Source organism: Ascaphus truei, chromosome 7 (assembly GCF_040206685.1).
Source record: "Ascaphus truei isolate aAscTru1 chromosome 7, aAscTru1.hap1, whole genome shotgun sequence".
Taxonomy (NCBI): domain Eukaryota; kingdom Metazoa; phylum Chordata; class Amphibia; order Anura; family Ascaphidae; genus Ascaphus; species Ascaphus truei.
This window is the reverse complement of record NC_134489.1, coordinates 16,983,300-17,055,388: the sequence shown is the minus strand read 5'-3', so window position 1 is coordinate 17,055,388 and position 72,089 is coordinate 16,983,300. Positions and strand designations below refer to the sequence as shown.

At 46.4% G+C, this 72,089-nt stretch overlaps 1 protein-coding gene across 1 annotated transcript; it reads right to left on the bottom strand.

The window, feature by feature from the left end:
• Positions 1-19,730: 19,730 nt before the first annotated feature.
• On the bottom strand, positions 19,731-67,685 carry C7H3orf70 (chromosome 7 C3orf70 homolog). The gene is made up of 2 exons (XM_075607101.1): positions 67,415-67,685; positions 19,731-26,573 (listed from the first exon to the last, which is right to left on the bottom strand). Exons 1-2 carry the CDS (start codon positions 67,596-67,598, stop codon positions 26,005-26,007), a joined length of 753 nt encoding a protein of 250 aa, XP_075463216.1. The 5' UTR covers positions 67,599-67,685; the 3' UTR covers positions 19,731-26,004.
• Positions 67,686-72,089: the final 4,404 nt, after the last annotated feature.

Sequence of the window (72,089 nt, the reverse complement as noted above, 5' to 3'; positions counted from 1 at the left end):
ATCATGTTAGTAACTGAAGTTAAGTAACTAAAGGGACGTAGTTCAATTTGTTACAAATCTCAGCGAGGCTGCAGTGTATTGAGATTTCTCCAAATTCTTTTCTGGGCAAGGAAATAGATTTTCTAAGTGTAGCTGCAACGCACCTTCGGGTTCATTCACATGACATACATCCCCAAAGCGAGGGAAGATTCACAAGAGATATTCGACGTTCAAGAATGGGTAACTTGAGGACGTTTTACATTTCTACAGTGACTGAAATCACAGAGGTTTGGGGCCCCCAAAAATGTCATTTTAATGGAAAAGTGCTGATGATCAGTGAGACTGGCTCCAAATCAGTGAAAATTCATATGTCTCCATGCACTTATTTTTCAGCCAAGGTGGGGGGGTAAGGCAACCCCCCCACCCCCCCACACACCACCAGCAGAAGCCTATGTGAGTTTTATTCATATAATGTGTGTTTCTTTCCCTCTGGGAGCGTGTCCGTCGCTTTAAAAAAAAACCCACAAGTTTGTGTGTTTAAAATCATGATTTTCTTACTCTCTCGCTTCTGCGGTTTCCTTGGTAACCTTAGACTGCACTGGGCTCATTCTACCCTTCTATTAACTTAAAGTTAATTAATTAACTCAATTTAACCTATTATTTCCGACGCTTATAGCTCCTGAACGGAGCGTCGGATTTACAAACATAAACAACCATGTTGGATAGGGCGATAATAGATCTCTTAAAGTAAAAAAAAGAAAAGAGCAGAACAAAATGGCGACCAGCACCGAATGCTGCTTCTAACACCGCGTTTGGGTTCAATTCCCGGCTTCGCCGCGTACACCCACTTGCCATGCATCTCCAGCACGCCAATTATTTCTATATCTGACCCGCATATCTATAATAAACTAGTAATCGGTAATCACGATTGCTGGTGTGGGGGGCGGATATGATTGCTTCTGTGTTTGTAGCGCAGTGTGTATACAGCGTAACACACAGAATGACTCGTATTTGAGTCTCTTGCCTTTTCCTGTTCCATAATTGCAGAGCATGCACATGTAGATAATGTGGTTCAAACAGCTTAGCCCTAGCATTAGTGGACCCTTCTTGGGAATCGGACACAGTGACGTGGCTATTAAATAGCACATTAGCGAGTTGTAGTAGTTGAAGCAGCAAGTTTTTTGTTTTTAATAAATCAGCTCTAGTATTAGATAAGACTGCATTTTAACTCCAATACCATTTGTAATGATTTATTTATTTTTTAATGTACTAATCATCTTAAGGCTGCGCTTATAGTGCCCGCGACGGCGCTCCAAAACAAAACAATGGACTCCGTCGCGAGCGCTTATATTAAGCGCGACGTCGCGACCAAAAATTTGGAAGGCGGGGAAGTGTGATTTTTCAGAGACTGTCGCCACATGTGACTGTCTCTGAACCAATCAATGACCCTGTCGCTGAAAGTTAAATGATAACTTTTGCGGGTGGCGACGGGTGATGTCATTGGTCACGTCGCCCTCGCCAGCACTATAAGCGCGGCCTTAGATTGCTCCAGCAACCGTTTAGAAAGTCACACCCACTTCCTCTTTTGAAACTGGCTCTGACACACACCCTTTTTTTCAGCTCTGTCCTTTGGCAACAAAGTATCACAAACAGATCTGTTGCTGTGTTCCAAACGGCAGGCTGTCACTCTGAAAGCTGTAATAATAATTTGTTACACTTTGTAAATAATGTTACATATCAACTACAGCATTTCACAGACTGCAGCACACAGTTAGAAGGCGGCCATTTAGTTAGGTACTCAATCAGGATTTTTACAGATTTATAACGAGAGCCCCAAACGATTGCCAGCTTAGGTAAGAGCGTAGCATTATACATTGTCACATGCTTAACTTAGAGAAATAAGAAAGAACAAAGGGAATGTAGTATTTATTGCTGCTTTAAAATCATTGTTTCTTTTTTCTATCATGCATTCCAGAACATCAGACTCCACCCCAGAGGTGGCTGCTTTTGTAGTGAAGTCATCGGAAGACCCAAGATCATGTCACTAATTTCCGTCCGTGGTGGTCCCACGGAGTCTCAAATGTTGAGGCTTTTCTTTCTATTGATCTCCTTGGCAAATTAGTCCCCTCTGGCAGTGAAGAGGGTAACACGAAATGTCTTGGGCTCCGCATATAGTGACGGCGACGCCAGGCTGCAGTCACTGGAAAAATCAAATTGAGATGGCTTCCAGCGATCGCGACCGAGCCGTCGCGCCGCGCCGCGCTTACTATTAGCGCACACGACGGCGGTAATGCATTTGTTTGGATGCGCCGTTGCCGGCACTATAAGCGCGGCCTTATGCTGGGACACTGGGTAGACTCTGTAACTTCACTCGCTGCATCTCCAATGGTAGCCTGTGAGTTCAGCTGCAGGGGGTCAGTCTGCTCTGTGTGTCAGTGTGTCAGTCTGCTCTGTGTGTCAGTGTGTCAGTCTGCTCTGTGTGTCAGTGTGTCAGTCTGCTCTGTGTGTCAGTGTGTCAGTCTGCTCTGTGTGTCAGTGTGTCAGTCTGCTCTGTGTGTCAGTGTGTCAGTCTGCTCTGTGTGTATCGGTGTGTCAGTCTGCTCTGTGTGTATCGGTGTGTGTGTGTCAGTGTGTCAGTCTGCTCTGTGTGTCAGTGTGTCAGTCTGCTCTGTGAGTCAGTGTGTCAGTCTGCTCTGTGTGTCAGTGTGTCAGTCTGCTCTGTGTGTCAGTGTGTCAGTCTGCTCTGTGTGTCAGTGTGTCAGTCTGCTCTGTGCGTCAGTGTGTCAGTCTGCTCTGTGTGTCAGTGTGTCAGTCTGCTCTGTGTGTCAGTGTGTCAGTCTGCTCTGTGTGTATCGGTGTGTGTGTGTGTCAGTGTGTCAGTCTGCTCTGTGTGTCAGTGTGTCAGTCTGCTCTGTGTGTATCGGTGTGTGTGTGTCGGTCTGTTCTGTGTGCATCATTGTGTGTGTCAGTCTGCTCACACTAATACACAGTGTGTGTGTGTGTGTGTGTGTGTGTGTGTGTGTGTGTGTGTGTGTGTCAGTCTGCTCTGTATATCAGTGTATGCATGTGTTTCTGTCATCCACACAGAGTGGACTGACTGTGTATCTGAGTGTATGTGTCTATGAGACGGTCTGTTCTGTGTGTGTGTGTGTGTGTGTGTGTGTGTGTTACTCTGTGTATCTGTGTGCGTCTGTTCCTAGGTATGGATGTGTGCATGTACTGTATATGTATCTTGGAGTTCATGTATGCATGTATTTATTATATACTATATGCACTAGTGAATGCGTGCAAGTGCAAGCCCTATAATAATATTTCTGTCCATTATGGCCTTAGAGCTGCCCCTATGTCCCGCTCCGTCCCCCCCGCGGGCCCTTGATATTCCAGTGAGCTGCCCCTATGTCCTCCCCCTCCCCCCGCGGGCCCTTGATATCCCAGTGAGCTGCCCCTATGTCCCTCCCCCTCCCCCCGTGGGCCCTTGATATCCCAGTGAGCTGCCCCTATGTGTGTCCCCCCCGTCCCCCCTGCGGGCCCTTGATATCCCAGTGAGCTGCCCCTATGTGTCCGTCCCCCCCGTCCCCCCTGCGGGCCCTTGATATCCCAGTGAGCTGCCCCTATGTGTCCGTCCCCCCCGTCCCCCCTGCGGGCCCTTGATATCCCAGTGAGCTGCCCCTATGTGTCCGTCCCCCCCGTCCCCCCTGCGGGCCCTTGATATCCCAGTGAGCTGCCCCTATGTGTGTCCCCCCCCCCGTCCCCCCTGCGGGCCCTTGATATCCCAGTGCAATACTGTATATACCTAATGTTATTACTTAATCCATCTACTTTCCCCTGCTCCGCCCTGACTGTGGAAGGAGGGGTGTGCGGGGTAACATCCTGCAGGTATCCCCCGGGGAATGTAGGTTAAACCAGCATTACATCTGTACAGTCCGTTGATGATTTTAATATTCACGAATCCTGCCACTCTGAATCGTCGCTTTACTTAACGGAGATCTAATCCTGGGGGATGCCAGGATCCATTTGAAGAGATTTCATTAATGCTCACAATGCAGCCAGCGGTTTATCCCCTCGGAAAGGAGGGCGCGCTTTGCACACAATTCAATCTGTGTTTGGGGAGCTTAGGCAGAGTCATTTGCCCTCAGGCAGGGTAAGGGTTAACGCAACATGGCCAAACCTGCAATAGGCTTCAAGAATATCATTATTGGTTACAGGAGACATCTGTGTTCAAGGGTTTACATCTGGGAGAATGGTGCACTTTGTTCTTTAACAACCTCTGACACTTGTATGTATCTGTCAATCATTTTTTTTTTAAAGTTGGTTTGTGAACCTGGTGAGCTGAGACTCGGGGCAGGGATCATTGCCACTGGCTGCTCCCTTTTCACATTGCCACTGGCTTCTCCCTTTTCACATTGCCACTGGCTGCTCCCTTTTCACATTGCCACTGGCTGCTCCCTTTTCACATTGCCACTGGCTGCTCCCTTTTCACATTGCCACTGGCTGCTCCCTTTTCACATTGCCACTGGCTGCTCCCTTTTCACATTGCCACTGTCTGCTCCCTTTTCACATTGCCCTTTTCACATTGCCACTGGCTGCTCCCTTTTCACATTGCCACTGGCTGCTCCCTTTTCACATTGCCACTCGCTGCTCCCTTTTCACTGTATCAACAACGGTTTGTACAACCAGTGCCTCCCGCCCCCCATTCTGTTATCTTTGATTTGCTCTGTGATCAGGACATGGGTGGGCTGTTGGTAAAAACACTTGATTGGCAAACACAGTCCCCATTGGGAGTCTCATAAGAAATGCAATTTGTCATTCATTTCCAGAGAAACAATCAACGAGTATTTGCGTTTAGCCTGGTTGGATTAGCTTAAGGAAGCCTATCTTATTTGTTAAATTATTATTATTTTTAAAAGGCTGTTTTTTGGCTGGCACCTACGCAGGCGCACTGCTTGCAAGTATAGGGGTTAAAACCGGGGACAAGTGCTTACTTTGATTGGTAGACCCCTCTGGCCGCACTGAGCCTTGTACTGCACAGCAGCTGCAGTCTCTTTGCAGCTCAGAGTTCCCCACTGAGTGTTCCCATAGGGCCCGCATGGCTTTCAGCCTCTCCGCCTCTGTTCAGAGCAAAGCTTTCTTGGAAGATGAGGGAGCTGGAGAGGCAGAGACCTGCAAACATCGCGTCTGCGGTGGGGGGAAGTTAACAAGCGCTCCTCTCTTTATATAGCACGTTCTGGATGGAGCACGCTGGAAATTTGTTGCGGAGTCGAAAAGAAAGATAGGGGGGAATTCAGGGGGATTTATACCTTGATCTACTTATATCCATCTATCTGTCTAATATCATCTATCCTTTTATGTGTTTCTATCGATCATCTATCTAATCTCATCCATCAATTTTATATCTTCCTCCTGGATATACCTCGGTTTGCACAAGTCTGTAGAAAAGTGCAAATATATCAGGAATAACTAGAAAATCTAAGCTTTTTTTTTTTTTTTTTTAAGTAGGTACTGGATGCAGCAGACATGATTATTATGAAGGAGAGAATAAAGATGTGGGGGAGGGGGCTAGTTGGAATTATACTGCTATCTGTATATTATCTATATACAGTGGTGACAAAAGGTTTGTGAACCCCTTAGGATTTTCACATTCAAAACTAAAATGTTATTAGATTGTAATCCAAGTCCCAATAATAGATAACGATAACCTGATCAAACAAATGGCACAAAAACATGATACTTTTTCAACATTTATTTATCCACAAATGATTCAACATTCAATATCCCTGTGTGAAAAGTATGTGACCCTTTAGATTCAGTACCTGGTGGCGCCTCCTAGAGTGGCAATTACTTTAACTAAACGTTTCCTGTATCTACTGGTCAGTCTCTCACAGTTTTTTTTGAGGAATTTTGGCCCATTCCTCCTTACAGAACTGTTTCAACTCCGTGTCACTTGAGGGCTTCCTTCGCTTCAGGCCCTGCCACAACCTTTCGATGGGGTTTAGGTCCAGACTTTGACTAGGCCATTCTAAAAATGCAGAATTTCTTCTTCTACAGCCATTACATCTACAGTAGATCTGCTTGTATGTTTAGGATCATTGTCTTGTTGCATGACCCACTTTCGCTTCAGCTCACGGACAGATGGCCTGACATTCTCCTCTAGAATCTTCTGATACAATGCAGAATTCCTGTTTTTGTCAATGATGGCAAGCTGTCCAGGTCCTGAGACGGCAAAGTAGGCCCAAACTATCATACTCCCACCACCATGCTTGACGGTTGGGATGAGAATCAGTTTGAATGCAGTTTCGGTTTTGCCAAACATAACGTTTGTCATTGAGGCCAAAAAGTTCTACCTTTGACTCGTCTGTCCAGAGAACATGTTCTCGTAGTCTTGTGGATCATCTATGTGCTCTTTGGCGAACTTCAGACTGGTAATGCTCTTTTAGAGAGCAGTGATTTCCTTGTGGCTATCCTTCCCTGAACATCATTCTTTTTCAGTGATTTTCTGATAGTTGAGTCATGAACATTCACATTAGCCCAGGCAAGAGTGACCTGCAGCTCCTTGAATGTTACTCTGGGGTCTCTTTGTGACTTTCTGGATAATTTGCCGGTTTGTTTTTGGAGAGATTTGGTAGGAAGGCTGCTCCAGGGTAGAGTGACTATGGTCTTGAACTTTCTCCATTTGTTACGGATTAGTGGAGCCCCAAATCCTTAGAAATGGTTTTGTAGTCCTTTTTCGAAACTGATGAGCATCAATAACTACTTTACGGAGGCCCTCAGAGATTTCTTTTGACTGTGGCATGACGTGTTTCCACACACACCTGTATGATGAAGACCAAACGTGCAGTTTCTGATCTTTATATAGGGCGGGGCCTCCCAAACTCACCCCTGAAGATCTTCCTAATTATTTAAACACCTGATTCTAATTATTCCCTTTAATTTAGTTGATAAAACTTACTTGTGCACACACCCCGACTCTTAATTATTCGTTGTTTCTCTAATTCATACATCATTTTGTTTCAGAAGACATGGAATTGGTTAATATATACCTTATTGGATATGTAAGAAGATTATCATGAAAAAACAATGGAATTTCCATAATTATCAATGGGGTTCACAAACATTGTCTCGCGTATGTATGTATGTATGTATGTATTTATTTATTTATATAGCGCCATTAATGTACATAGCGCTTCACAGCAGTAGCACACGTGACAATCATATAAATAACACATAATGGGAAGACGTGCTTCACGCATAAAAGTGACACTTGGGAAAAAGAGTCCTATAGCTGGCTATATTATATAGCTATAATCTCAAACTCCTGGATACATTTCAGTTTTGCACGTTTCTGTAGAAAAGCATCAATATATCCGGAATAACTGTAGACAGCATAAAAGATTTGTTTAAGTCGCTGGTGTCCCAGATGACCGGGTCCTAAAGGCAATAATATTTGCCTTCCTCTGAATCAGTATAGAACGTCACCCAGTGGGATGTAATATAATGACGAACTCGACCATTGACTTGTATGCTATTATATATCACGTAAAGTATGCACCAGAGAGAATGAAAGGGAGTTACTGTACATCCTTTGTAGAGAATTGAATCTGTGTGCAATATTGTGTGTGTGTATGCATGGGTGTGTGTGTGTATGCATGGGTGTGTGTGTATGCATGGGTGTGTGTGTGTGTGTGTGTATGCATATGTGTGTGTGTATGCATGGGTGTGTGTGTGTGTGTGTGTGTGTATGTATGGGTGTGTGTGTATGTGGGTGTGTGTGTGTGTATGCGCGTGTGTGTGTATGCGCGTGTGTGTGTATGCGTGTGTGTGTATGCATATGTGTGTGTGTGTGTATGCATGGGTGTGTATGTGTGTGTGTGTGTGTATGCATGTGTGTGTGTGCCTCCCCCCCACCCTGCCGCCTCCCCCCCAAAGATTACACTAAGCCCAGCTATCTTCATGACGGCGCAGCCGCCGCATGAGGTGTGGGGGGGGGAGGAATGCCGGTCTGCCCGCCCACTAGCTGCATGCCGTGCGGGACATGCCGGCGAGGGGAGCAGGGCAGTGGCGGCCACGGCGGGGCTGACTGTCCCCTGGGGCGCCCGCTGGGAGACACCTCGCCACGTGCCTCCCACCCGCCCTGCCACCTCCCCAAAGCTTCCACTACGCCCAAGTGAGGTATGGTGGGGGATGGGGGGGGGGGGGGAATGCTGGCCTGCCCAGCCTTTCTCAGTTGGGATTTTAGCCCATCCATTCCCCAATAATTTATTAGGATAAGAGGGCGGGGGGTGACTTATAAGAGAACCTCATTGCTTTGTCCTTGAATTCTTCCCCCCCCCCCTTTTTTTTTAATCCCAAGGAATAAAAAAATAAAAAGGCAGGTTATAATTTAAAATATAAAGAGGGTCTTTTGGGGGGAGGGGGGCCCGCCGGACGGGAGGTGCCAAAGGGGTGGTGCTCCCGGCCGCATACACTGTTAAATAAAACATTGTTTGGTTGATTGTAACAATTTCTTATGCTGTCTACAGTTATTCCTAATGTATTTGTCCCATTCTACACTCACCAAGTCAGTCAGTCAGTAACCCAGTCAGACACTCACACTGTCACTCAGTCAGTCACCCAGTCAGCCAGTCAGTCACTCACTCACCCCCCTATTCAGTCAGTCAGTCACCCCCAGTCAGTCAGTCAGTCAGTCACCCCCAGCCAGTCAGTCACCCCCCCAGCCAGTCAGTCAGTCAGTCACCCCCAGCCAGTCAGTCACCCCCCCAGCCAGTCAGTCACTCACCCAGTCAGTCACTCACCCAGTCAGTCAGTCACTCACCCAGTCAGTCAGTCACCCCCCCAGTCAGTCACCCCCAGCCAGTCAGTCACCCCCCCAGCCAGTCAGTCCGTCACCCCCCCAGCCAGTCAGTCGGTCCCCCCCAGCTAGTCAGTCAGTCAGTCACCCCCCCCTCCCAGCCACCCAGCCAGCCAGTCACCCAGCCAGCCAGCCAGTCACCCAGCCAGCCAGTCAGCCAGTCACCCAGCCAGTCACCCACCCTCTCTCTCTCTTAGTCTCCCCCACCCTCTGTGTGTCTCCCCCCCCCCACACTCTCTCTCCCCCCCACACTCTCTCTCCCCCCCACTCTCTCCCCCCACACTCTCTCTCCCCCCCCCCACACTCGCTCTCCCCACCACACTCTCTCCCCCCACACTCTCTCCCCCCACACTCTCTCCCCCCCACACTCTCTCCCCCCCCACACTCTCTCTTCCCCACACTCCCTCTTCCCCACTCTCTCTCTCCCACACACTCTCTCTCTCCCCCAACACTCTCCCCCCCCACTCTCTCCCCCCACACTCTCTCTCTCCCTCTCCCCCACACTCTCTCCCTCTCCCCCCACACACTCTCCCTCTCCCCCAGACTCTCTCTCTCTCTCCCTCTCCCCCACACTCTCTCTCTCCCCCACACTCTCACACTCTGGATCTCTTATTTACCCTATATATCTTAACTGCCCTATACTACACCGAAATAACCTATACTGCTTTCTTCCAGATCTGACTCAAGTTTCACACGGAAGACATCGGAACCCCCCCTAACCCAGAAGACAGGTAAGGAACACCTCCCCTCCAATGTGTAACATTGCAGGAATGAGCGTACCTGGACATTGAGGGACTGCGGATCAGGTAAGATCCCAGGCGGGATTGCTGCTTTAGATATTGTGAAGCGGGGATGTCCAGACACTGGTTAAGGGGTTCAGGAAACTAGTCATTCACACCTGGCTTTTATTTCTAGATCCGACATTTACACACACATACACACACACACACACACACTCACACACACACACGTAACCAGGACGAATTGTAGTATAATGTAATACAATAAATACATTTATGTCAAAAACGAATGTTGTTCTGACTAGGAATTTATTAAATGTATTTTATTTATATATTTTATTTTAAAGCGAGGTTGGGGGCGGGGCTAGGTGGCGAGTAGATTTTTTGGTTGGGCGAGTAGATTTTTGGGTGATTTGTCGAACACTGTGTATATATATATGTATATATATATACAGGTAAACCCCGTTATAGCGCGGTCCTCGGGGTCCACCCCAAGACCACCACGCTAGTAACGGGGTCGCGCTAATTTTTTTTAAAAATGGCCGCCGTGCGCCTGATCGACGCTCCAATGGGGTTTTCTTGCGATATGTAAGCTGGGGTCCGGTTGCTAGGGCCGCCTGGTTACCAGGGCCTGTGACAGGTAGGCCGGACTGGCCTGTGACACACCCGCTATGCCAACTCCTCTTGGCCGGTGAGCGAGCTGCTCCTGCCCGGCTCCCCCCTCCTGGCCCTGCAGCTCCTTCCCAGATGAGATCCGCCTCCTGCCTGGCAGTGACATGTCCCTTACCTGGCGGCTTGTGCGGGGTAAGGAGAGGTGTAGTACCGGAAAAGCAGAAGTATTGTATAGTACCTGGGAAGGAGAGGTCTTAAACTGGAGGGCGAGGAGGTGACCTGGAGGAGAGGTATAGTACCGGAGGAAAGGGGTAGTACTGTACTGTACCGGAGCAGGAGAGGGGTAGTACTGTACCGGAGGAGGAGAGGGGTAGTACTGGAGGAAGAGAGGGGTAGTACTGTACTGGAGGAGGAGAGGTGCAGTACCGGGGAAGGAAGATCTGGGCCTGCGGTGTGAGAGGATCCGGAGAGCTGAATGGGTAGCGAGGTCCCTTTTGCGTCTCTCACATGTGTCCCGACACCCCCCCTCCTCCCGACACCCCCCCTCCTCCCGACACCCCCCCTCCTCCTGATGCCAGCTCCGCTCCGATCTCAGCAGCCGACACCAAAGGTGGGGAGTGGGAGGTGTGGTGTAGTGTGCTGTGAGAGTGTGTTGTGAGAGCTGTGTGCTGTGAAAGTGTGCTGTGAGTGCTGTATGGTGTGAGAGCTGAGTGCTGTGTGAGCAGTGTGCAGTGTAGAGTGTGTGCAGTGAGTGCAGTGTAGAGCGTGTGCAGTGTAGTGTGTGCAGTGTAGAGTGTGTGCAGTGTGTGCTGGGAGTGTGTGCAGTGTAGAGTGGGTGCAGTGAGTGCTGGGAGTGTGTGCTGGGAGTGTGAGCAGTGTGTGCAGTGTGTGCAGTGTGTGCAGTGTAGTGTGTGCTCTGCAGATAATGTATACATGTAATATCAGGTATCCAGGCTCTGCAGATAATGTATACATGTAATATCAGGTATCCTGGCTCTGCAGATAATGTATACATGTAATATCAGGTCTCCGGGCTCTGCAGATAATGTATACATGTAATATCGGGTATCCGGGCTCTGCAGATAATGTATACATGTAATATCGGGTATCCGGGCTCTGCAGATAATGTATACATGTAATATCGGGTATCCGGGCTCTGCAGATAATGTATACATGTAATATCGGGTATCCGGGCTCTGCAGATAATGTATACATGTAATATCGGGTATCCGGGCTCTGCAGATAATGTATACATGTAATATCGGGTATCCGGGCTGTGCAGGTAAAGTATACATGTAATATCAGGTATCCGGGCTCTGCAGGTAATGTATACATGTAATATCAGGTATCCGGGCTCTGCAGGTAATGTATACATGTAATATCAGGTATCCGGGCTCTGCAGGTAATGTATACATGTAATATCAGGTATCCGGGCTCTGCAGATAACGTATACATGTAATATCAGGTATCCGGGCTCTGCAGGTAACGTATACATGTAATAGCAGGTCTCCGGGCTGTGCAGATAACGTATACATGTAATATCAGGTCTCCGGGCTCTGCAGATAACGTATACATGTAATATCAGGTATCCGGGCTCTGCAGATAACGTATACATGTAATATCAGGTATCCGGGCTCTGCAGATAACGTATACATGTAATATCAGGTATCCGGGCTCTGCAGATAACGTATACATGTAATATCAGGTATCCGGGCTCTGCAGATAACGTATACATGTAATATCAGGTATCCGGGCTCTGCAGATAACGTATACATGTAATATCAGGTATCCGGGCTCTGCAGATAACGTATACATGTAATATCAGGTATCCGGGCTCTGCAGATAACGTATACATGTAATATCAGGTATCCGGGCTCTGCAGATAACGTATACATGTAATATCAGGTATCCGGGCTCTGCAGATAACGTATACATGTAATATCAGGTATCCGGGCTCTGCAGATAACGTATACATGTAATATCAGGTATCCGGGCTCTGCAGATAACGTATACATGTAATATCAGGTATCCGGGCTCTGCAAATAACGTATACATGTAATATCAGGTATCCGGGCTCTGCAGATAACGTATACATGTAATATCAGGTATCCGGGCTCTGCAGATAACGTATACATGTAATATCAGGTATCCGGGCTCTGCAGATAACGTATACATGTAATATCAGGTATCCGGGCTCTGCAGATAACGTATACATGTAATATCAGGTATCCGGGCTCTGCAGATAACGTATACATGTAATATCAGGTATCCGGGCTCTGCAGATAACGTATACATGTAATATCAGGTATCCGGGCTCTGCAGATAACGTATACATGTAATATCAGGTATCCGGGCTCTGCTGGTAACGTATACATGTAATATCAGGTATCCGGGCTCTGCAGATAATGTTCAATGTATACATGTAATATCAGGTATCCGGGCTCTGCAGATAATGTTCAATGTATACATGTAATATCAGGTATCCTGGTTCTGCAGGAAAGACTTGTGAATTATTAAATGGGAGATTATTAAATGGGAGTCCGCGTTATCTCTCTGAGCTGGGGATTAGTCCTTGATGATATGTTATTACTGTAATGTGCTTTGCAAAATGGGTAAATGAAAAGAAAGAAAAGAAAAACCTGAATCTAGCAGGGCAACAAGGTCACAGCAGGAGGAATGCTGCAGGTGAAGAACTGGTTTGTATTTTAGTGGAAATGTTATAAACGTGGCCAGAGATATCAACGCCATTTTTATCTTGTCCGAAAAATATCTGGTGCACATGTTTTCCCCCCGTTTTGCACAGGTAAATTGCTTTTAAAGGGGGCCGTTTCCTTTAATAAATCTGGTCCTGCTCCTGTTTTGCACCCAGAAGACTAAATAACCCCCAATCTTTTTGAAGACTTCAACAGGGTTTCCATTAACTGCCAGACATTAGCATTTGCACTGCTTTGCAGGCGAAGGGGTTAATATTATAAATATATATTGCTTCTCGCTGTAAAGTAGATGTTATTTTTTTATACATTCATAGTTGCAGCCGTGGAGAAAATGACTTATTTTTTTCTGCGATCACCTGTCATCTCCTTAATCATTTTTTTTTTTACTCCCATTGTACAAACTGTTTTCAGTTTTCAAGATTGACTGTAAGAGAAATGTTCTGGGAGTTAATTCTGCTTTTGTGATGGGGACAGAAGCCCACGCACGTGGCAAGCTGCACTCTCAGTCACAGCTGTGCGGGGACACGCGCCTCTCTGTGCTACAACCTGGAGAATTTCTTCTTGAAACCAAGATCACTTTGTGATGTTATGTGGAACCTGATAACACGGTACCTATTGTATCTAATTTAATTCAACAGATGATGGGGCCCCACAGGTGATAAGTCACTGGACACTGTGGGGGGTGTCAATTTATCTGGAGCCCCACCTACACCACACCCGGAAGATTCTGAAGCACCAATAGGTGATCCAGCTCCTTTAACTCCCTCATTCAGAGAGGCTTGTGACCTCCAAGATATGTTGGACCTTGAAGAATTATTGTATGATAATGATGTTTCATCTGAACAGATTGTGATTCCGGAGTTTAGTAACTGGAGGTCTAACCTCAAAAAAGGTTCTGTATTTGATCCTCAATTTTCTAAGGGCCCATTCTTGACGACGTTTGAGAATTTGGTCATTAGGGACTTGCGCATCTTGGCAGAGGGTTATTCCCTAACAAATGTGGGTAAACATAATTTGAATTATAAAGAGAAGCAGGCTTTATTGTCTTTGCAAAAAAACTCAAAAATTGTCATAAAGAATGCTGACAAGGGAGGAGCGGTGGTAGTGCAGAGTAGGGCTGCCTACCTCAAGGAGGCCTATCGGCAACTTGGGGATGCCACCACCTACTCTGCACTACCAGATGACCCCACAGAGAGGTTCTTGAAGTCATATAAAGAATTGTTAGAGGTGGGGGCAATCACACAAGTACTAAACAAAACTGAAAATGCATTTTTATGGAACCCAAACCCAATTATACCGGTCTTTTACCATCTCCCAAAGGTCCATAAGACATTGGTCGACCCCCCGGGGAGACCAATCATTTCGTCTATTGGATCTTTGGGAGATGGTTTATCAAAATATATCGATCAATATCTTCAACCCTTTGTTAAAAACTTACCTTCATTCCTATTGGACTCAGGAGACCTCATTAGAAAATTAAAAAATGTCAAATGGAACCCACAATTTATCTGGGTAACTATGGACGTTACGTCCCTCTACTCAGTGATAAGACACGATCAGGGGGTGGCAGCTGTTGAGCACTTCATCGGGGGTCCAGACAGCAATCACTTTCACACAGCATTTATTTTAGATGCCATAAATTTCTTATTGACACACAATTATTTTTTATTTGACCGTACATTTTATTTACAACAGAGGGGCACTGCAATGGGCACGAGCTTTGCACCGGTGTATGCGAATTTGTTTATGGGGTGGTGGGAATCACTGTTTATTTTCTCGAGCACTAATCCTTTTCGTAAACACATTATATTTTACAGAAGGTTCATTGATGACCTGATTATGATTTGGGATGGGGATTTAGACACTTTGCACAATTTCTTTCACTATATCAATACAAATGATTTAAATTTAGCTTTCACTCACAATTTCAATACACAACACATTGACTATCTGGACCTCCGATTGTTTATTGATATCAAAGGCCAAATACAAACAGAGCCATTTAGAAAGCCCAATGCAAGAAATATGCTATTAAGAGCCGACAGCTGTCATCCACCTGCCGTCATCAGAGGTATCCCCAAGGGCCAGTTCCTCAGACTGAGGAGGAATTGCTCTACAGAAGAGGCTTTTTCTCGTCAGTCTGAGGAATTATGCCACCGCTTCCATCAGAGAGGCTATAATCTAGAGCGTCTGAATAATATACGTAAAGAGGTTGCATCAACCAATAGAGAGGATCTATTAAAAAATAGACAGGGGGATCCAACTAAGGACCTATTGGCCTTAAGTAAGAATAAAATTAATAGAGGCACAAATTTCATGAGGGAGGATGTTCCACTGATGATTACACAATATAACAGATGTAGTAATCAAATTCAGAAAATCATTCGTAATCATTGGAACATCCTCCAAATGGATGGGAGCCTAAAAGACTGTGTGAAAAAGGGCCCCCGTTTCGTCTACCGCAAGGCAAAAACTATTGCTAGTTATATATCACCCAGCTATGTGGCGTCCTCCCCTCCCTCCATCAGAAAATTTATAACAAAGGGATCATACAGATGTGGGAGATGTAAAATTTGCCATTTTATGACACCCTCACAACAATTCAGAGGTTGTAGATCTAATCAGGACTTCCCGATCAAGTCGTTCATAAATTGTAACACTCAATACGTAATCTATCTTCTGACTTGTGGTTACGGAATCAATTACGTAGGGAGGACCATCAGACCCCTAAAAATTAGAATACTCGAACATATCAGACTAATCAAAAAGGGGGACACATCCCACCCGGTCTCCAAACATTTTACACATTGCCCTAAAGGTAACATCAATGGGCTTAAAGTCCAGGGAATTGAGAGAATCTTCTCTAAGGAAAGAGGAGGTGATTTGCTCAACCTCCTGGACCGCAGGGAGGCCTATTGGATATTCATGCTTCAGACCAGAACTCCCTGCGGTCTAAACGTAGAATGGAACCTGTCCCACTTTTTGCATAAATATTAATTAACTGTATTAAAATAGTCTTACATTAAAAACAGAAAATAATAGCATCATTTTCCAAGTATACTACTGTTTTCTCTGTATGAGATATTTCATGGTGGTCTTACTTTGACTAAGGTTGCACTCTACCTCAAAACAATTTGGGAACCCTTTCAAAATTTATAAACCATATGGTAGTGGTAAAAATCACAACTATAAAATTGTAATTATAAAACTAAGTATTGTAAGTCGCCATCAGTTGGAAATACAACTTGCTTATGCTATATCAATTATGTAGATTGTTTATCAGTAAATTAGAGCTTTATAATGAAAAAATGCTTGTATAAAAGTATCATACATTTGCCCTTCCTCAGCCTTGGGGACATCGAAGAGAAGGCATACCAAAAAGTCTTGCTAATTGTATATTTTGTTTTTAATTTAATTCTTTTATATATATATGTCCCGAACAATATTTCAAAATGCATAATGGGGATATTGTTTTTTTTTTTTATTAGGGTGTGATATATGTTACACTGTATGTCTTTTATATGTGGGATTGGCATGGATAAGTACAACCACTCACAGCAAGTATATCTAATAATTTGATTATATTGATTCGTTCTTGTTGTGGGGTATAAGTAAGCGTTCTATTTTGTTTATTCTAGTCTCTGTATACTACGATAGCCTTTAGTGTGAGCGCAGGGGATCTGAAGTGATTGGTGCAATGTCGGCTGTTCAGCACTATCATTGGTGATGCAGCGACATGTACCGGCCTATTAGAGACCCGCGGTGACGTCACTATGGGCAGGAGTAGATACACAGACTAGACAAGCCCTGTTAGCCTCACGCTCCAGTCTGAGCATGCGCGGACATTTACTATGGGCGCTCCTTACCCACAATCCCTCGGGTAGTGGGTGCGGCGCCATGAGTGACGTCACGCGCATGCGCACTGGGCGGATGTTCTAACTTCGCGCAGATTTTTTCAATTCACTTATCATTAACCAGGTATATAAGGTGCCTTATCCCAGCACATCCCATACTCCTTGATAAAGGACCCCCAGGTCCGAAACGCGTAGGAGGTTCCTGTCCTTGTCCCACCAAGGGGATTACTTGTCTCCCTGCATGCACGAATAAAGAAGCAGTTTTACTCCACACCTGGCTCCCTGGCTGTGCGCCATTCGTTTTTTCCTTCTGTCTCTATCTGGATTTCGGATCCCTCATGGCTGGCACGCCTGTCCACCACCCCTGGAGATGACGTGAGTGGGTTCTTTATGGTTTTTAGACTTTCATGGTTAAGTTTGACAGTTGTCATTGAGGACTTACAAGTCTTTATTTACCACCCACTCCCACTGGTATCTCCAGGGTAAAATGTTTATCAATCATTGAATTGGATGGAGTCGTCCTGGGTTTGAGCACCCTATTTTTCTCATTTACTTTTTCGTGTAGCACCGTTATGTGCTTTTTATATACATTTATATTTTTTACATGCTCTACTAAAGATTTTTTTTAAGTGAACTCTTGCGCTGGTATTCTCTCTCCTTCACTATTCTCTCACGTTGATGTTTTGAGGCATTAATCTATACTAGCTGCATTTTCTTCACATATTGAGCCTATATTTGGCTAATTGTGTACGACTATCCGTTTTGAGCGCACCTTTATCCATTTTCTCACTGTCAATCACAAACTGGAAAATAGCGCATTGGAGAAAGCACATACTGTAGGCAGAAGACTGGCCTGGTTACTGTACTACTGCAAAACCAATATCCCGTCTAAAGAAAGATCCCAAATATTATGCTACCCAAGTGTAACGTCTCAACCTCTCCGGTGTGAGCGAAATGCAGTCACAAACTTTTGATGGTTTCCCCCCCCCCCCCAAATTTGATTAACGGAGTAACATTTCGCTGTGGCCTAAAATAAAGTAGCCAAAATCGCACATTTCCACCATCGATTTGCTGTTTGGACCCAACTTCGGGCGCTGACAGGAGGGGGAGAGGATTGCGGTGACCGCCAGGGCTGATGCTGCATTGGGAGCAGGAGAAGAGCCGCCGTAGCTGCTGGGACCGTCCCATAGCACCGTCCCACAGCACCGTCCCATAGCACCGTCCCACAGCACCGTCCCACAGCACCGTCCCACAGCACCGTCCCATAGCACCGTCCCAAGCCCAAATACTCGATAGGCCAATCAAACTGTGTTGACTGCTCCATCGGAGCGCAGAACGCCACCTTCTCAGGAAAACGAGCAGGAAGCCCACGATGAAGACACCACATCATGGGGCCCCTTGAAGCACCAGACCTCATGATGTGGTAGCTACGTCATAGGGCACTCATAGGCGAGATGAGTTAAAGGCCAGATGGACAGGTTTGGGGGGGTGGGGGCACAGATTTTGTACCATAAACAGGGCTGCCGACATGTCTTGGGCCCTGTGGCTGTGGGCTGCCCAGTCATCCAGCGTACGTCTTTGCCCCGACTCCCAGTTGCCGCCAGTTCCCAGCTCTCCCAAGCTGCAGGACCCCACTGTGACTCCCAAGCTACAGGACCCACCGGTGTGATGGAGAGGCCCACACAGCGCGGGAGAGGGAAGCCCGGCAAGAGACCAGCAGCAGCTGGGGGAGAGCTGGGGCAGCAGAGGCATGAGCCCGTCCCCAAGGCAAGTTTGTATTTGGGGGGTTTGTATGTGTTTGGGGGTGGAATTTTTTCTTGTATGTATTTGGTGAATGGGAAGTTTTTTTTTCTTCATATTTGATGGGGCGTGGGGTTTTTTGGTATGTATTTTGTGTGGGGGGATTGTGTGTGTGTGGAGCTGGGGGGGGGGGGGTGAGGAAGTGGTATTGAGTGAGTGGGGTAATTGATGGAGAGGGGGAGCGTTAGAGGTGGTGAGGGGGGTGAGTGAGGATGAGAGGGGGTAAGAGCGAGACGGAGGGGAGAGAAATACATTAGAAGGGGGGGAATAGAGGGGGCTCGTGAGGTGTGAAATAAGAGGGGGTGGACTCGGTTGTAACTCCAGTCCTGGGCCCCTGGAAATCTGTGTGCGGCCCTGATGGTAACTGAGGGAGACCATCTCTCTGCTCTTCGCCTGATATGTATTAAAACATTCACTGTTTATTTAAGAGAAGAACTATTACATTTCTGGAAAATGCACAGAGAGCATAAAAAAAATCTTATTTTATTTTAGTAGATATAAATTTTACACACAGCAATTCTCTGGGACAATCTCACCAGGTAAACAGATTCTTTCTACATTGTGCTTCAAATTGCTTTGCTTTCCAGCAAGCAAAATGCTAGATTCTGTGATCAGAGGCGTGTGAACTCGTGGCTGAATCGGCTGTGCGGGGAAGCAGGATACTTAATGCGGCGCTTAACAAGCCATTTGCTTTAAGAAATAATAATGAGATTTTCCAAATTATAAATGACCCTTTCTTCCTGCTGTGAATGCTGCTCGCCAGGTTTTAAACCGATGATTGTAGCTCTGAAAATAATCACCGGCAATTCAACTCTGGAGTCTGAGGTGAGAACGGGGGTTTGAGAGAGAAACTGATGTTTTTTTTGTGATTTTCTTTTTTTTTTCTCAATCCTTTTTTTTATATTTGCTCTAATTCTTATAATGAGGGACATGACAAATCTGAATACGGGCGTGGGCCCTGCTTGCAGTGCGGTTATCTCGGGTACCTGAAAGATAATACGTCATTGCATCTTTAAAATATGTATTTTCCGCTTTTTTTTGCACGCACACACTTTTAGCTGCCTTCCTTTTTCCTGGATGTTCCCAAAGCTTTAACCAGTTGCATTAAGGGGCTGGCAGAGCCATGCCAGAGCTGATAAAGTAGAGTCGGTAACCCATACAGGGACAGTTTCCCCCCCCCCCCCCCCCATTTTTTGGGCTTGTCAGTTTTTAGCGTGGCTGCTAAAGAAATAAATAAATGTTATATACAGTATTTGGGGGTAGATACAGTGCAGAAGGAAGGTATACCATGTACTGTTCTATATGTAGCAGTATCACTACTGGAGGGCTTTGAATGCATTTCTTTGCTAGCCATTCTGAAAGGATAACACACTGCATCGCCCCGTTTCCAAGAAGCCTATAAATCTTCTTCATTCATTTGACACTTTCACATATTTCACCAAGTTTGGTCCATAGGACAATAGGAAATTGTATTCATTTAGGTTAGGTACCGGCTATATTTGGAGTTGACCTTGATGGAGTGAGCGGGCTTCAATCATTTTTGTTTTGTTAGACAGCTGCAGCTGAATGGGCCCTTTTGTCCTTTGATTTGGGTTCTAAAGGTAGAGATCTCACTAACAAATTGCAAACGCAGGAATTCGATATTAGCTTTGAATAAATACACTATGTAGCATTGCTGGCCCTCCATAACTGAACAGGTTAACTCAGGGGGGCCAAATCCAGTCCTCAAGGGCCACTAACCGGGCATGTTTTCAAGATATCCCTGCTTCAGCACAGGTGGCTCAATCAGTGGCAGTTAGACTGAGCCACCTGTGCTGAAGCAGGGACTGATTGAGCCACCTGTGCTGAAGCTGGGATGGATTGAGCCAGCTGTGCTGAAGCAGACACAGATTGAGCCACCTGTGCTGAAGCAGGGATATCCTGAAGACCTGACCTGTTGGTGGCCCTTGAAGGCTGGAGTTGGCCAGCCCTGGTTAACCACACCACTTTGTCCTGACAATTTCTTTGTTGTTGTGTTTTTTTGTACCTGTTGTTGGACGCACTGTACGGAAATAATTTCTTACATCTGTTGCTCTCACACTGAGTTATTCAGAGGCAGAAAACACAGCACGGTTTAACCTTCAGTAAAAGGGGGCGCTCCGGAAAATAAGTGCACGCTGGCATAATCATTTCTTGGCACCCGCCGAGATAAACCTGCCGCCCTGACTTTGAAAGTATACAGGGAAGTATTTTCGCTAACCGGCTTAAGGCAGGCCGCAGGGGAAAACTCGCCGCGAGAAATTGTTAGCAGCTGCTACCAGCGATTAGAAATGTACAGAGGGAAAGAAGGGAACTTCTCTGTGAAATGACAAAAGGGTCTAGCTGTATATTTCCAATACAACGGAGTAACATCTTACATTAGGGATGGGATGCTGTCTGAGAGGTTGGGATGGGATGCTGTCTGAGAGGTTGGGATGGGATGCTGTCTGAGAGGTTGGGGATGGGATGCTGTCTGAGAGGTTGGGATGGGATGCTGTCTGAGAGGTTGGGATGGGATGCTGTCTGAGAGGTTGGGGATGGGATGCTGTCTGAGAGGTTGGGATGGGATGCTGTCTGAGAGGTTGGGGATGGGATGCTGTCTGAGAGGTTGGGATGGGATGCCGTCTGAGAGGTTGGGGAGGGGATGCTGTCTGAGAGGTTGGGATGGGATGCCGTCTGAGAGGTTAGGGATGGGATGCTGTCTGAGAGGTTGGGATGGGATGCTGTCTGAGAGGTTGGGGAGGGGATGCTGTCTGAGAGGTTGGGATGGGATGCTGTCTGAGAGGTTGGGATGGGATGCTGTCTGAGAGGTTGGGGATGGGATGCTGTCTGAGAGGTTGGGATGGGATGCTGTCTGAGAGGTTGGGGATGGGATGCTGTCTGAGAGGTTGGGATGGGATGCTGTCTGAGAGGTTAGGGATGGGATGCTGTCTGAGAGGTTGGGGAGGGGATGCTGTCTGAGAGGTTGGGGATGGGATGCTGTCTGAGAGGTTGGGGAGGGGGTGCTGTCTGAGAGGTTAGGGATGGGATGCTGTCTGAGAGGTTGGGGAGGGGATGCTGTCTGAGAGGTTGGGGAGGGGATGCTGTCTGAGAGGTTGGGATGGGATGCTGTCTGAGAGGTTGGGGATGGGATGCTGCCTGAGAGGTTGGGGATGGGATGCTGCCTGAGAGGTTGGGGAGGGGATGCTGTCTGAGAGGTTGGGGAGGGGATGCTGTCTGAGAGGTTGGGGATGGGATGCTGTCTGAGAGGTTGGGGAGGGGATGCTGTCTGAGAGGTTGGGGATGGGATGCTGTCTGAGAGGTTGGGGAGGGGATGCTGTCTGAGAGGTTAGGGATGGGATGCTGCCTGAGAGGTTGGGGATGGGATGCTGTCTGAGAGGTTGGGGAGGGGATGCTGTCTGAGAGGTTAGGGATGGGATGCTGCCTGAGAGGTTGGGGATGGGATGCTGCCTGAGAGGTTGGGGATGGGATGCTGCCTGAGAGGTTGGGGAGGGGATGCTGTCTGAGAGGTTGGGATGGGATGCTGTCTGAGAGGTTGGGATGGGATGCTGTCTGAGAGGTTGGGGATGGGATGCTGTCTGAGAGGTTGGGATGGGATGCTGTCTGAGAGGTTGGGGATGGGATGCTGTCTGAGAGGTTGGGATGGGATGCTGTCTGAGAGGTTAGGGATGGGATGCTGTCTGAGAGGTTGGGGAGGGGATGCTGTCTGAGAGGTTGGGGATGGGATGCTGTCTGAGAGGTTGGGGATGGGATGCTGTCTGAGAGGTTGGGATGGGATGCTGTCTGAGAGGTTGGGGATGGGATGCTGTCTGAGAGGTTGGGGAGGGGATGCTGTCTGAGAGGTTGGGGAGGGGATGCTGTCTGAGAGGTTGGGGATGGGATGCTGTCTGAGAGGTTGGGGAGGGGATGCTGTCTGAGAGGTTGGGGATGGGATGCTGTCTGAGAGGTTGGGGAGGGGATGCTGTCTGAGAGGTTGGGGATGGGATGCTGCCTGAGAGGTTGGGGATGGGGTGCTGCCTGAGAGGTTGGGGAGGGGATGCTGTCTGAGAGGTTGGGGATGGGATGCTGCCTGAGAGGTTGGGGATGGGATGCTGTCTGAGAGGTTGGGGAGGGGATGCTGTCTGAGAGGTTAGGGATGGGATGCTGCCTGAGAGGTTGGGGATGGGATGCTGTCTGAGAGGTTGGGGATGGGATGCTGCCTGAGAGGTGGGGGAGGGGATGCTGTCTGAGAGGTGGGGGATGGGATGCTGCCTGAGAGGTGGGGGAGGGGATGCTGCCTGAGAGGTTATGCAATGATAATTTTTAAGCTGGGATATGAAATAATAAATGGCATTATGTGCTATTAAACGCCGGATGTGTCTGACGTAACAGACATTTTCTTTCCCTACCCAAAATTGGATTTATTTGGGGTCACATGTAATGTGTGATGGTAATGAAGGAAGGTGAATGGGATTTCAATATCCTACATGTGTGCTTTTATTTAAAAAAAATAAAAATAAAAATCAGTTTGGTAGTATTAGATATTACATTTTGTTTTTAATTCAACTCTTAATTTTTCTTATTTTTAATGAGTTTTAAACACACCGAGCATTCTTTGAAGTCTATAGCAGGCTTTAGCCCACTTCCCCAGCAGTGCAAGATCTTTGTATCACTTTCCTGTTTAATCATTTGGTGCCACTATTCCCAGTACAGCAGTTTGAGCTTCAAACTGTAACAATAGAGAATATTACCTTTGTAATAAGAAGAATACATTGTAGCTGCTGAGTTACACTGACTGAGAGATTGATTGAAACTGAAAGCAGGATCATTGCTGATTGACCACGAGACAACTAATTGATTGGCAGCTTACGTCATTAGTTTTCAATAAAGGTAATCAAAGGCTGCATATATTAATATATGTTTTTTTAAAGTGTCGCTTGGACAGCCTCCAGGTGGAAGAATTTAGACTTCAAGGCAACCCACTGCAAAAGTTTGAGGCTTCTGGTCTTGTTAACCCCACTGCTGCCAGAAGTGCCAGCAACACACCTGTAAATTTATCATAATGTATTCACAGGTAATGAGCAACTTCAACATATACATAGAAAGAGCCAGGCTCAGCATGATAGAATTAAGACACTTCAGGCCTAATCACTTGAATAGGCTGTAAAGTTTCTCTTGGGGGCGAAGGGTGTCTTATGGCATAGCACCACTAAGTGAACATGGGCCTTGTCCCATGCATGTATGCAGGAGATACTAAAATCAACCTCTAAAGACCTACAGTATATACTCTTATAGAAACATTGTGGACCCCTTTTATAAGAAGACACGTGATATAAAGGATTAACATTTTAGCCACTTCGGCATTCCTCAGGATAACAAAGCCAGTCTAAAAATGGGCCAACACAAAACATGTTTGTGCCACAATTACAGCTGTACGGTGTTGCCAGACAGAGTAACAACACCCTCCGCCATACTGTACGTACATGGTATAACTACCTCCGCAGGAACCAATTACTTTTGGAACCAGGAGAACTTGGCAAACGGAAACCTATAATCATCGCAGACACGGATGCATACGGCTTCACCTGCAGTCCAGAACAAAACAGGTTTCCTATACTTGTTAATACTGTTAAATATGAATACACTCACACCAGGCATCCTTCACCGTAATTTGCAGTGAGTGAAGAAAACAGCACAGACGGGCTTCCGACGCGCACAGAATGTATTCTAAAGGTTTTCGTTTTCCGCTCCCCAGTCAATTACCATCTCGCCACCACCCATGGTTCTCGCTTTTCCTTTGAAGAGGTGCTGCTCTTAAAAAGGTCAGCAAAACCTAATTGCCTCATAATTGACTCTGGCTGCATTCATGCATTCAGTAATTGCAGAGCGAGGGAGATGGGGGTGGGGGGAGGGAAGCAGAGCAGCACCTTCCCGTGTTGAGCAGGTATCCTTTCCACTTATCTGGGTAGGTTGGAGATGAGAAACCATGCAGCTGAAGTGGGTAAGCACAAGGCATTGTTATGGCGATAAGGAAAGCCATTTAAATAGCGTGATCAACCTCCATCAGCCACCCCCAAATAATCTGATAAGAGGGAAGCGAGAAGGTTGCAAGTCTCTACATATAAAGGCTGGCAAACGCAGGCCTCCCTATTGGGGAGGCCCTTCATCCAGCAGTGGATGGAGAGGGGGATAGTGATCTATATCCTACTGTATTTATATATCACACAATAAATACTGTATAATAATCTTCACATTCCGGTCTCCAAATATCTGCTGAAGACCCATCTCTTTAATGGAACATCTACTCTCCCCTAATTGATATACCAAGTGCTCTGTCCTTCCTATGTTATCTCCTCTCCCTTCCTTTGGTAGAACATCCCTTATTACATGTTAAATTGGTGGCCCAGATGCAGAACAAATAAATGTAAAAAAAAAAAAAAGGGGGAGCACTTTTCATCCTTCTAGGACAAAGGACCCCAAAAAGTGTATGATTTGTGGGTTCGGGCTCCAAAACGGGAACTTTAATGGCATGGTGTTGTGTTTGAGAGCGATCATGCGAGATATCATATGCAACTAGGAACCTTCCCTTTACGGAGGCTCACTGCACACGTGAGGGAGATAATAATATAGGCTGGCTCATATTCATTAAAGCATATCCAAAAAGGTCCTGAAATGTGACCAGTGGTTCCAGTACGATGCAACTAGGCGTTAAAGAAACCCCCTACTTGTTTTATTTACAAAGCCCAGACTACCCCCAATGTACAGTATTTCTTTATACACGCTCTACTTTTTTTAAAGAAACAATGATTGTATAAAAGTAATCGTTTTCCACATTAGAGCATACATGTGGTATATAACAATCTCCCTAAAGGTACAGTCCAAAGATCATTACCTTAACGTTGCAAACATTTGTAATACTCGTACAACAAAATGTACTGTGCTTTGATTTCAAACACACTTCAGCCACTGGATAAAACCTAAACTCTGGAATATGCTTTAATGAATATAGAAGGTTTGACAGGCACAACAATTCTGGTCAGTGCTCTGGGATGCTTTATTCCATTTATTTTCTGGGGGAACGTCATGGGCCGTATACAATGAAGGATTATAGATAGAGGAGGGCACAGCAGTCTTTGCAAGACCTTACCTTGATAAAGGTTGTATCCGAAATGTTGGAATTTTGGATGTGTCCTGCTCTATAGCCTTCATTGTATATTACCCCATTGGGCCGCTCAGGAAGGCCTCTCTCGGCAGGAGCCTCAGCATTACTTTATTTTCTATTTCCATGGACAACTACTATTCTTTAACAAGTCATGGACAGGCCATCACTCATATTTTGATCCCTTAGTTCTGCATGATTTATGGATATCTGTAGTTGTGCAAGATTTCCCTAGCTTGCATTGCTCTGTCCCAGGGCAGGACTTGATCCACTGCCACAGCTCAATCCACTCCCAGCCTGCCGCTCACACGGTGGTTTCTATAGTCTCTATTACCTCCAGGTCAGTTTTGGATGGGGACACAAGTGGGCAGTTCTCCTGCCCCCAGCTGCTGTCTGGACTGCAGTCCTCTTCTGAACTCAGCTCTGCTCCTTCCTCTGTGTCATCGTCACATGATTCCAGGTAGGGGACCCCCACCGCATTGATTCCAGAGTCCTCCGAGCTAGAAGGGGAAGAGCAGTGGTCTATTTTCGGGCCCTCGCTATCTTTGGGTGCATAGGCCACCTGTGGGAGCACCCTCTCGGGCCTGGTTCTGTGACATGGAGGAGGAGGCGCCGGCGGCTGCTGACGCTGTACATAACACATCTTCCCGTTGATGCACTTCACCTGGTAGTTGTCCAGGAAGAGGTCTGAGATGGTGCAGTAACGGGGAGACTCCGGCAAGAATGGGGGCTGGAAGGAGGAGGCCACCTTCAGGAAGTGCTCGGCCAGCGAGACGGAGATCTGGATGGTGTTTGTCTGTTCCCGCGGCCGAGCTGGAATCTCAGTGCTCGGGAGCTGCTCCACAGGGGTCATTGGCTGGTACACGTACTTGCCTGCAAAGACAGAAAACGGAGAAGTGGGTCGTGTACAGTAGATGAACAAGAGCCTTCTGCCTTTGAGCTGCAGTTTTAAATGTTACAAGTATTTTCTCATAATACTGCACAGAACTGATTTATTTAAAAAAAACAAAAAAAACACATGTAGGATATTGCTTGAACTGCAGCTTTAATGGTGCAATTCTTCCATAATGAACTAGTTGGCAATAACATGTTTGAGAAGTTCTAGTATCTTTATTGGTCCTGGAGAGATGTCGGTCTTTACATTGTGGGTGCTATATAAATAGTCTGCTTTACCAAAACAAAAAAGAGACAGTACAGGAAATTATAATACAATATATGCAAAGAAAATCAGACTATAGGAAAGGAAATCCCTGCCCCACAGAGCTTACAAATCTAAGTAGCATCCACATTCTTTATAAATGACATTGTGTAGTAGAAGAAAAATGTGCGATTTGCAAACACTATAGTTTGATCTATAAAGGTGACTGCCGGCAGGGGGCCACAGGGAAAAAAAGGTTACGACCCCCCTGCCCTAAAGGGATTCCTGCAATTTTCAGGTCATTTGAAAATTGCACCAAATACAGAAGAACTTAAAATGCATCTGATCTCAGACGCACTATTAGAGAGGGTTGGGGTTCCTTACAATGCATCTGATCTCAGACGCACTATTAGAGAGGGTTGGGGTTCCTTACAATGCATCTGATCTCAGGCGTGCTATTAGAGAGGGTTGGGGTCCCTTACAATGCATCTGATCTCAGACATGCTATTAGAGAGGGTTGGGGTTCCTTACAATGCATCGGATCTCAGACGCGCTATTAGAGACAGTAAAAACAAAAAACAAAACTGTGCGCTACTGCTGCGGCACAGTTTATTCGAGCATTTGCCCGTTCTGTGCCGCAGCAGTAGCCTGGCGCGCGCCCGAGTGTGACGGGCGCGCGCCGAAGCAGCGGAAGAGCGCCCTCCGATCGGGGCGCTCTCCCTACCGCTGCCGGGTCCGCCGGGTCCCCCGGAACCCCCTGCCGCTGTCCCGCGATCGCGGGACACCAGGGCTCCCTCGGGGAGCCCCTGGACACGCGTGCAGGGGGCGCACGCTCCCGATGACGCGTGACCGCGCGTCTATGACGCGCGGCACGCCGAGGGGCGGCCACTAGCAAGCCGGGAGATTTCCCGGCTTGCGGTACCGACCACACTTCAATAAAGTGTGTCGGTAGTGTACTACCTAACTACCTATAAAGTTTAAATGTATAAATATATACAGTGCAGTGACTATACCATCAATTTAGTGATAAAATTTTTTTATAAAAAATTAAACCACAACTGCCACAGTGAGATAATTATACATTAAATAATAAGTGCCACATAACCGTGTTGGGGATAATGGCGTCTGCAGCTGTAAATGCAGGGGTGGCTCAGCACCCCACACACACTAAGAGAATGGAAACAAAAGAAAACAGCGCACAACGCCAAATAGTGAAGCAAATTCAACAATATATTATAGAATTAAAAAGGGGGTAATATATCTGCGTACATGAAAAAAGTTGGTAAAAGGCATGTAGTGTGTATCTCACTGTTTACCACTCGGCAGCTGTTAACTGTAGAATCGGGTGCTTGCTTCCCTCTGCTGATGCAGCTCAGTTGATTCTGGGGCAGGACGTCAGTCTTTCACTCCCAAGGGGATTTCCCTTCATGCAGCCAGGTTCAGCAGCTGGTACTGGGGCTCGGTGAAATCGCTCCTGCTTCCTGGCCGATATGAAGCTGCTCCTGTACCTCGGCAGGTGTATCCTCTGCACAGAGGTTAAAACGCAGCTTGCTGGGGTGCCCTCAGCGTGCCACGATGCCGCTCCGTCGCGGGACGCTGTGTAATGACGTCACTGTCTACACAGCAGTGGTGGATTCAATAGGGAAGTTTGAACAGTCTTACAAAGTCTCTCACAAGTGTCCAAAACAGCACACAGGATGAAATAAAAACAGGACAGGCCAATACATAGACAAAGGCCAATGTAAGCAGATATAAGGCAATAGAATGTTACATCCAACTAGTTTCGTAGAATTCTATTGCCTTACATCTGCTTACATTGGCCTTTGTCTATGTATTGGCCTGTCCTGTTTTTATTTCATACTGTGTGCTGTTTTGGACACTTGTGAGAGACTTTGTAAGACTGTTCAAACTTCCCTATTGAATCCACCACTGCTGTGTAGACAGTGACGTCATTACACAGCGTCCCGCGACGGAGCGGCATCGTGGCACGCTGAGGGCACCCCAGCAAGCTGCGTTTTAACCTCTGTGCAGAGGATACACCTGCCGAGGTACAGGAGCAGCTTCATATCGGCCAGGAAGCAGGAGCGATTTCACCGAGCCCCAGTACCAGCTGCTGAACCTGGCTGCATGAAGGGAAATCCCCTTGGGAGTGAAAGACTGACGTCCTGCCCCAGAATCAACTGAGCTGCATCAGCAGAGGGAAGCAAGCACCCGATTCTACAGTTAACAGCTGCCGAGTGGTAAACAGTGTGATACACACTACATGCCTTTTACCAACTTTTTTCATGTACGCAGATATATTACCCCCTTTTTAATTCTATAATATATTGTTGAATTTGCTTCACTATTTGGCGTTGTGTGCTGTTTTCTTTTGTTTCCATGCGCTATTAGAGAGGGTTGGGGTTCCTTACAATGCATCTGATCTCAGTCGTGCTATTTAAGAGGGTTGGGGTCCCTTACAATGCATCTGATCTCAGACGCGTTATTAGAGAGGGTTGGGGTCCTCAGAATGTCACATATTTCACATAGGTTTCCTTCACACAAAAAGTTGGAAACCACTGCCCTAGTAAGTATCGTTCCATTTCAGACCACTCAAATCTCACACACCCCAGGGCTGTCCCAGCAGTGGAATTACCCAGCTACTTATTGGAGTCCCCAAGCAAATAGTGTTGTGCAAAACTTCTTTATTTGGGGATGCTAGATGCTTTGCCATCTAGGAGCTCGAGGCTTAAGCGCCGCAACAAAGGACGCTGGTTAATTTTATCCTCATGAATAAACATCATGCTGATGCATGTAACGATGGAGTTATTATGGTGACAGGAAAAGCACATTACATTAATGAAAAATAGGAAAGGGTTGAAAGTAGTGATGGCGGGGAAAACAAAAACAAACAAAAATAGCTTGACGTTCACATTTACATACCTTGTAAATCCAAACTCCAATACACACACGTTCTATTGAGCAAAAAGTGACAAAAACCCTCCACCGTACAGTAAATAAAAATATTGCTTGTGAGCACATTCACACGTCTCAGACAGGCCTGCAACCCTGACTTTACCCCATTATCTCTTAGCATACAAAGCATCCACTGCAGCTAGGGATTCTGGGTAATGACATGCAAATGAGCACTTGCAGTGCATCACCTTTTGCTTCTTGTCCATTTTAGGCACACAGAGTGCTCAAAAAAAAAAAAAAACAAAGGAGGAAATCAAATAACCATGGATCAGCAAAATAAAGATGATCCGTATTTATTATTAATAAAATCTTTTACCGGGAAGTAAAACAGTGAGAGTTGCCTCTCGTATGTCCTGGGCACAGTTATGATAATGCATGTTACAGAAATGAAATTATATTTAAAGACATAGCAATAGGCAACTGAAAATTGGACAAAGGTGTAAAGATGAGGGGGTGAAGGAGCACAAAATGTGTAGTTAAAAGAATTATTAGCTGTCACAAACATTCATCTGGAATAAAAGTGCTGCCATGTCGGCTCTGTTGATACTTAGTGGTACTGTAACTAACACAGTACAGTTTGGAGATAGTGAACACAATGGGGGTTACTGGCTGCAATTATTAGGGCAACGCAATAATGTTTTTTGGGGTCACCAATGTGTACGTAGCAGTAGCTTTCCACAACATTCATATGCAGTGTTTAGGGTGGCCAGTATTGAACCGAACTGTCCTGTATTTGGGCACTTTGCCCAGTAAAAAATTAGGATGTAATATCGAACATGTATGTGTCCGGCATTACCTCTCTGGACTTAGTGACCTGACCAAGCAGAAAACAGGGGTGTTGCTAGGGGCTGGGCAGCTTCCTCCATTCCGATTGGCTGCTGCTGGGTAATGCAGCCAATCAGAAGGTGTCAGAATCCTGCAGCTGGGGCCAAGGAGATAAGGAAACAGCATGGAGCGGTGAGGTGTGTGTGTGGTTGCGTGTTTATATGTGGTAGTGTGTGTGTGTTCTGTAGCTTTCCTGCAGGGGTGAGAATGGTGGGGGGGGGGGGGGGGGGGTGAGAGGATGAGCGGAGGGAGAGGGGAGGGTGTACCAATCTCGGAATTTGTGGGATAGGAGCATTAGGATCAGTATTGCTCGCCGCGGGCCTGTATGACTGCAGGTATGGCATTTCTTTTCTAAATTTCACTCTAAGTATGCACCATTTCATATTCTGTTTCGTAAAAAATCCTGGGAGGGCGCTCAATCCTCAGATCCCTTTCCAGAATTGTTTCTTTTAAATAGAATATGAAATGGTGCAAATTGGTGCATACTGTACTTGGTGAAATGTAGAAAGAATGACGCAATGGTCATATTTATAAATAACACCCCTCAACGACTTTTCTAGAGCGTGTCGCACCTGTCACCATTGTGGCCAGTATTTTTGGTGAAGCCGCCTGGCGGCCCTAGCAGTATTCTAGCGTAGTATATAAAAAAACGCCAGATGGCGCTCTACTTAACCCAAAAAACAATGAATATAAGTGTTATATCAATAATACAAAATAAACATACAATATATACAAAGTGAACTGTGAATATAATAAAATAAGTGAAATACAAAGGCAAAACCACTTATCACTCGACCCTGTAGATAAGACTGTTTCAAAAGTCTGGAAGATGCACTGTGGATTCGAAATCCAGGGGAACGTCGCCGGATGCCCAAACAATAAGAAAATGTGGATAGTGTAATACAGTAAAATCGTGATCTAATTAAATAAATAAAGCTTCCAATTTCCTACTCACAAGTGAAGTAGAAAAAAGAGCATTTGTGCCAGTCTTGAACTATGAATCGTCCCAGTCTGGAGTGGTATAACGGTCAGCAATCTCAGAGAAAAGAGAGAACAGCCATGGTGCAGATCGAATAACAAAATTTATCAATAAAAAAAGCTCACAAGTGGACGCCACGGGAGCAGGCGCACGCGAGAGCTGCCACAGTGTGTACCGGGTGGTGAGAGCCTCGTTACACTAAAGACCCAGCTGTATACTGCCTTTACTTCCTAGACCTATGTAAGCCTCCACTTGTGAGATTTTTTATTGATACATTTTGTTATTCGATCTGCACCATGGCTGTTCTCTCTTTTCTCTGAGGTTGCTGACCGTTATACCACTCCGGACTGGGACGATTCATAGTTCAAGACTGGCACAAATGCTCTTTTTTCTACTTCACTTGTGAGTAGGAAATTGGCAGCTTTATTTATTTAATTAGATCACGGTTTTACTGTATTACACTATCCACATTTTCTTATTGTTTGGGCATCCGGTGACGCTCCCCTGGATTTCGAATCCACAGTATTCTAGCGTAGAACAGGCCATGCTTATTCTCAGAAGGGAGGATGCGGTGAAACCTCACGTCCATCCCAACAAACAGGGTTCTCTAAAGGTTCTTTTTAAGGTGACCCTAATGGCCTTTGTAGGGCTATTCCGCAAACCTACTTATGCTCTTTTATATACAGCAACCGTATCAGAGATGCGTTAAATTTGGATGCCTTTAATAGAGAGATGGGGTGAGGTGGACACCATCTTAAACGCAGATTCATTTACAGTGGTAACCACTGTAAAAAAAAGAAAAAAAAACTATTGTGTGTGCAAAATGGAACTTTTTGTTGTCAGCACAATGGAGAATGCATTAATAGCATTGTGCACTAGTATGCAGCTTGTATACAAGTGTGATCCTTGGCCAGCAAAGCTTACAATCGAACAGCAGTGTTATCCCTTTGTGTAATAGTCTTCCTGAGCCTGTTAACACAAGTAATTGTAAAGCATTATCACAGCAGGGCTCAGTAATTTCATGTTCCCTAAATGGCGTGCCCCCACCCACCCCCCCCCCCCCCCCAATCATCTTCTTATGTTGATGTGTCGCTATAAAAAGCCCTTTTCCTGGCTTTATTCTGCTTAATCAAGTTGCTGAAAGGGCTCGTGATGAGAAATTACAGAGCAGCGTTCACACCGCTGCACACCTGTGTTTAATTTCAGCGCAATAATAATTTGGGGGCTAATGCCTGCATTCATGCGCTCAGTTCCCATCGTGCCTCGGAAATTGTGGTTTCAAATGTTTAATTGTTGTATAACACAGGGGGGCTCAACTCCAGTCCTCAAGACCCCCCCCCCGCCCCCCCAACAGGTCAGGTTTTCAGACTATCCCAGCTTCAGCACAGGTGGCTCAATCAGAGTCTCAGTCAAAGACTGAGCCTCTGATTGAGCCACCTGTGCTGAAGCAGGGACATATTGAGCCACCTGTGCTGAAGCAGTTATAGCCTGAAAACCTTTCCTGTTTTGGGGGGGGGGGGAAAGAGGCTTGAGGACTGGAGTATAGCACCCTGGATTAACACTGAAAGAGGAGCCACTCACTCCCTGCTCTGCTAAGGGCTCCGTGTTGAGTTTCATTAACCTATAAAGTGCCCGAGGTCATGTGACCACATGATGCGACTGGCCCCCAGCGCCAGAAACTGAAAGGGAGGTAGCTCCACTTCCATCCGGCCGGGCGGCCGCTTCGTCGGCTTGAATAACCCCCGATGAAAACGAGCAAGTGTCGATGATGTACCAGGCAACACCTCCACAAAGCCCTTATTCAATATGATGCATCTTCCCTGTGCTGGAGAAGATATTAGTCCCATTCATTTAAACAAACAACCCTGAATGTGTCACAGTATGTGGAATATTGTCTCAGAATGGCCCTGGCCAGGAGCAGCCGCACAGGGAGCAAGGCTGTCACCACCGGCATGGGAACCAGGGCCCCCTACTTCAGAAATTCACTGTCCGCTCCTTGTGACCTTGGGCAAGTCACTATCTCCCTGTGCCTCAGGCAACAAATACATAGATTGTCAGCTCTACGGGGAAGGTGCCTGCAAACTTCTATATACAGCGCTGCATGCACGGTCAGTGTTATACAAGGAAAACATATTATTATAAAAGGTGTTGGACTTGAATGCGCAAGTTTGTGAGTTGAAAAGGCATCTGGGGAAAAAAACCACGTTAATAAACAAGAGAAATGTTTGCTCTGAGTAAGTAACCCGTTTTTTCCAATCTAGGACAGACCGCTGTTGCATATTAGAATAGCTGGTTTTAGGAGGATTTCGTGCACTTTAAATTCTCCCCCTCATCATTTATCCCTCTCACTGGTGTAACCCTTTTATCCCATCCCCCCCTAAGTGATCTGGGGGGGGGGGGTACACTCCTTTGCTGGTTACACAGGGGTATTGGTGCTGAACCTGCAGGTAACAGGAGGACTGAGGCTCCGCGGTGGTGTGGGGAGAACCAGGACAGGGACAGAAGGTGGGACAAGTTACCTTGATCTGGTCATCTCTGGGTGGTGCAGCGCCTCCAGCCAGTAGGGATCCTCTGGGGTCATCAGAGGAGGGACCCCACTGACACTCTTCACATACTAGAGACAGGGATTTCACACAGCAGTATCTTTCTGTAGCTTTATTCCAGTGTCACAGCACAGCATCACAGCGGTATAGCAGCACAGTATCATCAGCATTCTTCCTGACTCCCTAGCTCAGAGCCCTGGCTAGCATCTCTTCTTCTTGGCCCTCTCCCTCCAGCCCAGCATGGGTGGAGGGAGAGAGAGTTCCTATAATCACTCCTCTCTGCAAGTAGATCTCAGACTCAACTCAACCTCTAACTAACTGAACACTTAATTTAGGAATATGTCTCAATTGGAACATCTCAGGGGAGTGTCTCTAACTTTGAATCATTACAAGACAAAGCCGGATACAGACTGGCCCCCACACAGCAGGGGGTGTTCCAACCAATATCCACCCCTTTGATTGACAAAGCTCAGGTTGCAAGGCCCGCCCTCGAATATGGCTACATATTCAAGGCTGAATACACATACAGGCCTTTTGAAGGAATTAACCTTTCCACTGCCTGTTCTAACAGGACTGACAGAGGAAAAGTCCCAGACAAAGAAGTAACTGCCGGGAGGCCATGTTACACTGGTTTTTGGGGTTAGGAAATAAAACACTTCTACATCCTTTGTGAGAAAGGAGGTGGGTAGGGGGGAGAGCGCAGCTATTCAAGCAATAGAGTAATCCATCTCCAAGTGTGCATTGTGAAAGAGAGCAAAAAGTGGCAAAATAGGGCAGTGCAATGTATGATACGCATCCCCCACTGCTACTCATTCCAGGGTAGCCTAGGGAGCTTGTGTTTTGCATTAGCAGAGGGATTATTAATGGGAACAGCTCAGGCAAAACTTAAAAGGAGCGCCGAATGTTCCAAGCAAAATTAAAGTATTTAGCAGAAAATAAAAGAAGACACAGGAGGTTCACAAACAAGGCTATGCGCATCATGCTGCTGGGCTGAAGCTTACTTCTTGGCTCAGGTTGCCCAAATCAAAGATGGCAGCACTGCACCAGGTTTATGCCATCTGCATGGAATATGCAGTAGATTGTATTTTCAGTTCATGCATAGAAAGAGGGGTATAGGGTGTAGTGGGTGCTCCAAAGTTGGTGGAACTTCCAACATGTATGTCCATAATAATAAATCAGAACTGATGGACAGAGTGAATAACGGAGTGGGTATACTAAAGATATGTGAGTCACAAACACAAACGTCTCCTGAAGGTGACAAACTATAATGCCCTAGGGCACTCTAGTGACACCTCATTGGAGACAACACAGTGCTAATAACGGTACTCATCCATAGAAATCACAAATAATTCATAAATAAATCTTACCCACTCCATCTGTCTTTCACAGTTCTGCATGGTCCATCCAATGGCGTGCAAATCTGTACGTAGTAGTCCAGCAAGAGAAGAAGAGAGCAAAAACAGTGCACTGCCAGGGAGCGAGGTGGTATAAAAATATAAAGTCTATTTATTCAGTGACACTCAAAAACATGACCCCAAAGGGTGAGACAAAAGCTCCAAGGAGTATAACGGTTATGATTAAGTTATGCACTGTTGGTGGTAAAGCAACTGTGATAAGTTGTATATACTATGCCCTGCATTTTTATTATATAACTCTGTGCTGTGTGACGCTGTCCTCCAAGCGGGGACGTTGGTATTTCCACCAGGGGGAGAATATAGCCAGGTCCCCTTTGGCTCCCCAGTTCACCACTGAGAAGGCAGAGAGGCAGGAAGGTCCTCTAGAGGTCTCGCAGGCGCAGTTAAGCATAGCAGGGCCATTACAGCTTCGCACAGGTGCAGTAAAGATAGCGCACGCGGTCCCAATGCTAAAGAGGTCCTGAGTGGACTACAATTCCCAGCAGCCTTTGGGGACTGCCCTTTCACCCACATCACGTGCAGCCAGCCAGCAAATAGGGTTTGCAGCTTCTCCTGTGGGAGAAGGATACAATGTTGCAGAGACCACGCTAGTCAGTTGGAGCTGGAGAAGGAAGGGGGAGGAAGTGTGTAAGGAGCAAGTGGCTTCTTACACTAGGCCAGTTTACCCACAGGCCCCAGGTAGGCCCCACTCCCCACTAGGTTAGTGGGTAAGTTCATAGGGAAGGCCCCTTAGGTAGGGACCCTGCCCTTAGGTGAGTGTAAGTCTAGTCAGTGACCCAGCTGCAGTGCTGTGTGCTCTGACAAGAAGAGACAGTGTTATGTGCAGTGCAGCTAGAGTAGTTACTTTGGCTGTGTCAGGGAAAGGCCCCTCATAGGAAGAAGGGGGGGGGGGGTTGCTTTCTAAGTTATACAGTGTGTGTAATATCATCAGTGCCAGTTGCACGTGGTGAACTACCAGAGTCTGGGATCAGACAGAAGCTACAGTAAGAGATCTTCTGCATGCAGGGGCTAGGGTAGAGGTATACCCCCAGGGCCCAGTTAGTCCCCTGAGACACTAGAGGAATACTGTATGTGATAGGGACTGCCTTAAGACAGGGACTCCTTCACCATACTCAGAGAGGAAGAGACATGCTGCAGGACAGTGCCTGAATGCCGTGCAGCCTGAGTGCAGAAAGAGTATCCATTCCTGCAGAGAGCACCGCTGTGCGCGTGGGATCACTGTGCGGTGTTGCTGAGTCCAAGGATTATCCTGATCAGGAGCAGTGATCAGGGAGGTAGTAGAATAAGTGCACCACCGGGCCCCAACACAGGGAAGCGCTATCCCTCACACTCACACTCTCTTTATGGTTGTGGACACTCACATTATTATCAAAGGGACTGAGGGTGATGTGATGATGGACATGTGGGTGAGGGGATGGTATGCATTAAGGGTGATGCAATGTTATTCCTATGATGTATTGATGTTATGCAAAGAGAGTTTCATTGAAGTTATCGTTCATGCTCAGCAAATACTGTTTATTCACATTGTGTGTATTTACTGTATGGTTGTTCTGGTGAGGGCACACTCCCACCACGTTGGGATCTCTCATCAGTGGAGGCGCTGCACCGTGCAAATATATACCCCAGGTTCCCCGTGGCGGAAGCTCAGCCCTCCTGGTTGCCAAACAGGTACAGCATCACACTGATAAGTAGTCAGATACACCTACCCACCTCTATCTCACTTAGGGTGGAGGAAAGAGGGCTACAGTTGCATGACCGGCCCGGCAGCGTGTCGCAAATCAATGGTTCACGGACCCCACTGGCAGCAAGAGTTCAAACCTGAGTCCTATAGATGTTGCCACAGAGGACTGCCTAGTGTACATGTCTATAGAGAAGAAAAGGAGTTACTGTACACTGAACAAACTGCATGCAGTAAGCAGAAAAGGTTTGTTGATCCTGTAGGAACGTACATTTCAATTCCTCAAAATGACTACTTTGATAAAAGACAGTGAGGCAGTATTGCAATTATCTCCGACTAGCAGACTACAGGTCTTAATGCGGCCCTCCATGTATCCCTAGGACTCCTCTTCTGTTAATTTCATGCATCCGACACTGGTGACTGTTTCCACTGTTTTTTTTTACAGCTGCACCCCCTTTTTGCCGAGCTAGAGATACCTTTAAAGCAGCAGTCCAAGCTGTATTCCCCCCCCCCCCTTAATATGTGCATCAATACAATCCACACAATAAGTAATTAGCTAAATTGCCAATCGATCTGTTCTCCTGTAATTGATTGGCGAAGATTCGACCCGGGGGTTCTCTAAATGGCAGTCAGTGCAGCGGAAGAGGACCAAAGATGCAAAGTTCTGTGGGGAAGATCATGTGACTAGGCTAGCTGTGACTAGATTGGTGCACTGCTAGAGAGAGAGGGCAGGGCCACTGGTGGGATTCAGCCGGTTTGTGCGAACCTGTACCTAGAATTTCCTCCGTTTGCCGAACTAGTGCTCAATTCTGTCCCTATTGTTCCCAGGTGTCCGATATTAAGTCTATAGAATAGCGGGATTTCCCTCGAGAAGGAAGAGAGAGCAGGCCTGCTGCTGCTAGGGGCTGGGCAGTTTTCACCATCCTGATTGGCTGCATTACACAACAGCAGCCAATCAGGAGGAGGTGGCAGGAGCCTTGGGGTGGGGCCAAAGAGCAGAGGAAAAGGAAGGAGCAGAGAGAGGTGAGGCTGTGTCCTGTGCGTCTCCTGCCTGCCTGTGTCCACAAGGAACCGATGGGGTTAGAGCCTAGCTGTGCGCATGCGCTGTTCTTGCCAGTCTGTGGTAAGGGCAACTTTTGGCTTCATGGCGCAGCGTCAGGGGATGAAACGCTGCTTAGTCCAGTTGCGCAAACGCGCTGCGGCTGCCTGGGCACGCGTTCCTAATGGCTTGGTGACGTAGTTGCTCCTGGTAACCCGAAGAGTTACGTAAAGGATGGCGAGTGCGGTTCTGTTAAACCGCCGGTTCCTATAAGCGGGGGGGATCAGGGATTAGAGGGTGAAGCGGCACAAATTTTATTCACATTTTCTGGGATTTCCAGGTTCCCCCCAGGGGTTGGTGTGGGTTCCTCGGTTTGGTTTAGGTTCTTAGAGCTTGGACCGGGTTAGGTTCCATTGACCCGGGTTTGAGTCCCCTGGTTCTGTTCAGGTTATTTGTGTTTGGGCGGTAAGGTGAGAGAGAACCAGTTGCTAAAATTTCTGAATTCCACCAAAAGGGGTGTGCCAAAGCCTGTTTCAGAAGAGGGAGGGGATGTGACTTTGTAAATGGTTGCTATAAAAACAAATGCTTGTTACATTATAATACATTAAAAATGTACATAACTGATTTAAAAAAAACAAAAAAAAAAATAACACATTTAGGTTATTGCTTGGTCTGCAGCTTTAAGATCACCCTGAATGTATTCTCCCCCCGGACTCGCTCTAGGTCCAGACTCCACCGCCTTGTATCCTAATCAGTATATTGTAACTTTGTTTTGCTACTTTAGTTGCTCTTGTAATTTGTATTTGTTATTAGTTATATTTGTAATTTTATAAGTAACTGGACTGTGGTACGGGGCTTATACTATTCTCGGGGTATGTATCCTAGTCTCAGGCCCACCTCCCAGTTTCCTTTTTGGATTTTGGGCCTCGCTAGGTTTCCCCCTGACTCATGTCACCAGGAGCTCACGGAGTATGTTCGCGGTTATATCATTTGCTGGTGCTCTTGATCACCTTTGTATCTTGGAAGTGCCTGTCCTGTTTTCTCATATCAGATGTGCTGCCTTGCTGACCCCTGGACGGTCTGCACACTATATACCACCTTTATATAAGCATATGCGAGTGCCTTGTTTTCTGGACTGTATATATAGATATATAATGAATGCTTGCAAAATGCATCTAAAATTACATTACAACAAGCTCGTGGCCCTATGTTTTCAGATCTGGTCCCTATGGACATATAGTTAACGAGCCTTGCACTATAGTGTAAAGTAGCAGTATAGCCCTGCTAAAGATCATTGGCATTACTTTCTTGCGGAAGGTGGTTAAAAGCAGTCCCTTGGGTACAGTTATGTGCAAGCCAGGACTTCTATATCCCAACATTATTCCGTCAACATAAAAGATGAGGGGGGGGGGGGGGGTGGAGGCAGGGGTAAATGCAGCTCCTTGCGCATACATTTAATTATTCCTCTCTGCCTGATACAACTTTAATTAGCGTATGTCAAAATCTGATGAAAAACATCCCTTCGAATTGACAGTAATGCTTTCATAAGTGCATCTGCTTGCAGGGAGCGTGGGAATACGTTGCAAAAATATATTTCCTTTCACCGAATATAAATATTATATAAAGTGCAGAACAGGCAGAAGTGCAGTTTCTCAGAGTACAAGCATTTCTTAACACAATCTTTCCAGTAACTCCTTTGTGGCTGTAGTGGTCTGCAACGTATTCCTGGCTGTTTAGGGAAGCCCCAGATACAAGAAATTCGGCCATAATACAGTACATTCTGATCCAAAGAGCTTGCAATCGAAGTGACGGGGTTCTTCTGTGCAATTTGCAACAAGGGTTTTGTAAGCCAAGCCGAATAAAGAAGCATTTGGCAAGAAAGGATGCAGTTACCAGGTTTGGGGTATAAAGTAGTTTATCCTTTAACATCTCACCGAAACAGCCTCTCTTTGGGGTGCTCATGCCTAACGCCTACCATGAAAAAAGTTTCATTTAATTGTAGATCTACAGAACATGATGAAAAAATTAGGCAACAAAAAAACCCATTTCAGACCGCAAATGTATTCAGACTGACCTGACCCAGACTGACTGACACCCCCCGACACAGTGACTTGACCCAGACTGACCGACACCCCCCGACACAGTGACTGGACACAGACTGACCGACACCCCCCGACACAGTGACTGGACACAGACTGACTGACACCCCCCGACACAGTGACTGGACACAGACTGACCGACACCCCCCGACACAGTGACTGGACACAGACTGACTGACACCCCCCGACACAGTGACTGGACCCAGACTGACCGACACCCCCCGACACAGTGACTGGACCCAGACTGACCGACACCCCCCGACACAGTGACTGGACACAGACTGACTGACACCCCCCGACACAGTGACTGGACACAGACTGACTGACACCCCCCGACACAGTGACTGGACACAGACTGACTGACACCCCCCGACACAGTGACTGGACACAGACTGACCGACACCCCCCGACACAGTGACTGGACACAGACTGACTGAGCGTGTGTACGTGGAATTCCACTTTTAGCATTATATTACTGCCTCAAACATATAGGGGCATAGAAGGCAGCCGTGGAGCAATTCTGTGGCAAAAACTCTGCACAATATGAGAAATCAATAGGATTTGTATTTCAAAACACACCTGGTACAATTTGTTTTGCCCTACAGTTGCCCCCCTTTTACCACGATACATACGCCCCCTAAGAGAGACAGAAGAAAAAGCCGGAGGGAATTAGGACTGTAGAGGAGCGGCAGAGAGTGGTACGATCCCTAAAATCTTGTTATCGGGTTGGAACTAAATGATGAGGAACTGGTGATTTGGGAGAGAAGAAATCCTAAAATTGTTTCTCTCTCCGGCAGACCGTTATCATCGCTGCTGGAGCAGCTGCAATCTGGCAATGGCTTTCCACGTGCTGGTCACAGTGTTGCATGTGGTTACTACGGTGATAAGGCACTGCGGGAGTGGGGTTGCCAGAAGATATAGGGAGTTTGAACACTCACAGATTTACATTTCCCGCAGTCATTCATTTATAAAGGCACTAAATATATGGTGCAGCTCAGAGCACAGGGAGATAAGCGGCACAGGGAACATAAGTAGGGCAAACTGTCATTTACAGATATAATAAGTAAAGACATTCCTGCTCAGGGGGCTTCAAATGTAAAGGACAAAGCAAGAGCAAATGTGTCCGACAGTAGGGACTGCAGGCTCGCTGATCCGCAGAGAAAGAATGAGATGCATGGCAAATCAGCCCCACAATGATTTGCCATTAGTAGCAGGGCATGCTTCAAGCTTTGGGGTGTTGCCCCTATGCCTTGCACTGTTGAATCTAACCAGTTATACCGAAAGCACATATGTTTTTAATAGTTGTGCATCGAGTCACAGCGTATCGCTGCTGCGAAGGACACACTCAATGGGCCTCTGGGTACTCCTGTCTCTGTATCCAACATCCTGGGGACTGTGTATAAAGCATTGGTCATCTATCCCCCCACCCTCCCCCAACAGCTACCTGCACCAGCAACTAGCACACTCTACCTAGAGAGCGGAGATGTTGCGGCCGCCGACGGCAGTGTCACCCGGCTCTCTGTTCCTTAATGATAGCGAGCTGATGAATACTTGACCGCTCTTGTTCTGTGCTAATCACAAGTTCCCAGTGTAAGGAGGACAGGATTCAGCAGCAGTTTATTCATGTGGCTCACAACTGTTTCTAAAGCCTCAGAGAGGCAACATTTTTCTTTTCGTCATTTGTAACATGATTCTGTGTGATTGTATATAAGGTATTTTGCGAAACCGTTAATAACTTTATTATAGCACTAATCTCCCAATGGGACTCAAACCGCTTCACAATTACAGCATTGTGCACGGTACGCAGCACATAGAACATGTTACACACAGTCCCTGACCAGATGAGTTTACCATCTGTTTTTGGTGCCTGAGGCACAGGAAGATAAAGTGATTTGCTCAAGGATCTTACACAAGGTTCCCCTCCTTCACACTCAATGTCATCGTTTGCAAAGTCAGTATTTGTACCCACTGAGCCACTCCTTCCCCACGTTGAGTGGAATACACAGTATTTGTACCCACTGAGCCCCCCCTTCTCCATGTTGAGTGGAATACACAGTATTTGTACCCACTGAGCCCCCCATTTCCCATGTTGTTTGAATATACAGTATTTGAACCCACTGAGCCCCCCCTTCTCCATGTTGAGTGGAATATACAGTATTTGAACCCACTGAGCCCCCCCCTTCCCCATGTTGAGTGGAATACACAGTATTTGTACCCACTGAGCCCCCCCCTTCCCCATGTTGAGTGGAATACACAGTATTATTGTAGAATGGACCCATTGCTTGATGGTCCCTTCTGCACCCGGTCACCCTGCAGTGGTATTGGCAGACAATGTGTTTACAGGTCTCTCTTGCCAATCTCCAGTGGAACTAAAAAGCTCAAAAAAGGTTTAAATCGGGACTCTACTATCCATATCCCTACATAAAATGTAGGTTTGCAAGGCTTTGCCTCCGCCTCGAACAGTGATGGGGCTAACGTCCCTGTCATTACACCAGCTGGTCTCATTCTCGCTACCTCCCTGGTGGCGACTTTCCGAACCAAACATTCGGTTTCACAGAGCCTTGTTGACTTTCCTTCGTGAAAAGCCGGCAACGCTATATGTAAATGACTAGATTAGAAATCATGTAAAACCTGTCACTTGCGGAGGCTGCAGAAGAGACGAACTGACAGCTCAGCTAAAACAATATGTCATCTTCCAAACAAAGACATACTTTCCCACGGGGGTGTTACAAACCCCTGCATCGTGCGTCGCTGCCTGCACAGATCTCTGCCTCCTAGCAGAGCAAAATATTTAGGAGTCAAGGGTTAGAGAGGATGGAAAAGAGGGACAGCAAAGTTTGCAGTGTGCAAGAAAGAGACAGCCGATTCCCTACTGCTTTAAATGTAATTTGCTTGGTTGATGCAACCTCCCTACCATGGCTGATGCAGCGTTCTTGCAGGAGAGGCCAGCAACACACACCACGCCAGAATCAAAGGGGTTAAATGAAACATTTCTAAGTGAATTCCAATGAGGAATGACTGAGTGGATTTATGGTGAAGTGTGATTTCTAAGTGGGAGTCCTTGATTTCTAACGAGTCCTTTTCCTTCTGATGTTATGGCTGAGAGACATGTCCTGTTGCATGCTATACATTGGCAATAATCTGCTCGGTGGTATTGACCATTGTCACTTGTGACCAGCGACATGGGGGTCAAGGCCATCAGGGACGCACGAAAGTAAAACTGCGTGTGTGAAACTCCCCGGAGTGAATGCTGCACTTTATGCAACAACAAATGCCTTCCGATAATACCTCTCGTAATTTATAAATCTCATTTGCCTATGTCACAAATACATAGATTATGGATCTTGTCGTTAAATAATTGCAACCTCACCACCACTTTCTCTATGGTTTAAGGAAAAACTGTGGTGCTATAACCACCAGGGACACGTGACTATGAACATTCCACTGAGGAGCAGCATACAACACCCCGAAGAAAGGGCCCAACATGCTTACCATACTCCTGTCCCAAAGATCTCAAGGCTGGCTATGTGGTGGTATAGTCTGAAGTGGGTGAGCCCACTTGTAATCCTATAGACCAGTGGTTCTCGACTCCAGTCCTCTCCTCTCCCTCCCCCCCAACAGGTAAGTTTTTAAGGATATCCCAGCTTCAGCACAGGTGGCTCAAATCTGAAGCTCTGTCTGAGTCCCTGAATGAGCCACCTGTGCTATCCTTACAAACTTACCTGTTGGGAAAGGGGGCTCTCGAGGACTGGAGTTGAGAACCCTGCTATAGAGGATTCATTGTGCGACACTTTCAGCCTCAGACAAGTGCATCCGATTGTAAGCTCTAGTGGATAGATAGATACATTGTGCCATAACAAGGATATGTACTGCGCTGTGTACACCGCCACCTCTACAAAAGAAAAGATATCCTAAACTTAGGGGAAATAGGAGACGGCAGGCGAGTATTTAAACGGACGTGACGAACATAGGTAATTCACACAATCCTTTGAGTGCTCAGGGAGTTGAAAAGCATTGTGCTTAGTTTGTATATGAACTTTTGGGGAGAGTATATTCACCCAATACTTCTCAGCTACTTTACTTTTGCTCCATCCTATTAATGATTTTTTTTTGACAGAGAAACCACCATGTTACAAAGGTGTGACTGGTCACCTGAAGCCCTTTAAATCCTCACATACAGTACAAACAAGCACCCGCATTGAAATGCTAGATTTACTCAGCAGTGCTATTGCAGAAGACACCTGCCATGTCAAGCGACTTCTTGCGCCGGAAGTCATCTTAAGCAATAGCACCGCTTAGTGAATCTGAACCTTCGTGTCATTCAGAGCTAGTGGCCAGTGGAAAACGAAACAGTGGCAGGTTGCCAACCTACAGCTAAATGGCCCCACGGGCAAATCTCAAATCGATGGTTTCCGCTCTCCGCCTGCTTCCCGGACTGTGATTCTGTATCTGTGACAAGAACAGGGCTATTATTAGATTGACGAGGCAAATTTTTAGTGGGTTAGAGGAACGACTGGAAGGATGTTTGGTCCAAACGCACAGGTTTGAAAGGCTTGCTTGAAGGGCACGCGCAAGGAGAAATACAAAAGCTTGCATGTCAAAAAAGGGATCAAAGAGAAAAACAAATATCTTGCAAGAGCTAATAAAAAAAAAAAAGAGAAGGTGAAGTGTTCATTGTATCAGGGAAAAAAATAAATCAATCTTCCATAGCCTTATGGAAGGGCTAAACTCATGTGTTTCCAGAGAGCAGAGGGAGTGCCAATACCTAACAATCTAAATAGATATCACAGGGGGCTCAGAGCGTCAGTGATTGAGTCAGCTGTGCTGAAGCTGGGATATCATGAAACCCTGACCTGTTGGGGGGGCTTGAGGACTGCAGTTTAGCACTGGCATAAGACGCATTCTGCTGCAGGAATAAACTGTACAGGCGGTCCTCGGTTATCCGACACAATGTGTTACTCAAAATGGCGTTGGATAGCGAAACGTTGTAAAGCGAAAAACTTTTTCCCATAGGAACACTGTTTAAATGAACGGTTCCGTTCCTGAAGGCATTTTTAACACTAAAATACACCTAATATTTTACGCAGGCAATAAGATATGCAGCACACACATACATTATATAGTGAATATACTGTATTATATATATATATATATATATATTATAACATAATAAATAATAAATTATATAGTATAATATTATATATATATATATATATATATATATACGCTCTTATGACGCTTTGCAACGTTGTTTATAGGCATATATATACCTAAACAACGTCGCAAAGCGTCGGAAGAGCGTTGGATAAGCCGTTGTAAAAATGAATATAGGTATACATTGCATAGCGTTGGATAAGCCATTCGTTGTAAAACGAGGACTGCCTGTACATCCCAGTTAAATGAGTGGGTCATCGGGTGTATCATGGATTAGCACCGCTTAGTAAACATTAGGAGAGGGCCCCTTACTGGTGTTTTGGATGTAAAATATTTTTATTGTGTTTTGGTTTTGCCAAAACTTGATTCGGTTAAAAAAAAAAATAATAATAATAAAACAAAAAACAAAAACACAACAAATAAGTAAGGGATTTGTTTCTCCGAAATTACGGCCGTCTCCCTCGGACTCTAACATTTCGTCCTGATGTTCAACTCGTGCAAAGTTCAGATTCGGAACGCGCCGGGCCTGGGTAAATGCAGTCATTAGTGTCGATGAGGACAGAAGCGCACGTCCCACGCCTACATGCCAACACTTCATAGCACAGTTCCCCTTTCAGGGTCTCACCCCACAACTAGGATGGACCCTCTTTCTTGGCTAACACCTTCAGTGCTAGAGGGGCCCCAACGCTTCAGCCGCTTTCATACTGCAGGCAGTGGGAAGCGGAGAGACTGCCTGATTTCTAGCAAACCCTCACAATCTCATTCGTCTTGTCCCCCTCCCACTCTTTCCCTTGTTCCTATCCCCCTCCCACTCTTTCCCTTGTTCCTATCCCCCTCCCACTCTATCCCTGGTTCCTATCCCCCTCCCACTCTTTCCCTTGTTCCTATCCCCCTCCCACTCTTTCCCTTGTTCCCCTCCCCCTCCCACTCTTTCCCTTGTTCCCCTCCCCCTCCCACTCTTTCCCTGGTTCTCCTCCCCCTCCCACTCTTTCCCTGGTTCCTATCCCTGTCCCACTCTTTCCCTTGTTCCCCTTCCCCTCCCACTCTTTCCCTGATTCCCCTCCCCCTCCCACTCTTTCCCTGGTTCCCCTCCCCCTCCCACTCTTTCCCTGTTTCCCCTCCCCCTCCCACTCTTTCCCTGGTTCCCCTCCCCCTCCCACTCTTTCCCTGGTTCCCCTCCCCCTCCCACTCTTTCCCTGGTTCCCCTCCCCCTCCCTCTCTTTCCCTTTCCCGCTTCTAGGCTAGGAAACTACTAAAGATTTTAAATCTGTTTCTCCTGAAAACCAGGAAGAACTGAAATAGCTGACAAAACCGCCCCAAAACATCGAGGTTTTGTTTTAACCTACATCCAAAATATGGACCTGTTCCCCTCCCCCTCCCACTCTTTCCCTTGTTCCTATCCCCCTCCCACTCTTTCCCTGGTTCCCCTCCCCCTCCCACTCTTTCCCTGGTTCCCCTCCCCCTCCCACTCTTTCCCTGGTTCCCCTCCCCCTCCCACTCTTTCCCTGGTTCCCCTCCCCCTCCCACTCTTTCCCTTGTTCCTATCCCCCTCCCACTCTTTCCCTTGTTCCTATCCCCCTCCCACTCTTTCCCTGGTTCCCCTCCCCCTCCCACTCTTTCCCTGGTTCCCCTCCCCCTCCCACTCTTTCCCTTGTTCCCCTCCCCCTCCCACTCTATCCCTGGGTCCTATCCCCCTCCCACTCTTTTCCTTGTTCCCCTCCCCCTCCCACTCTTTCCCTGGTTCCCCTCCCCCTCCCACTCTTTCCCTGGTTCCCCTCCCCCTCCCACTCTTTCCCTTGTTCCCCTCCCCCTCCCACGCTTTCCCTTGTTCCCCTCCCCCTCCCACGCTTTCCCTGGTTCCCCTCCCCCTCCCACTCTTTCCCTGGTTCCCCTCCCCCTCCCACTCTTTCCCTGGTTCCCCTCCCCCTCCCACTCTTTCCCTGGTTCCCCTCCCCCTCCCTCTCTTTCCCTTTCCCGCTTCTAGGCTAGGAAACTACTAAAGATTTTAAATCTGTCTCTCCTGAAAACCAGGAAGAACTGAAATAGCTGACAAAACCGCCCCAAAACATCGAGGTTTTGTTTTAACCTACATCCAAAATATGGACCTGTTGCAATGTACGATATAGCTGGTAGGCTTTGATGACTGATACTATGTAGCCGTCAGCTGCAGGGCAAACAGAAGAGCCATCTGCTCTACCCCCGACTGGGTGGAAAAAAGGATAGAAAAATATGGTTCTCCCAAGTAACACTATTTTTTTTTACAGTTCCTCTGAGGGTTTTCCCCCCCAGACGTTTCTTTTTTCAATAGGAGATGCCAGGAGAGAGAGAGAGAGAACGAGAGAATCTCTTACAGTATATGGAAGTCTTCATAGCAGCCACACACCACAACATAACAATGTCTGCATTTTGTATCTTTAACTCCCTGATCACAGAGAAAGCAGTGGGTGGCAGGCCTGTTTTGACCAATTTTGCGTACAGTAATATAATGAAAAAGTCTGGTCATGTTACTGCGTTTCTATAAACTAAAACTATACTGTATGTTTGGGGAACCTCTTGAAAAGCAAGGCGTGTACAATACGTACCCTGATGAGCTGAAGAGTTATAGTTTAAATGCTGGCATTTTACCAATCTTGCGGAATTTAAATATTTTTATTTAACTAAAGCAGAGTGTGGTTCATATTGTGTTCAGTGGCACAGAACATTTCCTTATTTGGAAATACAAGGGGGTGGGAGGTGTAAATATACACAGATTGTAAGCTCCCCAGGGCAGGGATTGCTTTTCCTATGGTCTGATTTTGTTTGCACTTATTGTATTATACTTTCCTGTCCTGTATGGTCTCTTTTGTAAAGTGCCAAGTACATTATGAGCGCTTAATAAGTAAAGATATACATACATACATACAGTAAGAGCAGGTTTGCAAGTTCGAGATCTAAACATCAAAGTTCGTTCGGACGTTCGAGCCAAACTTCTGAGCCAATTTTCAAAACTGTGCAAAATTCAAACAGAGAAAGGCCCATCCTCAAATTCGTGTCCCCCGTAAAAAAAAAACAAAAAACAAAAAAAACAAATTCAAGTTAGCCCAGTTTAAGTATATAAATCAAAAAATCAAATATGTAAATCTTTATTTTAAATTTTTAACTACCAAACCAATTGTGTGTGTATATATATATCTATATATAGATATATCAATATAGCTAGCTAGATATAGTGATCTATACATCTATAGCCATCTGGAGATATATATATATATACTCTATATATATATATACTCTATAGATCGCCCCCCCCCCACCCCCCTCTCGTAGCTCAATGGGATACATATTTTAAAAGTATATGTACTGTCGAGTTATAATTCCATGTGATGTGTGTGAACACATCCATCCAAGAGAATTTCACAACAGTGTCGGTCTGATGTGCGATTTAATGAGTAAGCACAAAGGAGACACGTAGACACTATTTTCTTCTTTAAGTCTTTGTTTCAGTTATTTCCCTATGGAGAACGTTCAAGTAGGGGAGACATTAACAATCATTACAGGTCATTCCAGTGAATGGCTGGTAATGATCACTAATGGATATCATTTCTAAGCGGACATGTTTCTCTAAATGCTCTCACAATTATTGCCAGCACCCTTTCTGTATTATAAAAACGCTCTCTGTGAGTAGGTTTACTGGCTATGCACTTCTTTAACCCAGGCTGTGCTGAAAAGCTGTTTAATACGGCAGGCCTACGCTTATAGGGGTCCATGTTAAAGTGGACAAGAAGCAAAAAGGTGACACTGAGCTCATTTTCAGATCATTACCCAGAATCCCTGGCTGCAGTGGAAGCATTGCATGCCAAGAGATAATGGGGAAAGACAGGGTTGCACATCTCTTAAAACCTCTTGCTCCTACTAGAGTCCCTACGCTCACACTTTTTTAACTCCTCCCTCTACTCTGGTACCTTTCCCTCCTCCTTCAAAACATGCAACAGTTATACCATTTCTCAAAAACAGCACGCTTGACCCTACCTGTCTTTCTAACTATCGGCCTGCTTCCCTCCTGCCTTTTACCTCTACACTAATTGAACGTCTTGTATTCTCTTGCTTGCTCAATTTTCTCAACACCTCTTCTCTTCTAGACCCTCTACAATCTGGCTTCCGCATTGCTCACTCCACGGAAACAGCCCTCACTAAAATAAACTAATGACCTCCATGTTGCCAAAGACAGAGGTCATTACACTCTGCTCATATTACTCGACCTCTCTGCAGCGTTTGATCTGTAGACCACCCTCTTCTCCTTCACATTCTCCATACTCTTGGTATTCTTAACAAAGCTCTATCCTAGATCTCCTCTTACCTCTATACCGTACTGTGTGTCTCTTTTGCCAACACCGCCTCCTCCAATCTGTGGGGGTACCCCAGGCCTCTGTCCTGGGACCTCTTCTCTTTTCTCTGTATAGACTTTCTCTAGGTGACCTAATCACATCTCTTGGGTTCAAATATCACCTCTATGCTGATGACACACATTTTCTTATCAACCCGACCTTACACCTGCTGTACAGTTTGTGAAAGTCTCTCTGCGATATCATCCTGGATGGCCTTCCACCAACTTAACATGGCTAAAACAGAGCTCCTCATACTTTCTCCCAAACCTGGACCTACTACCTCCTTCCTCATTACTGTTGGAAGTACTATCATTCAGCAGTAGCACAAGCACGCTGCCTAGGGGGGTCACACTCGATTCCTCTCTCACATTCTCCTCTCGCATTCAAAAAGGTAGTAAAACCTGTCATTTTTTCCTCCGCAATATTACAAAGATACGCTCTTTCCTCTGTTGCTCGACTGCTAAAACTGTGACACAGGCCCTCATTCTCTCCATCTTGATTACTGCAACCTTCTGCTGTCCGGCCTTCCTGCCTCTCACCTGTCTCCCCTACAATCTATCCCAAATACGGCTGCCAGAATCACTCTACTCTTTTCTAAATCTGTCTCAGTGTCTCCCCTGCTGAAACACCTCTCCTGGCTTCCTATCAATGCCCGTATCACACACTTAATTCTCCTCCTCACTTTTAAAGTTTTACACTCTTCTGCCCCTCCTTACATCTCGGCAATAATTTCTTGCTATACACCATCCCGACTCTTGCGTTCTGCTCAAGGATGTCTTCTCTCTACCCCTTTTGTACCCAAAGCCCTCTCACTGACTGCCCCACACCTCTGGAATGCCCTTCCCCTCAATATCCGAGTAGCACCCTCTCTATTCACCTTTAACACCCACCTGCTTAACGAAGCAAACGAGTAGCTTGATGGCTGAGAATTTATACCTCATACATAAACCTTGGCCCCTTGCAGACGCACTTACCAGAAGGCACTCGTACTGCCTATGTATGTTATTCCTACCAAACAATTAGATTGTAAGCTCTTCGGAGCAGGGACTCCTTTTTCTAAAAGTTACTTTTATGTCTGAAGCACTTATTCCCATTATGTGTTATTAGTATTATTTGTTATTTATATGATTGTCACCTGTATTTCTGCTGTGAAACGCTTTGTACATTAATGGAGCTATATAAAAAGGACACACACACACACCATTTTTATTTTCTGTTTAACCAAAGTACTCCTCTCAGCCTCAAGGCTACACACCAATGTAATCACATTTCCTGCATTAGTGAAGCAATACACTGCATATGCCTCCAGCAACTGCTTGCATTAGGCGGTGGCCCCGGTGTCGGCGCTGCACGCGCGCCTGCCAGGCTGGCAGTGCGTGCAGCCGAGGTCCCCGCTCTGCACTGAGCTGCAGGGGGAAAGACGGGGTGAGCGTGACGTCACTCAGACGGTTCGCCCTCATTGGCTGAACCGCCGGGGGGCGTGGCCAGCGCTCCATCGTCAGTTGTGAAGACGTTTTTTCTGGCCGTGCAGCGCAGCAGCCAAGGTAGGTAGCAGGCCGGGCCCCATTAAGGGGCAGTTCTTGTCCCTGCAGCGCACGCCGTAGCGCGCGCTGCAGCAGGCAGCGGGGACATAGCCTTAATGGTGCGTAGACATAATTACACATGCTAAAGTAGCATTTCAAATGATCATGTTGCATTATACAGCATTAGGATGAGGACGGCACACTTAAACTGTTTAAAGCTTCCTCTACTTAAAAAGCGAGGTCCAAAAGAACATTGGAGCCTTTCAACAATTACCGCTGCTGGACACCACCACTTAATCCTAATGGCTTCCAACTATCAAAACTACAATAGAAAAATATATATAACTGTGTAAAGAATGCTCCTTGTTATTTCTGTGGGTTTAAGGACTTTTAAAGGGGTATCCCAGGCAGTCCTAATGTAGGTTATTGGAGTGGTTAATTCAGGGATGCGCAAACTTTAGTCTGCGCCCCACTGCCTTCTCTGCCCCCCTGTTCACGCCCCCTCCTCCCCTTATCTCGTCTCCGCCGTTTCTGACGTCACGGCAAGCCACCGGAGACAAGGTAAGTATCGCAGGCCTCGCGCGCTCCCCGGCATTTAATTTAAATGCTTTGGAGAAGAGCGCGTGGCCTCTAAGCACCGCGCCCCCCCTCCCCTTCCACGCCCAGAAAATTTCACACACCCAGTTTGCACACCCCTGGGTTAATGGATTCCTTCCAGAAGTGGAAGGGTTACCCCAAACTGCAAAAACCAAATGAATAACCAGAATGAGAAAAGCTGATGGATGATGAACAGCCGATGGGTTAAAGAGGTCAGATACTAACGAGTAATTAGACAGAAAATAGAGGGATAGAGTGTTTGATTGTATTAGTTCAGGAGAGGGCATGTGATGAAATGTATTCTTAGATGTTATAATCTGCCTTGTCTCTACACTGCTGATGGATATACAGTATGGTCCTACATGCTCTCCAAATATCTCAGTAACCCATTCATCGCCGTGCCTGTTTATTTACCCTCTGCTATGAATTCTCCACATCTCCTGTCTTAGGCCGCAATTATAGCTCCCCCGAATCAAATACCTGGTGACCAATGATGATGCTTATAGTGGGCGCAGCAGAGCGGCTATATCCAGGGATGACAAAATAATTTGCTTTAGATGCGACAGCCGCGTCACGTGATCGTTGCGTGCGCTGCCGCCGGCACTATAATCGCAGCCTTAGACATCTGTGTTTTTTTAACATCTGTTAAACGCGTGGCATTTTTGTAAATCAGAATTGCTTGACCTGAGGAAGAGAGGAGAGAAATCTCAAAAGCTTGTCTTATAATATCAATGGTTAGACCAAATAAAAAAAAAAGGTGCCACCTAAAACTGACACTACCGACACACTTTATTGAAGTGTGGTCGGTACCGCAAGCCGGGAAATCTCCCGGCTTGCTAGTGGCCGCGACGCGCGGTCACGCGTCATCGGGAGCGTGCGCCCCCTGCACGCGTGTCCAGGGGCTCCCCGAGGGAGCCCTGGTGTCCCGCGATCGCGGGACAGCGGCAGGGGGTTCCGGGGGACCCGGCAGCGGTAGGGAGAGCGCCCCGATCGGAGGGCGCTCTTCCGCTGCTTCGGCGCGCGCCCGTCACACTCGGGCGCGCGCCAGGCTACTGCTGCGGCACAGAACGGGCAAATGCTCGAATAAACTGTGCCGCAGCAGTGATGTACTCATTTACTCTGCCATGTCTCTAGAAAAAGGGGAGCAAAGCCTGTATTCTGTATACACAGGATTGAAGGTTCAACTAGCATCTGGATGTCACCAATACCAAGTGGGTGCAACCTGTATCCTAAGGATGCATGCAGCACCCCATCTACCTTAGCCCAATCTTCCTCACTGGGAGAGAGAAATAAGAGCACTCACAGTGCAGAAGGAGTGGCTCAGTGAGTAAAGACACCGAGTCTGTAAACAATGAGTTTGAAGCCGGTTCAATTCTAAATGAGATTTATTTATATTAGAAAAGAGGCTTCTAAGAGGGGATATGATAACTATATACAAATATATCCGGGGACAGTACAAGGAGCTTTCAAAAGAACTATTCATCCCACGGGCAGTACAAAGGACTCGGGTCGTCCCTTAAGGTTGGAGGAAAGGAGATTTCAGCAGCAACAAAGGAAACAGTACGAGCAGTTAAAATGCGGAATTCATTACCCATGGAGACTGTGATGGCAGATACATTAGATTTGTTCAAAAAGAAAGAAAAGGAATACAGGGATATACCAAATAAGTAAACATGGGAAGGCTGTTGATCCAGGGAGTAATCTGATTGCCAATTCTTGGAGTCAGGAAGGAATTTATATTTCCCCTTATGAGATATCTGGATCACGATACTGTAAGTACGGATATGGGATAAAGTATCTGTCGTCTAAATTTAGCATAGGTTGTACTTGGACGCGTCTTTTTTTTCAATCTCATCTACTATGTAACTACGTAATTCCCACTGTCAGCGCCTTGTGACCTTGGGAGTCACTTCATTTCCCTGTTCCTCAGGCATGAAAAGAGAGATTGTAAGCTCTACAGGACTTGTGCCTGCAAAAATATATGTACAACGCTGCACAGAACGTCAGCGGTATACAAGAAATTTTTTTTTTCCATAAATCCCAGTGTCAGTAAGAAGTGTCGCTTTCTAGTCTGACTCTCGCAGTGTTAATTATCTCAATGCATGAGCCCACTCAAGTATGGTCATTTAAACACTTAACTGTTAAACAAACCACATCATGGGCTCATGACACGCACTGCAGCAGCGGTGCTCAACCCCAGTCCTCAAGCCCACCCCCCCGTCAATGAAAATCCCTCCATCTCTAAAGGGGGAAAATATGTTAGTCAGCCCTAACAAAGAAAGCTCTCCTTACCTCCTTCACTGACCGCGTCACAGTAACTCCCCCTGACTCTGTGCCTCCAATACAAGTATTGTGACTAGGGCCTGTTGTCTACAATTTTATTCTTCTGCCATTATATATGGCAATGGTGTTCAACTCCAGTCCTAAACCACCCCCCCTCCCCCCAACAGGTCAGGTTTTCAGGATATCCCAGCTTCAGCACAAGTGGTTCAAACAGAAGCTCATGTGGAAGACAGCCTCTGATCGAGTCACCCGTGCTGAAACTGGGATATCCTGTAAACCTGACCTGTTGGGGGTAGGAGGGGCTAGTGCACTCCTGCATTGCAGCCTGCCCGGCATTGTGGATAAGCGTGTCCAGCTCACCATTTCGCAGCTTACTTACCCGTCACCAGAAGGTGCGATTTAAATATCACTCTAGGGACGGCTGCACGTCTCCCTCTGTTTATTCTGAAACATTTCCAGTCAGTCATTCCCCAAATACATTATATCCAACCCAATACAGTGCAAGCAATAAACACAACAGATTGCGTCCCAGTGTCCTTTATTGTAATTATGACATTTCTGCTAAAGTTTCATATTAGTCTTATTTGAGCTAAATATTATCCTAGAGAATCCAACCGGCAAAAAGATTACAGAAACCCACGCATGAAGATTAAAGAAATGAATTCTTACGGTGCAACCAGCTGATAAACTAACAACGCTGTGTGATTAGTTTTGTCACCTTCAAATTAAAATGCAACACTGTCAGCCTGCCGTTAAATTGTACCTGAAATGCCATTTTTCTTTTTATACTCCTCTAAAATAGACAACACAAAACATTAGCAGGGCATCCTAAAAACCCAGCAAGTGTGACATTGACAATCAGGCATTTATCTGCGGGGTATTGGGGAGGCCAGGTACAATCTAACAGGGTTCTGCAGTGTGTGGAAGGGGGTGTCCCTCCCACAACACCCCCCATGCAGGGCAGGCTGCAGGCAATGAATGTGCTTTGGATTGATTCTATATTAAGAATCCTGTCAGAAGTGTGAAAAAGTGGATCTTTCATCTCAATATTTCAGCTATCAAAGGAGCAATCCATGTTTTAAAATTATTTTTTACAGAGGAGCAAACCCCATTAATTTCATCATTTTAGGGGACCCCCTGCTTTCTGAGATAAAGACCTTACAAAGAGGGTGTCGGTATCTCAAAGTTTCCAGCTCTTGAACCCGTCACGGCTTCCTATTGGTCCACAGGAGCTTTGAAACGCCACCATTACGTGATCCCTGCTAGCCGAGTAGCTACTGGGACGCCCTAAGGGAGGTATCTCCGGAAGCAAGGGGTCCCCGGAGCTGAAATAAATGGGGTTCGTCTCCGGAGACCCCCTCCTTCAATCCTACGTAAAAAAAAACCATCCCATCTCCAGCTTGGATTGCCTCTTTAAATACAACTCTGCAAGACAGACAGCCACTGGGGATATGGCCATATAATCCACTGCTTCTAATGTTTTTTTTTTGTTAAGACATGAGGTATCAGTTAAGGCAGCGGTGCGCAAAGTGGGGGGTGCAGGGTTTAACAGAGGCCCCCCGCACGCTTCCCGAATACATTTTAATTAATGCCGGGGAAGCTGCACGGCCTCTGTAAACGTCTACTTACCTTGTTTCAGACGCTCCTGGTCATGCGCCATGGCAACGTGACATCATGACGCTAGGACGTCTGAAACAAGGGGGGCGCGAGGAGAGGGGGACAGACGGCAGGGGGGCGCAGGGAAAAAAAAGATGCGCTCCCCTGAGTTAAGGCAACAATTTGAATCCATGAGGATGGCTCTTCAAGTTCTTTCCCAAACACAGTCTAAGATATGCTCAATTTAATAACCAAAACAAATATTCCTTTTAGATAACCATTAGATCTCTGGGCAAAAACAAGCCATATGTGATCTCTGTTATGTTTTCATAAAGCAACAGAGAATCTGGCATCTTAGGGACATACGCATCAAACATCGGCAACTATGGCCTTGCGCCAAAAGTGCAGTGCATCAATGTGGCTTTGTGAGCTCCAGAGAGCAACATGTAGAGTGGTTACAGGAGGAGTGAAGGGAGAGTCAGCGTGGCTTAGCCAAGTTTAGGTAGCGTTGAGTTCTGCTCCTGAGAGACTGGTGTCACTAGTAAGAAACAAGAAGTTTCGTATGTGTGCTGTCAAGTTTTGCTGTAACGTCTCGGCTCTGTTTTATGGAGAACAATAGCATAATATTGTTACACGTACCCCTTTGCAGGTGATGTAGAACTATCAAAAATCCCTGCAGAATTATTTGTCTGTGCCAGGTTGAATTCTCAATAATAATAATAATAAAATAAAAAAATAAAAAAAGGAGGAGAAGGTGGCAGTGAGCGTACAAATCTATTTCAGCCGAAGAGGTAACTTCTATGGCTTGTGTATACTGATCTGTGTGGTTGATTTAAGTGCTGGTTGTTTGAAGTGTACAGTTAGATCCAGAAGCAGTTTGAACAAGGAAGCGGTTAAACAAGGTATAGTATAGTATATTGGAGTATAGTTTATTGTTAATACTTATAAACTTCATAGTTGCTATAATGAGCTGGATTGAAAATGCCACTCAATGCACATTTTGCCACACGTATGTGCACTTGGAGCAGCTGTTCCAAGGAGCATACCGCTGTGAGAGGTGTGAGCGGGTGGTCTCTTTAGAGTCAGAGATTGCTGATCTGAAGAGGCAACTTGCAATATTGAGGGACATTGGCAATCTTGAAAGGGGTTTAGAGCTCACTGAGCAGGCCCTTGCTTCGACTAGTGGTGCAGATGGTGGAGCAGGTAGGTAGCTGGGTAACAGTTAGAGGGGGAAGCAGATCATTTCTGAGCTGACCCAACCCAATAGATTTGCCATATTGAGTGAAGATATTGGGAGTGTCAGGGCAGAAATGGCAAGGCTGGGGGAGACTGATTCCTCTAGCAGCCAGGGGAATAGTTCCTCCAGCACAGAGGGGACTCAGGATGCTCAGATACCAAGAAAGATTGTGGTGGTAGGGGACTCCATTATTAGGAAGATAGATGGGGCAATCTGTTGCCATGACCGCATGAACCGAACAGTTTGTTGTCTCCCGGGTGCTCGGGGTCGGCACATTACGGATCGGGTAGACAGATTGTTGGGGGGGTGGGGGCTGGGATTGACCCGGCGGTCTTGGTGCATGTTGGCACCAATGACAAAGTTAGAGTAAGATGGAGGGTCCTAAAAAATTATTTCAGGGATCTAGGCCAAAAGCTTAAGGCAAGGACCTCCAAGGTAGTATTTTCTGAAATACTACCAGTGCCATGTGCTACCGCAGGGAGACAGTCAGAGATCAGGGAGGTTAATGCATGGCTAAGAAAGTGGTGTAGGAAGGAGGGGTTTGGGTTTTTAGAGCACTGGGACTCCTTTTCTGAGAGGTGCCATCTATATTCTAGGGACGGATTGCCCCTCAATGAAGAGGGATCTTCTGTGCTAGGGGGGAGAATGTTAAAAAGGTTGGAGGAGAGTTTAAACTAGGATGGAGGTGGGAGGGAAATGAAACAGATAACGAACTAAATACAATAGAAGAGAAAACAAGGGGTTTTGGAGGTAGAATATGGGCAAGTGCGAGTTTGACAAGCAGTGAGACACCAATAGTACAGAGAGATAATAGAAAACTTCTAAAGACTAAACAAAGTTGACGCAGAAAGGAAGGAGCAGATCAGATGAATAGTATAGGCTGAAAAAAACAAATGCATTCTTGTTAATGCAAGAAGCCTGACAGATAAAATGGTGGAGCTTGAATTAATTGCTGCAAGGGAGCAGTATGACATCATAGGCATTACTGAAACATGGTGGGATGAAACTCATGACTGGACAGTTAATTTAGAGGGTTATTCCCTTTTTCTGAAGGATCGAGCAAATAGAAGAGGAGGTGGAGTATGTTTATATGTTAAACTGGATCTAAAGCCTATAATAAGGGAAGATGTTTATGAAGGGAATTATGAAAATGTAGAGACCTTGTGGATAGAAATTAGCAGTGGAGGTAAAAGTATAAAGAAAATGTTTGTAGGGATATGCAATAAACCACCAAATATCTGAGATTGAGGAAGCTAAAATTATTTTTGCAAATGGAGAAGGCATCAAAACTGGGTCATGTTTGCATAATGGGTGATTTTAATTATCCAGACAGACTGGGGCCATGCGATTAACATTACAACAAAAGGAAACTGTTTTTTTGGGGTGCTTAAAGACAATTATATGACCCAAATTATTGAGGAACCAACCAGGAGAGGGGCAATACTGGATTTGGTAATATCAAACAATGTAGAAGTAATAACAAATATTCAAGTCCTGGAACATTTGGGTAACAGTGATCTCATGGTCTCATTTGAAATAAATTATCAAAAAACAGATTACTTGGGTTCAACAAAGACCTTAAACTTTAGAAAAGCAGATTTTAATAAACTGAGGTCTAATCTACAAGTAATACATTGGGATGATGTTTTTGCAGGGAAAAATGTAGAAGATAAATGAGCAGTCTTTAAAACATTGTTAGAAAAGCACACTTATCAGAGTATACCCTTGGGTAATAAGTATAAAAGAATTAAGTCAAAACCAACGTGGCTAAATAAACAGGTAAGGGAGGAAATGGACAAGAAGAGGAAGGCATTTAGATTTTTTAAGTCAGAAGGGACGGATACATTGTATCAGAATTATAAGCAATGTAACAAAAATTGCAAAAGGGCAATCAAATTAGCAAAAATGGATAATGAAAAAAGGATTGCAATAGAAAGTAAGATCAACCCTAAAAATTTATTTAAGTACCTTAATAACAAAAAAAAAAATATAGGACCCTTTCAGTGTGAGATTGGCAGGCAGATTATTGGAGATAAGGAAAAAGCAGAGGTATTAAACAAATTCTTTGCCTCTGTGTTTACCAGGGAAGAATCAATTGCAATAGTAGTGCAGCAGGAGGAAGACACAACCTCCATATTAATTAACAATTGGTTAACTGAGAACATTAAAGTAAATAAGGCACCTGGCCCCGATGGCATACATCCAAGAGCTCTCAATGAGTTAAATTCAGTAATAGCCAAACCATTATATTTAATATTCAAGGAATTCATTCCCACAGGCTCAGTACCACAAGATTGGCGTAAAGCAGATGTGGTGTCTATATTTAAAAAGGGAGCTAGATCACAACCGGGAAATTACAGACGTGTAAGCCTGACTTCATTAGTGGGGAAACTACTTGAAGGTTTAATACAGGATAAAATTCAGGAATACCTAATGGAAAACAAAATCATTAGTAATAGTCAGCATGGATTTATGAAGGATAGATCTTGCCAAACTAACCTTATTTGTTTCTTTGAGGAGGTAAGTAGGAATTTAGACCAGGGTAATGCAGTTGATGTGGTCTACTTAGATTTTGCAAAAGCTTTTGATACAGTTCCACACAAGTGGTTTGTGTACAAAATAATGCAAATTGGACTCAGTAATATTATATGCATCTGGATTGAGAACTGGTTGAAGGATAGACAGAGGTTTGTCATAAATGGAACTTTTTCAGGTTGGGCTAAAGTCATGAGTGGAGTACCTCAGGGATCGGTACTGGGACCCCTGCTTTTTAACTTGTTTATTAATGACCTTGAGGTTGGCATCGAGAGCAAAGTCTCCATCTTTGCTGATACTAAATTGTGTAAGGTAGTAGAATCAGAGCAGGATGTAATTTCTCTCCAGAAGGACTTGGAGAGACTGGAAACGTGGGCAGGTAAATGGCAGATGAGGTTTAATACAGATAAATGTAAGGTTATGCATTTAGGATGCAAGAATAAACTGGCGACTTACACATTAAATGGGGATAAATTGGGGTGTATCCTTGATGGAGAAGGATTTATGAGTGCTTGTAGGCAGCAGGCTTAGCAATAGTGCCCAATGTCATGCAGTAGCTGCAAAGGCAAACAAGATCTTATCTTGCATTAAAACAGGCAATGGATGGAAGGGAAGTAAACATAAATTATGCCCCTTTACAAAGCATTAGTAAGACCACACCTTGAGTATGGAGTACAATTTGGGACACCACTTCTTAGAAAAGACATTATGGAACTAGAGAGAGTGTAAAGAAGAGCCACCAAATTAATAAAGGGGATGGACAATCTAACTTATGAGAAGAGGCAAGCAAAATTAGATTTATTTACATTAGAAAAGAGGCGTCTAAGGGGATATGATAACTATATACAAATATATTTGGGGACAATACAAGGAGCTTTCAAAAGAACTATTTATCCCACGGGCAGTACTAAGGACTCTGGGCCATCCCTTAAGGTTGGAGGAAAGGAGATTTCACCACCAACAAAGGAAAGGGTTCTTTACAGTAAGGGCAGTTAAAATGTGGAATTCATTACCCATGGAGACTGTGATGGCAGATACAATAGATTTGTTCAAAAAAAGGTTGGACATATTTTTAGAAAGGAAAGGTATACAGGGATATACCAAATAAGTATGCATGGGAAGGATGTTGATCCAGGGATTAATCCGATTGCCAATTCTTGGAGTCAGGAAGGAATTTATTTTTCCTGTTATGAGATATCTGGATCACTATACTGTAAGTACGGATATTGGATAAAGTATCTGTCGTCTAAATTTAGCATAGGTTGAACTTGCACGCGTCTTTTTTTCAACGTCATCTACTATGTAACTATGTAACTATGTAATGGGTTATTTGGTCCGAAAACACACCGCATTGTGTAACCGTATAAAGCAGCAATGCTACATTTTTCTTGTTTCTTATTTGTACTGCATGTGTAAAGCTGGGGGCAGGGCCGGCTTTCGGACAAGGCGGCCGCCATGTGCCCCGCGTGCCTCTCTCTGCCTTTCATCCAACCGAAGCGGGGAGTGCGGAGCCCTCAACATTATTGTTACAGCTTTCAGAGTAATAGCCAGCCTGCTGTTTAGAACACAGCATAGGAATAAAGGGGGATCCAGCGCTCCACAGATTTCTAAATAAAGAAATGTATTTGTGCCACACAACGTTTCGACCAACAGGTCTTTCTCAAGTGACTAGGCACTTGAGAAAGACCTGTTGGTCGAAACGTTGTGTGGCACAAATAAATGTCTTTATTTAGACATCCGTGGAGCGCTGGATCCCCCTTTATTCCTAAGTTAACTTTGGATTTTTCATGGCAGGTACTTCCTTGAACCAGCAGCACTGGTAAACTGTATGCTTTTTCTTATCTTATTTGTGGAGTGCAGCCTTAACCCTCTTTACATTGCTATTGTTTAGAACACAGCAACAGATCTGTTTGTGATACTTTGTTGCCAAAGGGCAGAGCTCAAAAAAGTGTGTGTCAGAGCCCGTTTCAAAAGAGGAAGTGGATATGACTTTCTAAATGGTTGCTGTAGCAACCAAAGAATGATCAGTACATTAAAAAAAAGAAAAATGCAGACGTATTATCTAATACTACAGAACGGATTTATTTAAAAAAAAAAAAAAAAAAACACTCATGGGATTTTTCATGTTTTACGTATTAAAAACATGAGAAAAAGGAAATACTGGCAGTGCATCTTCCTAGAAATACCCGTTTTACTGAACTTACATTGTGGAAAAAGAGACGTATATGTCAAATCGAGTTCATCCCATGTGAAAGGTAACTGGCCGGGATACTCCCCCTCTATATCTATATAAACGCACCCCTTGTTTAAACGGGACTTCGAGGCTTTATTGCAATACTTTCAGTGCCCAGGATTTTCATCATGCATTCGCCAAGAAATCTGAATGTTTCCTCATTAACAGACACTTGAATGTCTAAAACATTTCAACCCTAATTATCCTTGACCTTTTAAAGAGCAGAATTTGTTGCCAATATAATTGGAGCCGCAGAGGCTCGCAAGACTTGGTTAGTAAATGGCTTGCCGCGGTAGCGCTTACTGGGAAGAACTGCCAGAGATGTAACAGCAGAGTCAGAAATGCAGAGAGAATAATAGATGCATTAACATTGGCCAATCGTAGCACAATGAGGCACATAGGTACGAACGGCTTATTGCAAGCGAGGTGAATTGTCGCTTTATTGCAGTGAGAGCTCTTACAAAGTCTTTCTCCCAGATATGAAATATATTTCAAGCCTGGGCTTTTAAATATAGGTTGCACAGAAAAAGAACTGGGCCCATTACCGGACAGTCTTGAATTAGAACATGAAAATGATACATAGATGGTTCTTAATTCATGAGTTTTTCAGACCAAACAGGTCCTTTCTTTAAAACTTGCCAAGTCTGCAGAGGCGACACTATATCATGTAAAACCCTTATCAAATCCAAGTAAAAAAATAAAAATACAAAAATACCCTACTTATACACACACCCCCGACCACCCCCGCCCCCCCATCCCCCTGAGGAAGATGCCAGAAATGTATTTTTATGGAATGGATGGACACACACACACACACACACAAAAAGGCGCAGATCAGTGACAACAGTTACACACACATAAATATATACACATATACATACACACACACTTTTCCCCATCATTCTACCTGCAGTGCTGTCTGATTCATTTGATCTTGGTCAGGTGACATTTTTTCCCTATCTTTATGATACATGCACTAGCCAGTTTGTGGCTTGATTTGTGTTTGGAGTGCCTGCTATTACATACAGTCAATAAAATGTATTACAGCCTGCAAGAATAAAAAAAAATTGGAGTAGTAAAAATGTCAATGTCAAATGCAGTTTAAATGTGGCCTTCAAAATCTGGTCTTAAGGAACATCGCACCATGGTATTTGTAGAATATTTATGTTTATAAAAGCACTAGTAGATTATGCAGTTTTGCATAAAGAATTTACAACTACAAAGCATATGTATGTATACATGCATTTATAAAGCACCATTCATGTACATAGCATGTCACAGCAGTAATACATGCGATAATCATAAATACCACATAATACAAATAACACAATGGGAAGAAGTGCTTTCAGACAATAGTGATATTTAGGAAAAGGAGTCCCTGCCCTGAAGAGCTTACAATCTATTTGGTAAGTAGGAACGACGTTCAGAGACAGTAGGAACATGTTCTGGTAAGTGCGTCTGCAAGAGGCCAAGGTTTATGTAAGAGGTGTATAGTATCAGCCGTCAAGCTACTCATATGCTTCGTTAAAGAGGTGTGTTTTAAGACGGGTCTTAAAAGGTGGATAGAGAGGGTGCTAGTCGGGTATTAAGGGGAAGGGCATTCCATAGGTATGGGGCAGTCAGTGAGAAAGGTTTAAGGCGGGAGAGGGCTTTAGACACCGAGGGGTAGAGAGAAGACATCCTTTAGCAGAACGCAAGAGTCGGGATGGTGCATAGCGAGAAATTAGGGCTGAGATGTAAGGAGGGGCAGAAGAGTGTAAAGCTTTAAAAGTGAGGAGGAGAATGGACTGAGATACAGGATTTGATCGGAAGCCAGGAGAGGGATTTCAGCTACGGAGACGCTGAGACAGATTTAGGAAAGCGTGGAGCGATTCTGGTAGCAGCGTTAAGGATAGATTGTAGGGGAGACAGGTGAGAGGCAGGAAGGCCGGACAGCAGGAGGTTACAGTAATCAAGACGGGAGAGAATGAGGGCCTGAGTCAGAGTTTTAGCAGTCACGGAACAGAGGAAAGGGCGTATCTTAGTTATATTAAGTAGGAAAAAAACAATAGGTTTTAGCTACCTTTTTAATGTGAGGAGAATGTGAGACAGGAGTCGAGTTTGACCAATAGGCAGCGTGCTAGTGCTACTGGGTGTATGATACTGTTGGGTAATAATAATAATAATAATAATAATAATAGCATGTTCTTGTATAGCGCTGCTAGTTTTACGTAGCGCATTACAGAGATATTTTGCAGGCACAGTTCCCTGCCCCATGGAGCTTACAATCTATTTTTGGTGCCAGAGGCACAGGGAGATAAAGTGACTTGCCCAAGGCAACAAGGAGCCGACACCGGGAATTGAACAAGGTTGCCCTGCTTCAAACTCAGTGCCAGTCAGTGTCTTTACTCACGGAGCCGCTCCTTCAGGAGGAAGTAGGGGCCAGGTTTGGGAGGAAATAGGAGGAGCTCCGTTTTTTGGCCATGTTAAGTGTAAGTTGGCGTAGGGCCACGGTGTAAGGTCAGGGGGTGAGAAATAAATGTGTGTCATCAGCACTGAACATCTGGCGCCTGTGGCACAGAGATTTAGAAAGTAACGAATTCTACGAATACATATCCTTGTTTTTACCAATGACATGTTGTTGTTGTTTTATTCTAACACTAATATTTTTGGGAAATTCAATGCAGGAAGGATTACATTAAAAAGAAAAACGTTATTAGAGGGCAAGGAACAACCATACACTAAAGAATTTAAATGTAAACATACCACACTGCCTGTACTGTACTCCAGTCTGGAGCAACAGTTTAGACCAGTGTTTTGCAACCAGTGTTCCTAGGAGCCCTTGGGTTCCCTGGGCGTCCCTGTCATTTTAAAATGGTACGAAATACAGAAGAATTTACAATGCATCTGATCTCAGACGCGCTATTAGAGAGGGTTGGGGTTCCTTACAATGCATCTGATCTCAGACGCGCTATTAGAGAGGGTTGGGGTTCCTTACAATGCATCTGATCTCAGACGCGCTATTAGAGAGGGTTGGGGTTCCTTACAATGCATCTGATCTCAGACGCACTATTAGAGAGGGTTGGGGTTCATTACAATGCATCTGATCTCAGACGCACTATTCGAGAGGGTTGGGGTTTATTACAATGCATCTGATCTCAGACGCACTATTCGAGAGGGTTGGGGTTTATTACAATGCATCTGATCTCAGACGCGCTATTAGAGAGGGTTGGGGTTCCTTACAATGCATCTGATCTCGGACGCGCTATTAGAGAGGGCTGGGGTTCCTTACAATGCATCTGATCTCAGACGCACTATTAGAGAGGGTTGGGGTTTATTACAATGCATCTTATCTCAGACGCACTATTCGAGAGGGTTGGGGTTTATTACAATGCATCTGATCTCAGACGCGCTATTAGAGAGGGTTGGGGTTCCTTACAATGCATCTGATCTCAGACACACTATTGGAGAGGGTTGGGGTTCCTTACAATGCATCTGATCTCAGCAGGTTACATAGTACTGTAGTTGAGGTTGAAAAAAAAAATACATATGTCCATCAAATTTAACCTATGCTAAATTTCAATGACAGATACTTAGTCTATTTAAAAAAATATATACATATATATTTTTTTTTTCCATACAGCTGCAGTATGTTCATTAGCAAACCAAGACATCCTAACGAGAAGCTTTCAAAGGCAGCTGAAGGAAAGATACTCTGAGAATCTAATAGGACACATTCGTCACAGTGACGGATTGGACGGCAGTCCTGAATTTTCCTGGCATCCTAGTCCTGCGTTTCACCCCCCACTGCTTTCAAGGAAAATCCCTCCATCTCTAAAAGGGGGAAAAGATGTTAGTCAGCTCTAACAAAGCTCCTTCACTGACCGCGTCACAGTAACTCCCGCCTCCATGTGCCTCCAGTACAAGTATTGTGACCGGGCCTGTTGGCTACAGTTTTATTCTTCTGTCATTATATATGGCAGGGGTGTTCAGCTCCAGTCCTCAAGCCCCCACCCCTGCAACAGGTAAGGTTTTCAGGATATCCCTGCTTCAGCATTGAGACATCTATTTGTCCCTGCTTCATCATAAGTGGCTCAATCAGTCCCTACTTCAGCACAGGTGGCTCAGTCTGATTAAGCCACCAATGCTGAAGCTGGAATATATTCCTAAAAACCTGACCTGTTGGGGGGACTTGAGTACCCCTGATATATGGTACGTTTTACCTTGTTGTGCTGTAACCTACTTCTTCTCGTCTGTTTTGATGCCACAAACAGATTAGTAGCTTTTACTCCGATAAGTGATTTATAGCGGCTGCTCTGGGAACGGCATACAGACGTCAGCAGGTCACTGCGCAGCCATCTGAACAGCGGGAGCGGCTGCTCTGGGAATGGCATAGAGACGTCCTCAGGTCACTGCGCAGCCACCTGAACAGCGGGAGCGGCTGCTCTGGGAACGGCATACAGACGTCCGCAGGTCACTGCGCAGCCATCTGAACAGCGGGAGCGGCTGCTCTGGGAATGGCATAGAGACGTCCTCAGGTCACTGCGCAGCCACCTGAACAGCGGGAGCGGCTGCTCTGGGAATGGCATAGAGACGTCCTCAGGTCACTGCGCAGCCACCTGAACAGCGGGAGCGGCTGCTCTGGGAATGGCATAGAGACGTCCGTAGGTCACTGCGCAGCCACCTGAACAGCGGGAGCGGCTGCTCTGGGAATGGCATAGAGACGTCCGTAGGTCACTGCGCAGCCATCTGAACAGCGGGAGCGGCTGCTCTGGGAATGGCATAGAGACGTCCGTAGGTCATTGCGCAGCCATCTGAACATCGGGAGCGGGCGATCACCACAGCGGCCGGACAGCCAATGATACCAGGACAGAGCTTTCTTTAGTACCGATTGTGGGTCAGCACACACACACACACACACACACACACACACACACACACCATTGTTAACCAACTAACATTTAGAGGTGTGAACGTTTGCTGGTTCACGTCAGCACTTACATTTATGATATTAGTGTCTAACGTCACAACATTATTCTTGAAACCAGTGTGCTTTTGATTATGGTCGTCAGTCTTTGGCCAAATGTTAGGTTTTTCTGGGCAAGATTAGGGCGGATGTGAAGCGACTCTGTAGCAAGACCAAGTTGTTTAACCCTTTAGGTCCGTGGTTTTCAAACCTCTCCTTGGTTAAAGCCACATTCTAAATAACCACATAACGCTATCTGTACGCAATCTACACTCACTTATATTTACTAATCCCTGTGTCATTCCTCAAATCTGGAAAAGCTGGCGTCCCCAGAGTAGAGATTTATAATTATTTCTTTTTTATTAAAACGGTGCCTTATGGCTTAGCACTGTTTAGTAAATATGGCCCTGAATGTCTTTCCCATAGGTGACTTTTATGCCTTCTAGTCTTGAATCACCTAATTCCCCAATTTGACTGACTGGCACATCTGACCGTTGCACTAAGCTGCTTCTATGAAAGGTACTATAGCCTGTGAAGGTGATAAATACATATATATATAATAATATAGGGACTTACAGTGGCACCAGCCCAGGTGGCAGCACCAGTGGAGTCTGAAGCACTTGCCGTGGCTGTGGGTGGCACAGATGGAGAGCCCATCACAGGGCTTGAAATCAGGCCTCCCCGCGCAGCTTCTGGCCAGCGCCTGCGCCTCGTCCACCTTGTCACTCTTCAGGCACTTCTGGGCAGCTGTGGCAGTCATCTCTGCCCGGTGCCCCAATTCACAGGAGATGCGCCGGTTCCTACGTGGGAGGAGGGGGCCCGGAGCTGGAGTTTAGAGGGAAGCAGTAGTGAAACAAGGTTGTGAAGTGAAGGGACAATGAGAAGAACCAAAAATCAGTGGGATATGACACCATAATGTCATTGTGTAACAGTGTCACGCAGGGCGACTCTGGATGCTCCTTAAACAACAATATTGAAAGACACAAAGGTGTCGTTCAAAACGTTGTGCATGATATCTCTCTATCATGCTGAGCACATTACGAAGAATTAAAGGTGTTGACGCCATGCCTTGGCGGGAGAGGGACCGAAGCATCCTTACAGTCTCATATGAAGGGGTATAGACACCTCTCCTTCCCACAAGCAGTGAGAATGGACCAGATACCACCCCCGGCCCTCTCCCAACACTAACTGGCCCTATAAAATATGCTGTGAAACCGCTTCCCTGTGCTGGCAGAGACTTTAGTCTTGATAAAATTAATGGGGGGGGTGGGGCTCTTCTACAGCATGGGGAGGACATCTTCACAGGACATTCAATAGAGGCCAATTATTCTCTGGTAAGGAGTACAGTAAATAAATAGCAGGCATCCCTGAGTGACTATACCAGAGCAGAACATGAGAAAGGGGCAGGGAGTAAATGTTAGGGTTCAGCCCCCTCCCCTAATCCAGGAACACAGCCCCCCCTATTGAAAATAGCTTCTCCATGTCAGGAAAGACTTTGCACCCCATTCATCTGAACTGAGCAATGAGCTTTCGTTGACATAAAGCAGTATCTTCAAGGCATATTGAGTAGGGGTCGGAAAAAGATACCACTCTCTTAATTTCTTTCCTAAATTCAGACAGTGACAATTCCCTAGTCCGGACACACACACACACACACACACACACACACACACGTAACACCCACACCCACACCCACACCCACACCCACGCTCGCTCCAGTAACACACACACACAGTTCCTCTCCCTCCAGTGTCACACACACACACACACACAGTTCCTCTCCCTCCAGTGTCACACACACAGTTCCTTTCCCTCCAGTGTCACACACACACACACACACACACACACACACACACACACACACACACACACACACACACACACACACACACACACACACACAGTGCCCCTCCCTCCAGTGTCACACCCCCCCTCCAGCATCACATACGCCCGCGCACTCACCCTCCAGCGTCACATACGCCCGCGCACTCACCCTCCAGCGTCACATACGCCCGCGCACTCACCCTCCAGCGTCACACACATACTCCCTCGTGTCACACATACACACGAACACACTCCCTCCCGTGTCACACGAAAACACTCCTTCCCGTGTCTCACACACACACACACCCTCCCGTGTCACACACACACCCTCCCGTGTCACACACACACCCTCCCGTGTCACACACACACACACACCCTCCCGTGTCACACACACACACACACCCTCCCGTGTCACACACACACACCCTCCCGTGTCACACACACACCCTCCCGTGTCACACACAAGCCCTCCCGTGTCACACACACACACCCTCCCGTGTCACACACACACACACCCTCCCGTGTCACACACACACACCCTCCCGTGTCACACACAACACCCTCCCGTGTCACACACACACACTCCCTCCAGTGTCACACACACACCCACCCTCCAGTGTCACACACACACACACCCTCCAGTGTCACACACACACACACCCTCCAGTGTCACACACACACACCCTCCAGTGTCACACACACACACACACCCTCCAGTGTCACACACACACACACCCTCCAGTGTCACACACACCCTCCAGTGTCACACACACACACACACACACACACACACACCCTCCCGTGTCACACACACCCTCCCGTGTCACACACACACTCCCGTGTCACACACACCCTCCCTCCAGTGTCACACACACACACCCTCCCTCCAGTGTCACACACACACCCTCCAGTGTCACACACACACCCTCCCTCCAGTGTCACACACACACACCCTCCCTCCAGTGTCACACACACACACCCTCCCTCCAGTGTCACACACACACACACCCTCCCTCCAGTGTCACACACACACACCCTCCCTCCAGTGTCACACACACACACCCTCCCTCCAGTGTCACACACACACACCCTCCCGTGTCACACACACAAACCCTCCCTCCAGTGTCACACACACAAACCCTCCCTCCAGTGTCACACACACACCCTCCCTCCAGTGTCACACACACCCTCCAGTGTCACACACACACACCCTCCCTCCAGTGTCACACACACACACCCTCCCTCCAGTGTCACACACACACACACCCCTCCCGTGTCACACACACACCCTCCCTCCAGTGTCACACACACCCTCCCTCCAGTGTCACACACACACACACACCCTCCCTCCAGTGTCACACACACACCCTCCCTCCAGTGTCACACACACACCCTCCCTCCAATGTCACACACCCTCCCTCCCTCCAGTGTCACACACACTCCCTCCCTCCAGTGTCACACACACTCCCTCCCTCCAGTGTCACACACACTCCCTCCCTCCAGTGTCACACACACTCCCTCCAGTCACACACACACACACACACACACACACACACACACCCTCCAGTGTCACACACACACACACACACACACACACACACACACACACACACACCCCTCCAGTGTCACACACACACACCCTCCAGTGTCACACACACACACACACACACACACACACACACACACACACACACACACACACACACACACACACACACACGCCCTCCAGTGTCACACACACACACACACACACACACACACACACACACACACACACACACACACACACACACACACACACACACCCTCCAGTGCCACACACACACACACACACACACACACACCCTCCAGTGTCACACACACACACACACACACACACACACCCTCCAGTATCACACACACACCCTCGTGTCACACACACACCCTCCAGTGTCACACACACACCCTCCAGTGTCACACACACACCCTCCAGTGTCACACACACACACACACACACACCCTCCAGTGTCACCACACACACACCCTCCAGTGTCACACACCCTCCAGTGTCACACACACCCTCCACTGTCACCACACACACCCTCCACTGTCACCACACACACACACACACACACACACACACACACACACACACACACACACACACACACACACACACACTCACTCCAGTGTCACACACCCACACCCTCCAGTGTCACACACCCACACCCTCCAGTGTCACACACCCACACCCTCCAGTGTCACACACACACCCTCCAGTGTCACACACACACACACACACACACACACACACACACACACACCCTCCAGTGTCACACACACCCTCCAGTGTCACACACACACACACACACACACACACACACACACACACACCCTCCAGTGCCACACACACACACCCTCCAGTGTCACACACACACACACACCCTCCAGTGTTACACACACACCCTCCCTCCAGTGTCACACACACACACACACCCTCCAGTGTCACACACACACACACCCTCCAGTGTCACACACACACACACCCTCCAGTGTCACACACACACACCCTCCAGTGTCACACACACACACACACACACCCTCCAGTGTCACACACCCTCCAGTGTCACACACACACACCCTCCAGTGTCACACACACACACACACACCCTCCCGTGTCACACACACCCACCCTCCCGTGTCACACACACCCACCCTCCCGTGTCACACACACAAACCCTCCCTCCAGTGTCACACACACACCCTCCAGTGTCACACACACCCTCCCTCCAGTGTCACACACACACACCCTCCCTCCAGTGTCACACACACACACCCTCCCTCCAGTGTCACACACACACACACCCTCCCTCCAGTGTCACACACACACACACCCTCCCTCCAGTGTCACACACACACCCTCCCTCCAGTGTCACACACACACACCCTCCCGTGTCACACACACAAACCCTCCCTCCAGTGTCACACACACACCCTCCCTCCAGTGTCACACACACACACCCTCCAGTGTCACACACACACACCCTCCAATGTCACACACCCTCCCTCCAGTGTCACACACACACACCCTCCCTCCAGTGTCACACACACACACCCTCCCTCCAGTGTCACACACACACACACACCCTCCCTCCAGTGTCACACACACACACCCTCCCTCCAGTGTCACACACACACCCTCCCTCCAGTCTCACACACACACACCCTCCCTCCAGTGTCACACACACACACCCCCCCTTCAGTGTCACACACACACACCCTCCCGTGTCACACACACACCCTCCCTCCAGTGTCACACACACCCTCCCTCCAGTGTCACACACACACACCCTCCCTCCAGTGTCACACACACACCCTCCAGTGTCACACACACACCCCTTCCAGTGTCACACACACACACCCCTTCCAGTGTCACACACACACACAC

Bases quoted from the DNA above. Each gene is read 5' to 3' on its own strand.
- C7H3orf70 (XM_075607101.1), bottom strand. From the start codon at position 67,598: ATGACTGCCACAGCTGCCCAGAAGTGCCTGAAGAGTGACAAGGTGGAC. The intron at 26,574-67,414 runs GTAAGTCCCTAT...CTGTCTTTGCAG, and splicing joins CCACCTGGGCTGGTGCCACT to GCAAGTACGTGTACCAGCCA.